Raw genomic sequence first — 72,089 nt, 5'->3', positions numbered from 1 at the left:
CATGATACTTTCAGAGCATGGACACATGGAACACTGGATGGATTGCTGATAAATTAGGTGGCAATGCAAGCATGTAGACTGATCGCAGCGGACTCAACCTTAGGAAGAGTGGGCGCTAATACTTTTATCCAATAGTGGTATCGGGGTCAATTTCCACAGGGAGCTAGAAAGGGAGTTGGATATTTGCTTAGCCTAGAAATGCGTGTTTGCTTCTAATTGATCTTCTATCATTTTTGGGTTTTTATGATTATCAACTACAATTTAACAACTACTAATTATAACTAAATTATGCTAAGATATTAATTCTAGGTTGTATGCCAGATAGAGAAAGACACTAGGGTCGTGGCATTTACCTAGGTGGTCAACTAACGGGTAGAGATTCCTAATACAAGAATGATGATTATGGGGCTTATGCTATAACCGTTGCACGATTGCACTCACTCTCACACCTCTCGGTAGAAAGAGTTATTTTGCCCAATTGACTCTCTCGAGACCAATTGGGTAGGCCAACAAGCCCAAGCAACTTAGGGTTCAAGTTGGGTAATTACTCTCTCGAGGTTTTATCCGTTAATTTGGGACTACCATTCTCATGGGTCCATCCCAATTCCTTGTTGGGTTAATTTTGGAGTCATAGACACACTTTCTCAAGAAGAGTCAAGACCCACTAAGCTAGACTTAGTGTTTGCAACCACCAAATCCTAGTTAAATCATAAAATTAACCCAAATAGCAAACATCCAACATCATTCAAGCATTAAATAATCACACCCATTAATTACCCACACTAGGGTTGAGCCACAACCCTAGCTAATGGGTTTAGCTAGACATAATAGCAACAGAAATTGAAGAAGTAGTAGATAAAATTAACATATTAATTAACTAGAATGTTAATCTACAAGAATCCACGATAAAACAAGATGAAAATACCCAAAATAGGCTAAAACTTCAGTCTCACGAGTGCAGCTGCTATCTGATATCTCATGCTTAATCTAAAAATAATAAAATATTCTATTTATACTAGGCTAGAAAAACTGGACAAAAATACCCCTGCGGGGCTGGCGCGGACCGCGCAGAAATGCAGTGCGGCCGCGTAGGGGTCTTGGTCTTCGATCACTCACTTCTGAAGCTGGGGACGCGGACCGCGCAAAAAGGTAGCGCGGCCGCGCAGGCTAATGGGCGCGGACCGCGCAACAATGAAGCGCGACCGCGTGGACACAAGCACTGACTGCATAGAAAGGAGCGCGAACCGCGCGTGGTTACCCTTGAAATGTATACTCTCTTGTCCCCACTTCAATGATTTTTGACACTTGAGCAGGTTTTACTCCGTTTCGAGCCGATTTTTGACTTTTGTCATCTTGTCGCTCAAACCTGCAATCAAGCGCACTTTGTAAGCATTCTGGGTCTATTTTATGACAATTCATACATAAAGCATAGGCAAGTATGTGCATAAAACGTGTTAAAATCAGAGTTATCAACTCCCCCAAACTTAAACCTTTGCTTGTCCTCAAGCAAATAAAATAAGACCCACCCCTCAAAAGGAAACATCCAAGTAATTCCAGCTTATCCTAAGGAAGCCTCATCACGCATCAATTGGGACTAACAATTGCCCTCAATACGAATGCATCATTAACACATTTTTAAACTTTTAAGAACTATGGATCAAATGTGACACAAGAGCATCAAGGGTTGACTCATTTCATCAAGGAGCTTTTCTCAAATACCTTGGTCATTGTGGAACCCAAACTCACACATCCTCAACTCTCCCTAAGCGAACCTCACCTTTTAGAGTAATGACACACAACCCGAGGTTGATGGATTTTTCACTCATTTCTCTCACAAAGAAGGTCATAAGTCCAGCTTTAGGTACCATATGCTTGCCCCTTATGTAAGTATCCACTAATGTAGGCTTCCCTCAACTCAAGATCATATAGGGCTTTTGAGGAGTCATTGTGAAGGCTTTTGGGTGAAGGTAGGACATGTTTTTGTTCATTTAGGTTCAATCTTCCCTTTAGCACTTCTTTTGATTCATTATGGCATACTTTTTGACTCATTTGAGTATTTCACTTCTATCAATTCTTTCAAGGGGTTAGAGAGACGCATTGTCACTCTTTCTTTTGCAATTCAAATCTTTCTCCTTTTTCTACTTTTACACAACCTTTTTCACTTTGTTTTCTTTGAATCCCCTTTTTTGGTTCTTATGCACTTTTGTATTTCTTTTTGTCTTTTTCTCTTTTTCATTGCCTCCCTTTTCTTTTGCTTTTGTGCCTCTTTACCGCATTGATGCCTTTCTTGTCTCAACCCCCCCAAACTTAGATATTTGCCATTGCTCAAGGGAAGATTTGGGTGCCAAGAGAGGGTCTCATTGAGAACGGGTATAGGCTTGTAGCTTTGGTTCATGAAAGAAGAAGGTTTAAGGCTCAAAAGGGTTGAACTAGGGATCATTTCAATTGTTCAAATTTGGAAGTTTGGACCAAGGAGGGCCTATATTCACTTCTCAAGTCAAGTTTCACCTATGATTTCGCCTCAACGAACATTCAGGGCAAGTTCTAGACCATCGGCTTGGAGCTTAGACTCATAATTCAAATTCTCACCACACACACTCAGGGGTTGCTAAAGACATCGAGTTGAGAACCCACAACGACCTTAGTTCCAATTCAAGCGCGCAATGGCCCCACACGACCATATGATGATTGCTTGGTCAACACAAGAGTCTCAAGGCCACAATTTTCACCATCCTAAACACAACATTATGTCTTTGACCATGGGATCAAAGGCAAATGTGTTAGGCCCAAGTGAAGCTTGCCTAAGGTCCTCTTAACTACAAAATATTGAAAATCAAAAGAAGAAAAATCAAAAACGGACTCAAACCCTTAAGAAGGTTGTCACGCCATCTATCATTGGGAAGAGCCACCCGGTTCGCACAACACACTACCCTTGGAAAGAACCGTGGCATTAAGAAAACCAAGGGCTTATTGAAAATACTAAACCGAAACAAAAGGCTACGAGCCTCACTACTAGGCTGAAAACGAAAAATTTGAACGAAAATAAAAAAAACCAAATGAATATGCACAATGGGGAGTAGAATATACAACGGGATGAATATATACATAAGAGTCTAAAAGTAGCCAAAGTTAAAAGTCATATACAGGCCAACTATTTAAAAATCCAAGACAATCCAAAACATAGAAATAAATATATACAGTCATCCAGTGTATCAGAATCAAAATGGTAGGGCGCACCCCCACGAATAAAAGCTGGCATTGTCCCCAATGCCAACTACCGAAATAAGCTCAAAAACAGAGTAAAAGGATATAGAAAGGCCCCTCAAGACTAGTCCACATGCGTGGGATCTCCTGTCGTCCCTGGATCCTCTGTAGTAGCCGGGACCTCAGACTAGTCTTCGACCTGCTGCTGGGACATGAGCTGGATCAAGGACAGGCTGAACCACCGGTGGAACACTAGATGTACCCTCCTGAACCTGGGCCACCTCTATCACAACTCCCTCGGTGCTAGGGAGTTTCCTCTTCTTCCTCGGCCTGGGAGTCTCCTCCTGCTGTGGCTGAACTGCTGCTGGATCTACAGTTGGGTCCCCGAAGAGTAAGTCAAGTGGCATCTGATCCGCCAAGAGCTTATCCACATCTTCCCTCAACTTCGTCACTGACTCCTTGGAAGCTTTTTGCTTCCTCAACTTCCTGTGCTCCCTAGCTAGTTTACCCAATGCGGAGCTGTGTGCCCCAACTGCCTTAGCCAAGGCATCCTGTGTCTCCATCATCTTTTCCTGGTTAGCTAGGATTTTCTTCAGTGTCTCCTCAATGGAAGGAGGGATCTCAACTGTGGCAGGGGCTGACTGTGCCTGAACTACAGTGGACAAGTTTGACAACTTGGATGTCGCAGCTGACATCCAGTTGTTCAAACTGGCTAGAGACTGAGCAAGCTGGTAGGCAGTGAACCGGTGAGTCTTCGATGAAGGGACATCCGGGTCCGCTGCAGTAGATGGACCGGCAAAAGTAGAAGGAACCTGAGGCAATGTCTCACTGGTAGCAGGGATGGTGGAAGGCTCAGTGGACTGCTCAATAACCACTGGCTACTCAGACTGGCCAAGTGCGGTGGAAGTGGATGCCTGAGGCTTTTTGGACCTCTTTGGGTTGTCGGGACCTAACTGACTGTACCATGAGTAGGGGGCCACCGGATCTACCTTGACTTCAAAACTCTTCTTCTTCACCTTCAATTCTCTAAAGTACAGGGAAAGAGTGTTCGGGAAGGGGTAGTTTGTGTTGGTCTCCTGCCCGACCGTAGAAATCACCCTTGACATGATGTTGCCCACATTCAGAGGAAAACCAGCCATAATAGATGCCACTAACACTGCACGGGGAACAGGAACTGTGTGATCATGAGTGGAGGGATCAAGCCTACTACACACGAAGGTCAACCAACCCTTTGCTTCAAAACTGAACGTGTTTCTCAGAATCTTCTCCCCTGCTCTCAACCAAACTGGGACAGTACCCGGGGCTGCCAAGTGCTGGGCCAACCAAGGACGAACCTCTTCTTTCATTGCCAGCTTTTCTAAGTATTGGGTTTCATCCTCTTCGTTGAACCCCAAAAACTCATTCAGAGATTTACCATCAAACATCACCACTTTGTCTCTCACTTGTGTCGCCTTTGAGTCCTTCACTACATGATGAACATAGCAGTAAAATTCTTTCACCATATGTTCATTTGCGACTATGCAACGTTCCTTGAAGAAACCTCAACCCTCTCTAGTACGGAATTGTGATTGCACATGTGGGTTTAGAGGAAGAAGATCAGAGTCAATAAATTGCCTCTCCGGAATCAATTTTCTTTTGGGCCACCACTCTCGAAATCTGTGAAAGGCTATTTCAATTACAAATCTATCAGCCCATGCTTCCGGTTTTCTTGTTCTATCAACACCACCAACTTGGGGTTCACCCCCCTCACCATATCCTCCACTCTCCTCAGATAGTGAAGCTGTGGGGGAGGTGGAATATTGTTCTACACTTTTAACCTCGGACTCATCAGACGAGTCCAAAACTACATTCACCGGTCTTTTGAGGTTTTTATCAGCTGGTCCTTTGGAGGTAGGTGAAGTTGAAGGAGAGTCATGCAATTGGAGCGAGAGAGACATGTGAGTGGGAGCAGATTCAGAAGTAATACTCCGGGATGGTGCATACTCGCTCCCCGAAGAGTGGGAGGCAGCTCTATCAGCTTCCCGTATTATCTTGCGGGTCTTTTTTATATTCTCCCAAGTCTGGGGAGTGAGTTTAACAACCCGCTTTCCTTTTCCCCCTCGGGAGGAACCACCCCTCCCGGGTTGTTGTTCTTTTCCTCCTCGTTGCTTAACCATGATCTGCAAAGAAAAGTATTGTTAGTTGAAGCATATGCAGTGAATTGGATGCTACAGTTGAATGCTTGGTTTAGAAACAGGGTTGCAGAATAGAAGGGGCGCGGATCGCGCAAAAGTGCCATGCGGACGCGCTGGGGTAGCATGGACCGCGTAAAACTGGAGCGCGGACCGCGCTTAAGATGTTCCAGTGAAACCCCTCTCTGAATCTTACCAACGTGGTCCGCACTGATTTGGACCGCCGCCGCGCTAGGCTGGCGCGGACCGCGCAGAAAGGACGCGCGGCCGCGTAGGGCAGACAATTAACTGAGTATGGGGATTTTCATTTAAGCCCAATTTTTTTGTTCAAATTATGTGTCCTAATTGTCCCTACTCAGTTACTAATCAAGAATTCATGCCCATTGTTTCACATAAACACACAAAATCTACCCTAACAAGTAAAACTAAGAGAGAAAGAAGAAAACAAGAAGTTATACTAATAGGAAGCAAATAAAATAAAAAAAAATTAAACTATGAATGAGATTAGTGAGGAATGTTACCAGGGGTTGTGAAAGTTTTAACTACTTGAAGCAAGTTCTTTTGATGCACAGAGAAAATTGAGAGCTCAAGTAGAAAATTGGCGAAAAGGTTAAAATGAAGCCTAGGTCTCTATTTATAGACAACACCGTGGGACCCATTACTTACCCACCAGCGCGGCCGCGCAGAAATGGCCGCGGACCGCGCTGGATTTCCAGCTTCCTTAATTGCCTGAACAACCCACGCGGACCGCACTGTTTTGGTGCGCGGCCGGGGGGGAAACTTCGGAGAGTATGTAATTTGGGCTTCTCCCGTGCGGACCGCACAAAAATGTCACGCGGACCGCGCAGCAAACTTCAGAGACTCAGCTCCCGTTTCACCAGCCTACGCGGACCGCACTGTTTTGGTGCGCGACCGCGTAGGCAAACTTCAGAGACCTTAAAAAAAATTTTTTTTTTTTTTTGCTACTTTTGCCCTGCACTGGTCCAACATCAACCCTGCAACATCTCACAAACCATGAGTTGAAAAATCCTAATCTACAACGGAAAAATAAAAAGAAAGAAAAAGACATGGGTTGCCTCCCAAGAAGCGCCTGATTTAACGTCGCGGCACGACGCATTTTACCATAAGATCACTTCAAATGAAGGAGTGCCACCACGTGGCTGTCATCAATCTTCCCCAAGTAATGCTTCACACGATGCCCATTGACTCGGAAAACTTCACCATTGTTGTTCTTGAGATCAATAGCACCAAATGGGGTCACCCCAATAATTTCAAATGGACCACTCCACCTAGACTTGAGCTTTCCCCGGAATAACCTCAACCGGGAGTTGAAAAAGAAGAACCATGTCACCCACCTTGAATTTTTTACCTTGAGCATACTTGTCATGGAGGTACTTCATCTTGTCCTTATACAAGGACGAGCTGGAGTAAGCGTGAAATCTAAACTCATCAAGTTCGTTCAATTGCTCCACTCGAAGGTTGGCTGCAACATCCCATTCCAAGTTCAACTTCCTCAATGCCCACATAGCCTTGTGCTCAAGTTCCACCGGAAGATGGCAAGCTTTACCAAACACCAACCGATACGAAGACATACCAATTGGAGTCTTGTAAGCCGTCCGATAAGCCCAAAGAGCATCATCCAATTCCTTCGACCAATCGGTCCTATTAGCATTCACCGTTTTGGACAAAATACTCTTTATCTCGCGATTTGAAACTTCCACTTGTCCACTAGCTTGTGGATGATAGGGTGTGGTCACTTTGTGATTAACTCCATACTTAGCAAGCAATGAGTCGAAAGCCTTGTTGCAAAAATGGGACCCCCCATCACTAATAATGGCCCGAGGAGTACCAAACCTCGTAAAGATACTCTTTTTCAAAAATGCTACAACACTTCGGGCTTCATTGTTGGGTAGAGCCACGGCTTCCACCCATTTTGAAACATAGTCCACCGCCACAAGAATGTAAGTATCACCACAGGAGCTCACGAACGGACCCATGAAATCGATGCCCCAAACATCAAAAATATCCACCTCAAGAATTGTATTGAGGGGCATCTCATCCTTCTTGGAAATACCGCCGGCTCTTTGACATGAATCACATTTCTTCACCAATTCACTAGCATCCTTGAATAGCGTGGGCCAATAATCCAAACTATCCCGCTTGAGTTTCTTCCTTTGGTTGGAAGAGAGCTCACACGGGACGTTACCAGTCACAATGAAGTTGGCGATGTCCGCGAACCATGGCATTTCACACATAGAAACGGAAAGAAGCTGCTCGTCAGGGAACCTATCGTTAATCTCAATACCATCACTTGGTCTCCCATCTTCCTCTAATCAGGACAAATGGTTTGCAACTTGATTCTCGCTTCCCTTTCTATCCACAATCTCTAGATCAAATTCCTGAAGGAGTAGCACCCATCTCATCAATCTTGCTTTCGAATCCTTCTTAGTCATCAAATACCGGATGGCTGCATGGTCTGTGTGTATGATCACCTTTGCTCCCATAAGGTAAGGTCGAAATTTCTCCATCGCGAACACAATAGCTCCTTTTCTGTCACTGTGTAGTTTCTCTGGGCCTCATTCATAGTCTTGCTAGCATAATACACAGGATGGAACATTTTGTTGATCCATTGGCCTAGAACCGCCCCAACCGCTACATCACTCGCATCGCACATAAGTTCAAAAGGCAAATCCCAATTAGGTGTGGTGATTATAGGAGTTGTTTTCAACTTGTGTTTCAATAGCTCAAAAGACTCCATGCACTTCTCATCAAACATAAACTTGACATCCTTCTCTAACAACTTGCAAAGCGGGTTCACAATTTTTGAAAAATCTTTAATGAATCACCGGTAGAACCCGGCATGACCAAGAAAACTCCTCACCCCTTTGACAGAAGTGGGGAGGGAGCCTTGAGATAACCTCTATTTTTTCCTTATCAACTTCAATTCCTTGCCTTGAGATTTTGTGACCAATACAATTCCCTCTCGCACCATAAAGTGACATTTCTCCCAGTTGAGCACAAGGTTGGTTTCTTCACATCTTGCCAAAACCCTATCCAAGTTCAACTAACATTCTTCAAATGAATCTCCCACCACGCTGAAGTCGTCCATGAATACCTCCAAGATATCCTCCACCATGTCGGTGAAAATTGCCATCATACATCTTTGGAAGGTCGATGGGGCATTACATAGTCCGAATGGCATTCTCGAGAAAGCGAACGTGCCATAAGGACATGTAAAGGTTGTCTTCTCCTGATCCTCCGGGGCAATGAGAATTTGATTATACCCCGAGTAGCCATCTAGAAAACAATAAAAGGCCCGGCCCGCAAGACGATCAAGCATTTGGTCCAAGAATGGTAGTGGGAAATGATCTTTTCTTGTCACCTTGTTCAGCTTTCTATAGTCCATACACACTCTCCAACCCGTAACTGTCCGAGTAGGAATCAACTCATTGTTGGCATTGGTCACTACCGTCATTCCATCCTTCTTTGGCACACATTGGACCGGAGAGGTCCATGAACTGTCCGAGATCGGGTAAACCACACCGGCGTCAAGCCACTTGATAACCTCTTTCTTTACTACTTCTTGCATCACCTCGTTGAGTCTCCTTTGATGTTCAAGAGATGGCCGTGCATCCTCCTCCAAGATGATCTTATGCATGCAAAATGCGGGGCTTATTCCCCTGATGTCTGCCAAAGTCCATCCTATTGCCCTTTTTCGCTTTTGAAGCACCTCCACAGTGGCCTCAACCTGCAAGTTAGTAAGGCAAGAAGAAAGAATGACTGGAAGAGTAGAATTAGAGCCCAAGAATTCATACCTGAGGTGTGGAGGAAGTGGTTTCAACTCCAACACCGGTGGCTCCTCAATTGATGGCTTGGTTGGCGGAGTTTTGCGATTTTCAAGATCCAAAGATAGTTTCCTAGGCTCATATGAATATGAACCCATTCCATGCAATGCATTCACGCACTCCACTCTACCGGCATCATCATTGGCATCCATGTTAAGAAGCGTGGCTTCAAGAGGATCTTCAACATTAATCAAGGCACTTGTGTCATCCACCATCACCGCCGTGACAATGTCCACAAATGAACACACCTCTTGGGTTGCCTCATTGACTTGCACACATGAAATACCACCTTCTCATCACCCACACGGAATGTCAACTCCCCTACTTCCACATCAACCAATGCCTTCCCCGTAGCTAGGAAAGGTCTTCCAAGAATAATAGGCACTTCGAAATCCACTTCGCAATCCAATATGACAAAGTCGGCCGGCAATATGAATTTGTCCACCCGGACAAGTACATCGTCGATTATACCTAAAGGCCTCTTCATTGACCGGTCCGCCATTTGAAGTCTCATTGAGGTTGGCCTAGGTTGCCCAATTCCCAAAGTCTTGAAGACTGAGTACGGCATCAGATTAATGCTAGCCCCCAAGTCACATAGGGCCTTAGCAAAGTCCGCACTTCCGATAGTACAAGGAATAGTGAAAGCTCCAGGGTCTTCTAGTTTCGGGGCCACAGAATGCACAATCGCACTAACTTGGTGTGTCATCTTTATTGTTTCACACTCCATAGAACGCTTCTTGGTGACTAAATCCTTCATAAATTTTGCGTACCCAGGCATTTGTTCAAGTGCCTCCACTAAAGGAACATTGATTGTGAGGCTCTTCATCATGTCTATGAATTTCTTGAACTGATTGTCGTTCTTTTGCTTTGCTAACCGCTGAGGATATGGTGGAGGTGGTCAAGGCAAGGGTGCCTTGGCCTTGGGCACCGTCGGCTCGGGTATATCAATAATGTGTTCCCTAGACGGGTTCACGGTCTCTTGAGTCTCTACCCCCGACCTCATCATCAATATCAATCCGCACATCATCTGTCACGATTGGTTCAACCACATTGTCAACATTCAAAGGTGCATCATCATCATGCAACTCAATTTCATCATTCACAACTTGATTCTCAACCGAGGCATGCACATCACCGCCTCTTCCACTCCTAGTTGTAACCGCCATCACATAATTGTTACCCCCCTTCGGGTTCACTACCGTATCACTTGGTAGCGCACCTTTTGGTCGGGTATTTAAAGCTTGAGAGATTTGTCCTATTTGCACCTCTAGGTTCCAGATAGAAGTGTTATGCGAAGCCAATTGTGCGTCAGAATCTTGGTTCTTTTTCATCATCTGCTCGAACATCATTTTTATCCGTCCCATATCACTTCCAGAAGAACTAGGCCCTTGTGACTGAAAGGGGGGTGGATTGTTTGGTTGTTGGAACATGGGGGGCCTTTGAAAGCCTTGCCCCCTACCACTATTATTCCACCCTGCTTGATTGCTATTGTTGTTGTTCCAATTGTTGTTGTTCCCGTTCCAATTGCCTTGGTTATTACCTTGATTACCCCAATTGTTGTTCTGATTGTTATTGTTCCAATTGTTACCACCTTGTTGTTGATTATTGTTATTCCAATTGCCGCCTCCTTGTTGATTGCCCCAATTGCCTTGGGGGCGCCATTGTTGATTCCCTTGATTTCCTCTATTTCCTTGGTAGTTATTGACATATTGGCATTGCTCACTTTGATCATCAAAACACTCGTTCGAATAACCACCACCATCATTGTTGTTGTCAAACTGCTCACCATTACCTTGAGGTTGTTGTTTCCCTCTTTGCCTCCTTTTTAGCATAGAAACATTCTCCATTGCATTGACTTGGCACGAGTTTTGTACTTGTTGCAATTGCGCCTTCGCCAACTGATTCATTGTTGTTGTAAGTTCGGCAATAGCTTGGCCATGATCACTCAACTCCTTGTGCAAATGGATGACTGTGGGGTCACCTTGGGGTACATTCGCTCGGCTTTGCCATGCCGAAGAGGTGTCAGCCATTTCATCAAGTACGTCACATGCCTCTTGGTAAGAAAGTTTCATAAAGTCTGCTGGATCATCGCCTCAGTCATGTCGTTGTTAGGGCACTCCTTCACCATTGTTCTATATCGCTCCCAGATCTCATGCAATGGTTCCGTTGGCATTTTCTTGAAGGCTAGAATCTCATCCCGAAGAGCCGCCATATGACTTGGAGAAAAGAACTTGGCAATAAATTTGTCCGCCAATTCATCCCATGTGGTGATAGAATGATTTGGTAACCTTTCTAACCAGTCCAACGCTTTGCCCCGAAGAGAAAACGGGAAAAGCCTCGATCGCAACGCATCCTCTGACACATTTGTTTGTTTGTTGCCCCAGCAAGTATCTACGAACCCTTCAAGTGCTTGTATGCATTTTGGTCGGAGGTGCCCGTAAAATATCCCCTTTGCTCGAGCAAGGTCCACATGACATTTGTGATTTGAAAGTTCCCCGCCCGGATTCGGGGAGGAACGATGGCACTCGCGTACCCTTGATTAGGAAGAACTCTTGGGACCGCTCTTGGCGGTGGCGGAGGAGGGTCTGGAATAGGATTGTTGTTATTTACATTAGCATTGGCATTTCTACCTCTTCGTGGTACTTGAGGTACCGGAAGCTCATCTTGCTCAACATCTTTAACCTCCTCCCCCGCCAAGGCATTGCCAAGAGGGTCATTTCCGTTTAGAGCCATGTGTACCTGATGGATCAACACAAATAAAGTTAGTAAAAAGAAGGAAAGAGAAGCAAAACACAAAACTAGCTACAGAAATAGTCAACACCGTAAGCTCCCCGGCAACGACGCCAAAAAGTTGATCGCAGCGGACTCAACCTTAGGAAGAGTGGGCGCTAATACTTTTACCCAATAGTGGTATCGGGGTCAATTTCCACAGGGAGCTAGAAAGGGAGTTGGATATTTGCTTAGCCTAGAAATGCGTGTTTGCTTCTAATTGATCTTCTATCATTTTTGGGTTTTTATGATTATCAACTACAATTTAACAACTACTAATTATAACTAAATTATGCTAAGATATTAATTCTAGGTTGTATGCTAGATAGAGAAAGACACTAGGGTCGTGGCATTTACCTAGGTGGTCAACTAACGGGTAGAGATTCCTAATACAAGAATGATGATTATGGGGCTTATGCTATAACCGTTGCACGATTGCACTCACTCTCACACCTCTCGGTAGAAAGAATTATTTTGCCCAATTGACTCTCGAGAGACCAATTGGGTAGGCCAACAAGCACAAGCAACTTAGGATTCAAGTTGGGTAATTACTCTCTCGAGGTTTTACCCGTTAATTTGGGACTACCATTCTCATGGGTCCATCCCAATTCCTTGTTGGGTTAATTTTGGAGTCATAGACACTCTTTCTCAAGAAGAGTCAAGACCCACTAAGCTAGACTTAGTGTTTGCAACCACCAAATCCTAGTTAAATCATAAAATTAACCCAAATAGCAAACACCCAACATCATTCAAGCATTAAACAATCACACCCATCAATTACCCACACTAGGGTTGAGCCACAACCCTAGCTAATGGGTTTAGCTAGACATAATAGCAACAGAAATTGAAGATGTAGTAGATAAAATTAACATATTAATTAACTAGAATGTTAATCTACAAGAATCCACGATAAAACAAGATGAAAATGCCCAAAATAGGCTAAAACTTCAGTCTCACAAGTGCAGCTGCTATCTGATATCTCATCCTTAACCTAAAAATAATAAAATATTCTATTTATACTAGGCTAGAAAAACTGGACAAAAATACCCCTGCGGGGCTGGCGGGGACCGCCCAGAAATGCAGCGCGGCCACGTAGGGGTCTTGGTCTTCGATCACTCACTTCTGAAGCTGGGGACGCGGACCGCGTAAAAAGGTAGCGCGGTCGCGCAGGCTAATGGGCGCGGACCACGCAACAATGAAGCGCGACCGGGTGGACACAAGCGCTGACCGCATAGAAAAGAGCGCGGACCGCGCGTGGTTACCCTTGAAATGTATACTCTCTGAATCTCCTAGCGCGGCCGCGCAGCAAAACAGTGCGGTCCGCACTAGGTCCTCTTGTCCCCACTTCAATGATTTTTGACACTTGAGCAGGTTTCACTCCGTTTCGAGCCGATTTTTGACTTTTGTCATCTTGTCGCTCAAACCTGCAATCAAGCGCACTTTGTAAGCATTCTGGGTCTATTTTATGACAATTCATACATAAAGCATAGGCAAGTATGGGCATAAAACGTGTTAAAATCACAGTTATCATAGACCACCTCACCCATTCTCTCAAGAATCTCAAAGGGTCCGATATACCTAAGGCTCAACTTGCCCTTCTTTCCGAACCTCATCACACCCTTCACGGGTGAAACTTGGAGCAATACCCTATCTCCAACCATGAATAATGCAACATCACGAACTCTATGGTCGGCGTAACACTTCTGTCTAGACTGAGCTGTGCGAAGTCGATCCTGAATAATCTTGACCTTGTACAAGGCATCCTGAACCAAATTGGTACCCAACAACGAGCCTCTCCCAGCTCAAACCAACCAACTGGCGAACGGCACCGCCTCCCGTACAATGCCTTGTAGGAAGCCATCTCAATACTTGACTGGTAGCTGTTGTTGTAGGCAAACTCCACAAGCGGCAAGAACTGATCCCACGAACCCCTAAAATCCATAGCGCAACTGTGAAGCATATCCTACAATATTTGAATAGTGCGCTCGGATTGTCCGTCCATCTAGGGGTGAAATGTTGTACTCGACTCAACCCACGTGCCTAACTCACACTGTATGCCTCTCTAGAAGTGCGAGGTGAACTGCGTACCTCGATCAGAAATGATAGAGACAGGCACACCGTGAAGACGGATGATCTCGCGGATGTAGATCTCAATTAACCGCTCTGAAGAATAGGTAACTAATACTGGAATGAAATGTGCCGACTTGGTCAACTTGTCCACAATAAACCATACTGCGTCGAACTTCTTCTGAGTCCGTGGGAGTCCAACAACAAAAGCCATAGTGATACGCTCCCACTTCCACTCAAGAATCTCCATCCTCTGAAGCAAACCACCAGGCCTCTAATGCTCGTACTTTATTTGCTGACAAATCAGACACCAAGCCACATATGCAACTATATCCCTATTCATTCTCATCCATCAATAATGCTGCCTCAAGTCATAATACATCTTGGCGGCACCCGGATGAATAGAATACCGGAAACTGTGAGCCTCCTCAAGAATCAACTCACGAAGTCCATCCACATTGGGCACATAAATACGACCCTACATTCGTAAAACCCAATCATCTCCAACGGTAATCTGCTTGGCACCACCATACCACACCATGTCCTTAAGGACAAGCAAATGGGGGTCATCATACTGATGCTCTCTGATGTGCTCATACAAAGAGGACCGAGAGAGTGTGCAAGCTAGAACACGACTGGGCTCCGAAATATCTGTACTCACGAAGTGATTGGCCAAAGCCTGAACATCGCCCGAACATCTAATGCTAGCGGCCTCTCCCCAACTGGAATGTATGCAAGGCTACCCATACTCACAGCCTCCTTACTTAAGGCATCGGCCACCACATTGGCCTTCCCGGAATGATACAAAATGAAAAATTATCATAGTCTTTCAACAGCTCCAACCACCTCCTCTACCTCAAGTTAAGATCCTTTTGCTTGAACAAATATTGTAGATTCCGATGATCCGTGAATACCTCGCACGACACACCGTAAAGATAGTGCCTCCAAATCTTTAGCATATGAACAATGGCTGCCAACTCTAAGTCATGAACAGGGTAATTCCTCATGAACCTTCAACTGCCACAACGCGTATGCAATCCCCCTGCCATCCTACATCAATAATGTACCGAGCCGAATACGAGATGCATCACAATACACCGTATAAGATCATGAACCTGTGAGCAACACCAACATTGGCGTCGTAGTCAAAGCAATCTTAAGCTTCTGAAAGCTCAACTCACACTCATCCGACCACCTGAATGTAGCACCCTTCTGTGTCAATCTAGTCAATGGGGTTGCTATGGATGAAAACCCTTATACGAGCCGGCGATAATAACGCGCCAAACCTAGGAAACTCCGTATCTCTGTAGCTGAAGTAGGTCTAGGCCAGTTCTGTACTGACTCAATCTTCTTAGGATCCACTTTTATGCCCTCTAGAGATACGACATGCCCCAAAAAGGCGATTGATTCCAACAAAAACTCACACTTTGAAAACATTGCATATAACTCACTGTCACTCAAAGTCTAAGTACAATACGAAGATGCTGCTCATGCTCCTCTTGACTGTGGGAGTAGATCAAGATATCATCAATGAGTATGATCACAAAAGAATCCAAATACGGCTTGAACACCCGGTTCATCAAATCCATAAATGTTGCTGGGGCATTTGTCAACCCAAATGACATTACTAGGAACTCATAATGCTCATACCGAGTCTGAAAAGTCGTCTTAGGAATATCGGATGCCCTAATCTTCAAATGATGGCAACCAGACCTCAAATCAATCTTCAAAAATACCTTGGCACTCTAAAGCCGATCAAATAAGCAATCAATCCTCGGCAACAGATACTTGTTCTTGGTAGTGACTTTGTTCAACTGCCGATAGTCTATACATTTCCTTATCGACCTATCAAGCAAATCTTGCAACTGCTCCTTCAATTCCTTCAACTCCGGATGGGCCATATGGTATGGTGGAATAGAAATGGGCTGAGTGCCCAGAGCCAAATCAATATAGAAGTCAATATCTCTGTCGGGTAGCAACCCCGGGCAGATCTGGAAGAAACACCTCTCGAAACTCACGCACAACTGGTACCGAATCTATTGAGGGAACCTCCGCACTAGAATCGCTAATATAGGCCAAATAAGCTAGACACCCCTTCTCGACCATATACCGAGCCTTGACATAAGAAATAACCCTGCTGGTAGAATAGCTAGGAGTCCCTCTCTACTCTAATAGAGGCAACCCTGGCATGGCTAAGGTCACCGTCTTGGCGTGACAATCCAATATAGCATGATTAGGTGACAACCAATCCATACCCAAGATAACATCAAAATCTACCATATCAAGAAGTAGGAGATCTACGCTAGTCTCAAGACTCCCAATAGCAACCACACACGGGCGATAGATACGATCTATAATAATAGAATCTCCTACAGGCGTGGACACATTTACCAGAGCATTCAAAGAATCACGAGGCACAACTAGATATGAATAGGATGACACATAGGAATAAGTAGAGCCAGGATCAAATATAACTGAAGCATCTCTATGGAAAACTGGAACAATACATGTGATAATGGCGTCAGATAACTCAGCCTCATCTAGCCGGAAAAGCATAAAATCGGGGCTAGGCCACATCACTCTGAACTACGTCTTTGTGATGGACCCTAGCTGGCTGGCCTCCACCTCTAACGGCATGACCTCCACCTCTAACTACCTAACCCCCACCTCTGGCTGCCTGACCCCTGCCCCTAGCTGGCTGAGCGGGCGATGGAGAAATCAGTGCCAGAATCATGACACGAGAAAGCTGTTGTGGTATGCCGCCCAATAATCTCGGACAGAACCTCCAGATGTGACCAGTACCTTCACACTCAAAACAACCATCCTGTTGTTGTGGCTACTGAAGTTGAAGCTGATCCGAACGGCCCGGATAACCACGATGATAACTTTGGATCGGAGATGCACTGATAGAAGTTGATGGTGCGCTGTAGGATGGCTGACCAGAATGAGGTACATAAGGACCACGACTCCCCGAAGCACTGTGAGATGCCTGAAGCGCTGACTGAAATGGCCTAGGAGGACCTCTACCAAAAGTACCCATGCCTCCAGACGAGGCACCACTAAAACTACCAAAATGACAAGGCCTCTTATCAGACACTGGCCCCCTCTCTTGAGCACGAACCATCTCGAACCGTCTAGCAATATCTACGGCCTTCTGGAACGTAATATCATCACCAGTCTCCTTGGCCATCTGTAGTCTGGTAATGAAAGTGAGCCCATCAATGAATCTCCCCACTCTCTCCCTCTCAGTAAGGAGCAAGATAATGGCATGGCGAGCTAGGTCCATAAATCGAGTCTCGTATGGGGTAACAGTCATACTACCCTGCTGAAGATGCTCAAACTGCCTATGGTAATCCTCCCTCAGGGTGACATGGATAAACTTCTCTAGAAATATCTATGAAAATTGATCCCAGTTAAGTGCAGGAAAACCAGTTGGTCTAGTCAACATGAAATCTCTCCACCATCTCTTGGCGAAACCACTTATCTAAAATACTGTAAAATCAACCCCGTTGGTCTCAAATATACCCATGTTGCACGATACCTCGTGGCAATAGTCTAGGTAATCCTCGGGGTCTTCAGAAGATGCACCACTAAAATGAATAAGGAAGAGCTCTGTAAACTTGTCCAACCTCAACAAAGCCTCAGAAGAAATTGCGGGCGTATCACCAGCCTATGCTGCAACAACCGGCTGAACCACCCCAACTAGCTGGGCTGCTAGAGTCTGATATAAAGGAGCCACCTGCTCCGGGGTGTGAGTAGTGAGAGTTTATGCTCCGTCCCCAGCCCGAGAGATGGTTGGTGCCACTGGAATGTGCCTATCTGGGCCACACTCTCCATAAGGCCCACCAAACAGACTATAGCATCCTGAAGCACTGGAGTGGCTATGAACCCCTCCGGGACCTGAGCTGGAATCTACTCCTCAAAATCTACCTGAGGCTCAACCACGGGTGTTGTTGCTCGGGCTCTAGGCTGAGCTCTGCCTCTAGCTCGACTTCGGCCTCGACCTCTGCCCCTGGTAGGAGCTGCCACTCGGGGCTCCGGCTCCTGTCCTACTATAGATCATGTGCGTGTTCTCGCTAAACTCCATAGACTCTGGAAGATAAGTATGGACATCTCCATACCGATCCCCCAGACTCTACTAAGCTTGCTCGTGACTCGTGAGACCTATGCAACCTAGTGCTCTGATACCAACTTGTCACGACCCGCAATTTCTCATCCTCGGGGCCGTGATGGCGCCTAATATTTCACTAGCTAGGCAAGCCAAAGTTAGAATAATTTTAGCCAATTTTAAACAGTTGAAATTAAAAAATAACCAAGAAACTAAATAAATTGAAATAGAGTGAGAAAAACCATATTAACAGCGATATCCAGATATGATGTGTGGCTATAATTCCATAGTTTCGTACATTATTTGACCTGCATTATACATGCTTTAATGATAAATTACACTTTATTTGCGCGTAATGGAGTCTATTATGTGTAGGTGAATTAGAGATGAAAGTAAAGCTAAAAGTATGCTTAAACGTCAAAAGTGCGCTTGAGAACGGTGAAAAGGAGAAGCCGGGCAAATGCCAGCTTAAAGCCAGGCTGAGGTTGGCATTAGCCAGGCGACGCAAGGCCTAAGGCCAGGCTCGGTCCGAGTTTTGAAGGTTTTAATTGTTTCCCGGCTTGACTAGGAGTTGACCTACACGTTTAGGTCTTGTCCTAAACATATAAATAGACCTAAAAACGTCACTTTTGAGGGATTTTAGAGAGACGGAGAAGGAGAGATCGTGTTTGGATACAACTTTAGGAGCACAGAGCCGTCGTGGAGACCGGAGAGTCGACCTAAGGAGGCAAGAAAACACTAGGAGCAAGGCGGAGAATTCTTCTACGAGTTTTTTACTTCCTTCTTCCTATTTCCATTATTGGTTATGAATTCTAGTATTGTAGTTATGCATACTAGTATGAATAGCTAATTTGTTATCTAGGGTTTTGATGGAACCTCTTGAAGGATGATTTTCCTATTACGTTAATATAGATTTGTTGTAGTATTTTCTCTATTTGTTCAACTACGTTATTATTGTGGTTGGTTGAAGAGCTCTTAATCGACTGCGCCTATTTAGTGTGTATTACTCGGGAGAGAGTGCATATTTAGGTAGTTGTTGAACAACATCACTCCTAACATATATGAGGGATCAATACGAAGGGTTTAAAGGTGGGATTAGGGATAACGAAACCTTGGGTGCGATCCGAGTGAGCCTTACTTAATGCCAGCTAGCGTAATTCGGGAGAATATGTCTAGTAAATTGTGGTAATTACTCGGGAGAGAGTTCGACAGTCAGAGCGCTCATGATGGGTAGAGAATACTTAGGCAAATTTATTGAAAACGTAGCGGAAAGGATTCCGACAATAGGGGAAATCATAACTCTAGACCTCCTTAATCTTGTCTCAATCCCTTAGTATCCCTAGTTGTTAATCTACTAATTTAATTTGTTAGTTAATCAGATACAAGAATATTAATATTTATAACATAGAAATTGTTCGGGCTTGTCTTCTTAGCAGTATTGAACAGTTGTAGCTAAGTCTTGATTCTCTGTGGGATTCGACTCAGGACTTGTAAACCGGATTATATTTGCAACGACTGCTTAGTCCTTTTTATAAGGCATAGTTGGGCGTGATCAAGATACAATCCCAAAACGGTGTCACAAGTACACGAGCGACTAGAATAATACAAATAATGGTCTGAATGAAAGTAAAATTGTCTGAAATGAAATAAACAGCTAGGATAAGGTAGAAGGGAACTTAGGGCGTCAAACGCCAAGCAGTTGTACCTCAAGTATCCGTCAGGCAATCAATCTGAGCAATCTATAGACTGCCGCTAAGACCGACTCCAAAATCTGCATAAGAAGTGCAGAGTGTAGTATAAGTACAACCCACCCCATGTACTCTGTAAGTGCCAAGCCTAACCTCGACGAAGTAGTGCAGAGGCAAAGGTGGGCCACTTAAAATAATCGGAACGCAGTATAATAATTATAACAAGAAAGGAACACAGTAAAAGTAAAGCAATTAACTTATGAAAATAAACTCTATCCTCAAAATAAGTAAAACCAGAAATATAAGTCCTCAGATTCTCGTACGAAAACATTGAAAGTTAACACCATGTAACATGAATACAAAACACAAAATCCACTGTGTCGCACAACCTGATACCACCGTACAAGCTTAATATCCCTCCTTATTTCACCATTTCAATATCAAGAATAACAAGTAAAATCCGTTGCAGCGCGCAAGCTGATCAAGCTGATCCCACCATATAATCAAAATCAATACCATATTCCTCCCTTATTTTACCATATCAAAATCACATATAAAACCCGTCGTGCCCGTGCAACCTGATCCCTCCATATCAATATTTATCATCCCTTATTCCACCCGTTGCGACGTGCAACCCGATCCATAAACAAAATTAATAAATAAAATCAACTTAACAACTCAATTCACAAGAATCACTACGACTAAAGAATATGAAAGCAAAGTGAGAAAGGAACCTCGTACCAAATCAAGGAATTCTATAAGTAATACAAGCAACAAGACAAGCCAAATATGTGACAGTTAAAGTGTACAAGTAAGACAAGTAAGGCAAGTAGCAATTAATCATGGAAGAAACGAGCATTTTAATACAACAGTAATAAGTGACAAGTAACAAGTCAAGGCATAGGAAACAATTAGGGCATGTAACAGTTAAAACATGGAATAAAATAATTAATGAAATACGGGAAAGCATGAAAACAACTATTTTGATGGTGTATATACACCCGTCACCTCACATATACGTCGTTACACATGTAAATCACATAACATATAGATCAAGAGTTCCTAATTCCCTCAAATCAAGGTTAGACCCAACACTGACCTTGCTTCGCAACTCAAGTAATCACTCAACCACGGCCTTGCCTTTTAAACAAGCCTCCAAACCAACAAAATCTAGAAATTTCTTGGCCATACAATTCAAATTACGCTTTAGAAACTATCCAAAAATGAAACAGGTTCAATTTAGATCATTTTCGAAAAAGTCAACAAAAGCCAACCCCGGGCCCGCTTGGTCAAAACCGAGGTTCGGACCAAAATTCGATTATTCATTCACCCCGAGCCCGATTATGTAATTTGATTCAAAATCCGACCTCAATTCGGGGTCTAAATCCCAAATTTACAAAAATCCATAATTCCACTGATCACGCCCAACTATGTCTTATAAAAAGGACTAAGCGGTCATTGCAAATATAATCTGGTTTACAGTCGATTCCCACAGAGAACTATGGCTTAGCTACAGTTTTTCAATATTGCTAAGAAACACAAGTCCAAACAATTTTTTAATTATAGAGATTATAACGTTTATTTCTAACTAATTAACTAACAACTATTATAAAGCAGTAAAATTATCAACTAACAAGGATGAAATTGGAGACAAGACTAAGGAGGTGTAGAGCTATGATTTTTCCAATTATCGGAATCCTTCCCTCCATGCCTTCTATAATTTCACTTAAGTATTCTCTACCGATCATGAGTACTTCAGGTGTCATAATTCACTTCCGAGCAACTACCATAATTTACTAGACATATTCTTTCGAACTACGCTAGCTGGCACTAATTCACCGCTCACTAAGATCGCACCAAAGTTTCGTTATTCCTAATCCCACCTTTAAACCCTCCGTATTGATTCCTCACATACGTTAGGAGTGGTGTTGTTCAACAATAACCTAAATATGTACCCTTTTCCAAGCAATACATACTAAATATGCACAGTCAATTGATCATTCAATCAATAACAACAAACACATAGTTGAACAAGTAGAGAAATCCAACAGCTCAATTATGTAAAAACATAATAAAAATTTATCCTACAAAGGTTCCATCAAAACCCTAGATAACAAATTAGTTATTCATAATAGTATGCAAAACTACAATACTAAAATTCATAACCAATAATGGACATAGGAAGAAGGAAGTGAAAACTCGTAAAAGAATTCTCCATCTTGCTCCTAGTGTGTTCTTGCCTCCTTAGGTCGAATTCCCTCTGAAAAATGTCCCATTTGGTTGAATCTGCTCTAAAAACGACTCTCCCCGTTTAGACATGTTTAGGGAGTATTTATAGTCTAGGGTTGAAGTCCTTGAGTCCAAATTCGGGTCGGAATTTTTTAACCCGCGACTTTTAATTACCGGGCTATAAACCTCGCGAAGCCTGGTCTGTAGACTATAGACCTCGCGAAGCCTGTCCTGTAGCGCGGTCAAGCTGGCTATAGACCTCGCGAAGCCTGGTCTATAGCACGGTCAACCTGGCTATAGACCTCGCGAAGCTTGCTCTATAGCGCGGTCAACCTGGCTATAGACCTCGCGAAGCCTGGTCTGTAGCACGGTTTGGGTACTTGATGCTTTCACGCTCTTTTCTTGCATTTTTGTCCTCTTTTTGTGCAACTTTCATTCGACTATTTATTCTGATGCTCCTACACATAAAACAACACAATTTAGCTCGTGTCGCACAATAAATCACTAAACCAACAAAATATAAGGCAAGTAATGTACTAAAAGTATAGCATTTTGGCCTAACATCAACTACCCAAACCCCTAATTTCTACCATGAAAATCCTAGATTTAATGTTGAAAACACTTGAAAAGTAATGGATAATTGAAAATAAATAGATTAAAACTGCTTACCAAAGTTTTTGGGAAGAAAATCCTCTTAGAAAATCACCTCTAGGGTGTTTAGGGTAAAGTGTAAATGAAATGAGCTAAATCCCATTTTCTCAGCTATTTACCTAGGTGCAAATGTCGCAAATGCGTCCTGGGGCTCGCAAATGTGAGAAAATCTTTCGCAAATGCGAAGACACTCCCATATCTTCTTTCATCGCAATTGCGATGAATTGTTCGCAATTGCGAACACTAGACAACCGCAAATGCAAACTAGCCCACCCCAGCACTCTATCGCAAATGCAAACCTATCGCAAATGCGATCCTAACCTCGCAATTAAGAGGTCGGAGACCTGTGCACAAAAACCAGCAAAAATCCTACTCTTTCTAACACTCCGCCACACGTCCGAACTCACCTGAGCCCTCAAGGCTCCAAACTAGACATGCACACAAGTGTAATACCATCATGCGAACTCATTCGCGTGATCAAAATACCAAAATAACACTTAGAACTACGAAGGGACACCAAAGCGAATGAAATTTTCAAAGAAACTCAAGAACTTTCAATTTTACAACTGGACGTCCGAATCACGTCAAATCAACTTCGTTTTGCACCAAATTTTGCAAACAAGTCATAAATACTGAAATGAATCTATACCAAGTTGCAGAACCGAAATCCGAACCCAGTAGCAGCAAAGTCAACTTACGGTCAAACTTAGAAATTCATTAAACTTTTAAATTACTAGTTTTCACCAAATTACATTAAATCAAGTTAGGAACGCCCAATTCTTAAATCACTATACGGACCCATCGGAACAGTCAAAATACTGATACGGGTCCGTTTTCACAAAGCGTTGACCGTGGTAAATAAATGAGTTTTTAAAGCTAAATTTTATTTTATTTTCCAGAGATTTTTACCTAATAATTTTTCGAAAAAAGACACAGACTACGCACGCAAATTGAGGAAGGCTAAACGGAGCTATTTGGGGTCTCGGAACACATAAATAAATGGTCAAACTATGAAAGACCTATCGAGTCATCACACCTTATGGGTGAACCCGACCCAATAATTTTTTTCAATAATAAAACCCTGTATTGTACATATTGTAGTTACTAATTTAAAGAAAAATCATGAAAGACCATCAAAGTATCAAACCATAAAGTGTGTCGAACAAAGTGGAAATTCAACTTTTGCTTTGTCAAACTTAACACTTTAATTTTAGTAGCTTAGTTTAGTGGTCTACCATTAACCTACTTATATTAACAAAATTTTGTTCTTTCTCCTCCAAAAGAAAATGCTAAAGTAAGTCATCGTGCTTTTTTGAGTTCTTTATATGAGGGGCCAGTCTACAAAAGATCAAAAAGGGAAAAAACAAAAGACGAAAAGATTTTAAAAGATAAAATTGTAATCCTTAATCTATGATCTCAAATTTTGTTTTATTTTCCACCTAATTCTTTTAGAATACTATTTAAGACGAGGTGGGGTTTTGCGAGATATATCGTGTTGAGCAAAGAGTCTTATCATCAAGTTAAATAATTTAACCACGAGAATCAAAAATTAAAGTAAAGCTACATACTTTAACTTAACTATATAGTTAAATAATAAAAATAAAAATTTAAAGAAAGACTTGACTAAAATTCATTTAGTATTTAATTGACTCCCATGAAATCAGTTTCTTAACTCTTTACGCTCCAAAGCCTTAATTGTTAAATTTAGGAATAATAAACTTGAAAAAAATATTTAACTTAACTTTATCCTTTTCCATGTCTTGCATAATGTGTCTATTGATAACTTTTTTTTTTTTTTTTATAAGGTTAAATATCTCAGGTGTAAAAAATCGAAAGATAAGATTTTGAAAAAACACAATATTAAATTAATCGGCAAAAAAACTGAAAATGAACTTTATCATCAAAAAATACAAAAAGAATATATGATTACATGCATGGACTATTATGTGAAAATTGCCTAATCTAAAGGTATTTTTTATCTTGAGATATTCTTATTGATGTATTGCTAATTTATATGTTCTTATCTAATATTTATCAGAATAGTTTTCGTATACATTACATTGAACTTAACAATAAAAATTTGGGTCTTAATACTTATCTCGAGTTTAATATTGAATCAGACATTGTATTTTTATACGAAAGATTTGTACAGAAAATCAAGCGATTGTATAGTATAAAATTATACACAGAGATTTATTTTTTAATACATCAAACGGGAAGGCCCCCTACAATAATTGTTTAATAATTGGATTACCTTTATAATAACTTTATTTATCTTTTTGAGAGCAAAAATATATTAAACTAATAAAGTGATTAGTTATCCACTTACAAAAAAAAGCTAAGATCTCGACTAATATATTTGCAGGAAAATTATATTCTCTTGAAAGCCTCTAGAACTAAAAACACTAGGATTACTGAACATCCGTAAAGGTTAAGTGTGAAACTATTTTTTTCGGACAAGTACATGGTGCATCTTATGTATTATCCCTTTTCTTTAAACTATTTTATACTTTGTCAGGTCTACTTTAATTGATTTTTTAGTTGAACACATATTAAAGAATTTACTTTTTAACATTAATTAACAATAAAATTGACCATATCAATCTTAATTTATTCATTAAAAATACAATAAATACCGTTAGGTTCTTTATTCCAAGGAGAACTTTAAAAAAGAAAAGTTAATTCCTTCTGGAAAAAATTAAATATTATGGACCACAAAAAAAGATCAAAAAGTCAATTAAAGTAGACTGGAGGGAATATCTTATTAGTAAAGAAGACGTTTATTTAAATAGATTGAGAGGTTATCCAGGCTAGGAGCTACCAGTAAATCCTTGTCTCTACAACTGATACCCTTCCTAGAAGGTGAGCAGTTATAGAGCTTGAAACTGGTAGTAGCTAGTATAGCGAGAGCTTTCATAGTTATTTTTGTATGATTCTGTCTCTAGAGTCCAATGAGCAGGTGTGCTTGTAAATAATTATACTTGGTTGAATAAAAAATTTCATTTTAACCAAAATAAAAATAATTATTATATATAATTATCTACCATTACTTATTTAATGACGAATTTATGTTTTATACATTAATAGTAAAAACATATTTATTATTAGTCCACTTAAAAAGTAAGTACATGTAATTCTATTTAATAAGCGTTAGCCGTTAATGATAATATAAAAATAAATAATATGCTATAATACATTAAATTACACAAATAATATTATATTTTTGTACTTTCAATGGGTTAAACTTAAATTCTTTAATAACCTGATAGGACAAAAAAATACACTGCCAAATGTACAACATTTAAACTCATGACCATGTAAGAGATAGAATGGTTGGAAGTTGTAGTGACTTAAAACTAAACCTACCCTATCCATGATTAAACTAATAATACCATATCTTTCAACATTAATATACAGACCATTCCAGCATCAAATAATTGTTTATTAATGAATGTTCTCCATTAATGCTTGAAGAGTTGAGAATTGTGACAACTGTTTTTTTAAGACCAGCCTCCCCAAGAATAAACCAGACACCAAAACAATAGTATATGTACTTTATACCCCTCAGTCTTAAATTATCTGTTGTGTTTATTTATACGCTTCCCAAGAAAATATTAATTGAAGGGTCTTTTAATTATTTTATTTTGTCTTAAGATATAATCTCTCTTTATTTAATATTTATTTATAATTGAGGTATTTGTAATCTTCAAGAATAATTAATAATAAAGGTAAAATAAGAAAAAATAATTAATTTAATCTTGAACTTCTAAAATAATAAATAATTTGAGATAAATAATTTTAAAAATATTTTCCTAAGCCTCTCCAAGAAAAAACCAGAAAGCAAAGCAATAGTATATACTTTGGTACTTACTCCGACTCTAATTATCTGTCATATTTTTGTTTTACGTGCTCTTTAATAAAATATAATTACGAGGTGGTTTTGACTATTTTATCTTTGTTTATGTCTTACTAGTATTTGAATAGTCATAATCTTATGCATAATTGAAATATTTATAATTTTCAAGAATAATTATTATTAAGGGTAATATAAAAATAATAATTAATTTTATCTTGAACTTTTAAAACAATAAATAAATTAAGATAACTATGTCGTAATTAAATTGAGATAATTATTTTCAGAAATTACTACACATAATTTGAGACAGGAAAATACTGCTAAAATAAAATAAATAAATAAAAAAAGAGGAAAAACACACACACCCCAAAAGCTCACCCACTTTCCTTTTTTCTCATTTTATTTGACTCAGCACCTAAAAGAGTCCTCCTAAATCCCTTTTCCCAATACCCAAAAGGCCAATTCAATTCCAATCTTACCAATCTTGGATAAAGAATCAAACTTTATACATATATCTTGATAAAGAAGTAAATTTTGTACTGTCAATCTCATTTCTTGAGTACCCAAAAAGGCCATTTTGATTCCAATCTTACCAATCTTGAATAAAGATTCATTTTTTTTTTTATGACGGTGGTGTTCGGGTCAGCTTGCGTGCTGTATGAAGATTCAAACTTTACGTATATATGTTGTTAAAAGAAGTAATTTTGGTAGGGTAAATGTCATTTCTTGAAACCCCAAAAGGCCATTTGGGTTCAAATCTTACCTACCTTTGATAAAGTAGCAATCTTTGTGTGTATATTGTTTTTGGGGTATTGTTTTTTTTCTTTGGAATTTATCTGCAAATGGGTAGGAGTAGTTGTTGTTGATCCAAAATATTAGAGTGGGGTTTGACTGATTGAAGAAAATGTACAGTGATTGATTTAATTTTACTGTCTCTCATTTTGTCATTATATTTGACAGATTCAAGATTTAGAGTCAGTAAATTCAGAATGAGTTCAGTATATTGTACTCTTTTTTAGAATTTTTGTTTGCATATGTATACATGGTCCGAGCCGAAAGCAAGTTTTACTGAACACATTTCAAAAGGACAAATTGTGAGATGGAATCAAGAATGGATCAATATGAGATCATGGAACAGATTGGGCGAGGAGCATTTGGTGCAGCTATTCTAGTGCATCACAAGCAGGAGAGAAAAAAGTAAACTATAATATTTATTTTTACCTGAATGTGTGCTTTGAATTTCTTTTAATTTGATTTGGTTTGTAAAATTTTCTTTGTGGGGTTTATTTAATTGATAGGTATGTGTTAAAGAAGATTCGTTTGGCTCGACAAACAGAGAGATGCAGGAGATCTGCTCATCAAGAGGTGGATTTTTGTTCTTTTTTGTTGGTTAATAATGATTATATTTTATGTCCCTTTTCTGTTTGAAGTTTCTAAATAAGGAGATAAAGATGAGTTACTCAAAGAAGAAAAGATTCTTTAGCTTAATTTGTTGAATACAATGGCCTTTCCTCCCAAATTCTTAAATAGTAGTATGAGATTAGCTACTATTGAGTTTGACTTCCACTTCTGTTTTTTTGTTTGATTTCATACTTTGTTGGACTGTTCATTGAATGTTTAAAGGGGTTTCTTGAAAACTGTTAAAGAAATGTACTGTGGGCCTAACTCAACCCTAAAATCTAGCTCAAGAGGGGAGGATTTGCGCAAGATGAGACAAATTGCCTCCCGCCCGACCGATGTGGGAGTACTGACTCCCCCCGCACGCCCAGGCCTGACAGTTAGAGGGTGGACAACATAATACGGGGCCCTAACATCGGGTGAAACAAGAACTGGGAGGGTTTGGCTCTGATACCATGATAATAAATGGACTTTGGACCTAATTCAACCCTAAAAGCTAGCTCAAGATTCTGCTTTTACTTGATCTTCTCTTGCTGTGATAACCCGTTCATTATATTCCAATATCACTTTATAGAGATTCTAGACTTGAAATTCATCCTATTCTTGAAATATTAGGGAAACTTTATGAAGACTACTTGCACTGGTTGATTTAGTTCATTTCTCCTTAAGCTTTTCGAGATACATTACATGTTTGCCAATTGCATGTATATTTTGTTATCTGATTGTGATTTCGTTTGCATCTTAGTGTTTGTGGGATGTGTGGCTTTTTTGAGCATAATACTAATTACATGAATGCATATATGTTCCAGATTTCTACGTAGATGTAATCCAAATTTTGATGTGCAGATGGCGTTAATTGCACGGATTCAACACCCATTTATTGTTGAATTCAAGGAAGCATGGGTAGAGAAGGTGAAAGACGTGAAGTTTTTGCCAGTGAATCGGACTTAACTTCTCTATACATAATGTAATTATTTGCCCTTTCTTGATCATACTGCAGGGCTGCTATGTCTGCATTGTTACTGGCTATTGCGAAGGTGGCGATATGTAAGTTTCTCGAACAACTCATGTTGACATAGTTTTCTGTTATTAGTGCTTTAACTGGTCAACAAGGGTTTCAAGTCTTTGCTTCCCCTCTTTAATAAAACATTCTTTGATAGGGCTGAACTGATGAAGAAACAAAATGGTCAATATTTTCCGGAAGAGGTATGTCCATAGATTATTAAGCTAATAATTCGAATGAGACATGTTAGTTATAAATTTGGATTGTAGGAGGTACTGTATAATTTATCTAGAATAGATTTCAATTACTTGCCGTTTTTTGTATTTTGATTGTTCAAGTAAATGTTCACCTTGCAGAAACTTCTGAACTGGTTCACTCAACTACTATTGGCAGTAGAATATCTGCATTCAAATTATGTGCTGCACCGTGACCTTAAAGTATGTATTTCAACATTTGTTCATATGTTTGCATTTACGGTTCTTTCCTAATTTTCTAAGGTAATTTTTACAACCTGTTGTGGCAGTGCTCGAATATCTTTCTCACCAAGGAACAAGATGTTCGCCTTGGTAAGTTCAGTGCAGTCATTCTTTCTACTGAAGTTGAGATGTATGTGATTCTGATTTTGACAATACTTTTTGTTCCAGGGGATTTTGGGCTTGCGAAAACATTGAAGGCAGATGACTTGGCTTCTTCGGTAAGTTCCGATATACATATTTTTACTGTCTAATTTGGATATACCATCCAATGAAATGCAAAAAATTGCATTCTAGGTTCCCATTAGTAATATTGTTTGGTTAATGGAGACTATTGGAATTTTTGATAGCGCTACTCATTGTATCTTGCACCTGTAGAAAAGTATAGAGGGAAATCGGGTGACGTTCTCAAATATCTTGGATATGATGTTGAATAGACATATTGAATAGGGTAATACTACTTTTGGTTAGTTATTTCGACATAAATAGTTAGTAATCGAAGAGAAAAAGCAGACACAATCACATATATTGACATATTATGTGAGATATGTTGTTGTTAACCAACATAGACACGCCACTTTTGATTTCTCTTGAGTCTTGACTCAAGTTCTAAAGATGGAAGATACTTGTTTAGAAAGCTGATGATATTTTCTATTTCATATTCCAGGTAGTTGGAACTCCCAATTACATGTGCCCTGAACTTCTTGCGGATATTCCTTATGGTTTTAAATCAGATATTTGGTCCCTAGGTATGCAGTTTTCTTTATTTGCAATATTGTGGGAAGATACAAGCATCTATGTCATCTGATGTTGTGAGCTTTCATTTCATTCTGTTTTCTGTTCATTGCAAGGATATTTCAAAAAAGGATTCGAGCAATGGAAACAGCCTCTTGCAGAAATGCAGGATAAGGCTGCGTTATGTAGACCCTTGTGGTCCGGCCCTTCCCCGGACCCCACGCATAGCGGGAGCTTAGTGCATCGGGCTGCCCTTTTTTTTTTTGCCGAGGATATTGCTATCTGTTCCTAATCTTACGCTTATTGTCTTGAGTGTCGCGCACTATGTTTTAAATGTTATTATTAGCTTCTGTAGATTAAAGTCATTCATTTCTTGACCAGGCTGCTGTATGTATGAAATGGCTGCTTATCGCCCTGCATTTAAAGCATTTGTAAGATTTCTACTCTTCTCTATTTCTTTTCCTTGACTCCCTTCCTTCAAGTTTGGAGCTTCTTACTTGCTACAAATCGGACTGAAAAAGTAATTTTAATAATGATTCAGGACATGGCTGGATTAATAAGCAAGATTAATCGGTCGTCCATTGGGCCTCTGCCGTCTTGTTATTCTCCATCCTTGTAAGTCTGCCATTTGTTTGTCACAATTGCTTTATGTTTGAATCAAATTTAATCACTATGAAACAGACGAATACGAAATTGCGTACTTCTAATCCTTATTGTTACATATTGTTTTTACAGGAAAACACTTATTAAAGGCATGCTAAGAAAGAATCCCGAGCATCGTCCCAGTGTAAGCTTACCAAGGATTTACTCTCCTGTAACTTTTGCGTTGGAATAATACGTAGTTCAATCATTTGACATCATCCTTTTCAGGCTTCTGAGCTCCTAAAGCACCCGTATTTGCTGCCGTATGTTGAGCAATACCGACCATCTTTTACTACTCGTGTGGCAAATCATATTGAAAAACCTGTCGCTACTGGTCGTGACTCTAGAAAGAGCATGGCGGAAAGCCAAAGTAGTACAAGTTCTTGTAGCAGGGCTTCCAATTATGATAATAAGGGCACTGATATAGATGTTGCATTTGGTGACGACGATATTGACTTTGAGCAACCTCATTCCTTCGACGAAAATCACGGAGCTGATATCTTTCCTGAAGATACAGATGACTATGAGTCTAAGAACATTATTGACGAAGAGAGGATATGTCATGCAGAAGCTAAGCAACCTAAAACAATAAAAAGTATCGTGCTGGCTATGAAAGAAGGAAAAACGAGAGAGCATAGTTCCCCCATGAGGGGTAACCGAGTGAAGGTTGGTGGTTCGGGCGCACAGAAAGCTAACAACGAAGCATTACCAAAGATCCCAAAACCAAGTTCAGTTACTCCTATTTCTAAACCTAATGCAGAGATGCCATCTCCTGTATTAGCAAAGGCTGGATGTGATTCGGCAAAAAGGAATCACGGACCGCATACTTTAAAGCATCAGGTAATTTAGCCATTCAATCTCTCATCTCCAGTAGTATTTGCCTATTGGTTTGTATAATTAATTAAGGGATAATTACATTTTTTGGCGGCCCTAAAAAATAATAACAGGCAAATGTATAAGTTTTGTATATCAAGTATAAATATACATATCATATACATAATCAATGTTTTTGTATATTTGGGCTAGCGCCCGTAATTAATTTCGGCCGACGGGCCAAAAATGAAAAATCCCTATAATTAATTAATGCTTCTTTCCTTGCAGTTGCCTGCCATCGAGTCCAGTACCAAGACTAAACCTAGACATGAGGGTATCTCTCCCTCTGGTCCTTCAAAGCACGTTGCTGAAGATGGATTTCCTGCAAAGCCGAGACTGCGTACACCTCCTAACCTGATTAGACGACCCTCATTTCCCAGAAGGATGAAACAAGTCGGGCATGATGCCCCAAATACTCCTAACAATAATGCTAAGTCTGGTCCGGGCGACAATTTCCCGTGTCCTGAAACGGTTCCTGATTCAACACCCGATGGCTGCCCTAAACATGCTATAAAGAATTGTGTGCAACATTCTCGAAAGGTTTCATTAGGAACTTCAAAAGAAACGCAGGCGGAGAGTAGCATTTCTGCTTCTTCTTCTGTATCAATTCAAGGATTTGAACTTTGTGACGACGCAACAACTCCTTTTATGAATTTGACTGAACAGATGGTCCTAAGTCACGAAAGAGCTACTGAAACTGAGACCACAAGATCAAGGCCCTCCTGGTCAACCACTAACTCATCTCTCTCGGAGATTGCTTTTGCTTCAGTGGAAACCCTTGATAACAAGAATTCTGAACCATGCTCCATCGAAAAGGTTGAGGAGCCTCATCACATTATGGATGTTGGTGCTTGCAATCAGAAATCAGACCCCACTTCGGCCTCCCCTGGGGACGATAAGTTTATGGTGAAGTTGTCATCCTCGACAACAGAAATTGCCTCTCCCACTGCTCCTCTTGTTCCCTTGAGTCAAACTAGTCTTCCTCACTCAGACAGTGCCTCAAAAACCGACGGTGATGACAAGTTTATTACAAAGGAACTCTTGTGCTCTCCGACCGAAAGTATTACTCCCTCGCTCCCTCCGTTTTCACCTCCTCAAAATAATTTGTCGCCAGAGAAGGGACTAATGACGGTTGTTCCAAAGAATATGTTTCTTGAAAAACCAGCTGCTTCTGACGATGTCATACATGTCATTCGACACAGTAGTTTCAGAGTTGGTTGTGAACAGCCAGCGCCAGACACTATGGAGACAAGTGCTGATGTTGGGAAACTGATAAATGTGGTAAGAGATGAAATTGATATCGACAGTCTAGGTTCTCATGGCACTCCAAATGCTTCTACTTTTGCTGGATCGGTGATTGGTGTCCATAATAAGGAGATGGATGTAAGAAACAACAGCAGTCCAACCTCTTCGGCACAAAGAATAGATTCTTCAGAACCGGCTGCAGAGGAGGAAAGGCCGGTAAAGGAAACGTTAGATGTTAAGTCTTTTAGACAAAGGGCAGATGCACTCGAAGGACTATTAGAATTATCTGCTGACTTATTGGAACAAGACAGATTAGAAGAGCTCGCTGTCGTTCTAAAACCTTTCGGCAAGAACAAGGTTTCACCGAGGGAGACAGCTATTTGGTTGGCCAAGAGTCTGAAAGGAATGATGCTTGACGAATCTGCGCGAAATTCATGATCTGCTCTGCAGATTGGTAATTGCAGATACTTGTTTTATAGTTTTGCTCACTTGTTTATCTTTTTCATTTTTTTGGTAAGTTGAATTCTTGAAGAGGGGCACTTAAAGGTGGTGCTTAACTTCCTTTTTTCTCATAAGTATTTATGTAATTCTTTCATTTTAGTAATTGTAAATAGATAAATAGTAACTTGAATAAATCTTTTGATCTGTGAAATATAAGGGTGTATTAAAACACTATTGTTAATAGACATTTTCATGTCATGTTCTCCTGTTTTCTTGGACATAAATAAGTCCAACTCTTTCTCATATTTGACGTTGTTCACCAGCAGAGGCGAAGCTCGGGGGTTCATTATACTGCATATGTAAGTAACTTTTTATGTATATATATCAGACGTTGAAACTCCTTAGTTTCTTCGCGTGTTTATATTTTTTTTTTATTTTTGAATCTCTTTAGTGAAAATGCTTATTCCACCACGATGTACAAGCACTATTTTAAAAGGCATTTTTTGGGGCGAGTCCTTGGGCGAGGCGCACCAAAAATGCCTCGAGGCGATAGTGTGGGGCGAAAGTCTCAAGAGGCATACGCCCAGCAATTCGGGGCGTACAACCGAGCGTTCAGGGCGTATGCCCGGGCGTTTGAGGCGCATTTTTTTAGTGAGGCGTAAGCCCCAAAGACTTTTTCAAATTAAAACAAAATTTGTTGAATTAGTCCTTTATATAATACCCAAATTCTCAGAAGTCAGCTTGGTAATTACTCACAAGTTTTAAAAAGTAACTGAAATATATTAAATTTAAAAGTCAAGACTTTTTTTATTGATTGAAGCCCTAATTCATTTTTTTTTCTCAATTCTTTATCTTGTCTGTTAGTCTGCTAATATCTCCCAAAAGCAACAAATATATATTTTTTTTTATAAATAAAAAGAGAACTCCATTCTCCTTCAAAGCAGCAAGTTTAAAGNTATATACCTTACACCCCTTGCTTCGGGGCTTACTCCTCGCTGAGGCATATGTAAAACGCCTCGTCTTACGCCCCGCCTTAAAACACTGTGTACAAGTACATTTCTTGAGTAGCCCTTGCATGAAATAATATGAATGTATAGTTAAGTTGAGGATTGGATTCAAATGTGATTGAATTATATGAATTACTAGTTTAAATAAATAAAAAATCGATATTGGTTAAATTGAATATTTTAAGGCCAAAATAGAATAAATAACAACAAAATCAAGAATTTTGAATTGAATTAAACTTCATTAGTAATCTAATTCTTAAATTAGAAGTTTTAATCACATTCCATCTCACCGTAAAATTGCTTAGCTTACCATCTTGATTGTCAATATCGCATAAAAAGTACAAAGTGTTGTAATTTTTTTTTTATAATTAATATAGATGTCCATTATTTTCACTACTCTTTTCTGTGATAACTTTCACTACTCCTTATAATTATGCTTGTAACTCGTACCCTTTGATGTTCCTCAATGCAGCTCCCCCCCCCCCCCCCCCCCCTCTCTCTCTCTCTCTCTATATATATATATATATATATATATATTATATATATATATATATATTAGTATCTGTAAACTTGCTTGCACGTTAATAATGACACATGATGGTTTAAATATTTATTTATATGAAGGAAGAAAAAAAACAATTAATGAGAAAAATGTTATTGCATTAACATAATACGTGAATTCAAAATGAAAAGATGTCATCAAAACTAACACAAATGATCAATTTAATCATGTTGATTAGGTAATAATTGTAGTTTAAAGGTATTTAATGTGATGGTATTTTACCGAATACTTCTTTGTAGATGATATTTTTTTGTGTATGTTTCCTTCTAATGCTTTGGTTGTTCTGCCATAACCAGAAATCTTGTTGTCGATATTGATATCCCTCTTGAAAGTGAAACATATAGTTATTCTTGCAAGAAAATATATTGTTGTAAATATAGTCCAATATTTAGGATGTTTGTCCTTGTACTTTATTTATTATAATTATAAACATAAACATGCTGAAAAATATTTTACACAAATTTAAAAGGATATTTTTTAGTTTCAGAAGACGAAAGTTGACTTAGAAGCACATTGACCAGTATCATAATTTCTACGTGTATATGACGTTATTGTCAAAATTTCTATATACTATGTGTACTATTATATATGCTATTCGACAGAATTAAGTTTTTCAGTAGCATGACGGGCATATTTTTCTTCAAAATTAACCTATATATGAAAGATCAATTTTACCTTAGTCTATTATATATATGGTGACACTAACATACATAAGAAATAATGAACTTGACAACAAACCTGGATGGTAGAAGGCCATTTGATATTAAGTATTTGAGTATTCTTTTTGGTAGTAATTGTTGGTATCATCTTCTGTTGAATCAAAACTGAAAAATATTTTATTTTTACCATAAAACTTAGCAATCAACCTTTTATTTAGTTGATCAATTTATTTCTGCTAGCTAAGATAGCTCTTTAATTTCTATCATGTAATTTGCACAAATTGCATTTAATCTAATAATGATAATAATTTTTCTTATTAAATGCACTATTATTACCATTGGGGTTGATAACCAAGTGTTCTAGAAGAACCAAATCATCTTTTCATTTTCGACCGGAAGCAAGAAGTCACTGAATGTTAGATCTATTCTTACTTTTATATTTCTTGTCATTTTTTTTTTCATTTGAGGCTATAAGTATAATTTTGGCAAGCTAGCTTTTATGGTCTTTGCTTTTGTCGATTTTGGAACTACTGATAGTACTTGACAGAAACCACCTCACAAACTGTTACCTTTCTACCAAACAGTTTATTGATATCCAATATATCTCTAGAACTCTAGGTAATTGATTCGATTATTTGACGCTTAGCCATAAGTGCTTCATCCCATATTTTTAATTTGGCTTTTCTTATAAATTTAGCATCATTGCTTTGCTTTGATATATTTGTGATGGTTATTTTAATTTTTGAAAGAGGTATATCAAATCTAAAGTGAGTTGTACGGCCTCGTAATAAAATCGTTGTCGGTACACCACGTGTTATTACTAACAGTATCATGCCTCTTGATCTGACATTACAAGTAATGACATAGGAATATTATTTCGATTCCGCCAGAGACATCTACAAAGGACAAACCCGATATACCATAGTTGACTCTTTATAATATAGTCTTAAAAGCTTGTTCTTGTTCAGAATTTGGCTTTGATTGTGCTCCCTCGGACACTTGTATGGCCTGCCTTCTTAATACTATATTAATCTTTTTTACTTTTCGATTTAATTTATTTTAATCTCTATCGCTCTTTTTATAGAATAAATTTACATATTTATCAATGATATTGACTCTTACCAACCTTTTTCTTTCTCTTTCTCACACATTTATATTCCTAAAAAAATTCTTAGTTGTTCTTTAATAATTAAGAAATAATAATTACTTTATAAATTTTCTCATTAAATTTGTTATCTTCTAAAAATTGAATCACAAAAAGAATTTTTTTGCATCTTGTTCGTGAAACTAATATTTAGGAGAAAATTACAAAAAGAAAAAAAATCAAAACAAAAGTAATGTTTATCTAGCACATTAAATTTTCGAAGGATAAATTTAATTCGGGGTCATACAGTGATATCTTATTACTTTACTTTATATAAGTGGCTTACTTTGAAAAACGGTATGAATTCTTATAAATTTGTGATCTTTGGTTCTAGAGTTGCCGTAGAAATACATATGTAGTCTCCTACTCTCCTACACGACAACAAAGAAGGGTTTTGGCGTTAAATTAGTAAAATATTCCCTTTTTTTCTCGCAGATTTACTGACTTCATAATTAATTACAATTTTATCCTAAATAAAGTTATTACAATGCTCAATATTTTAAGGTTATTTTGATAATCTGACATCGTATTCATGCTTTTATAATAACTAGTATCTATGTACGTGCGTTGCACGTATATCCCTGTCAATTGATTTAAATTTTGTATAACAATGATAAATTTACTTGCATGTAGACCTATTAAATTTAAATGAATTAAATATTATTCAAACCTTCGAAAATAAAATATTAAATTAAATTTACTTAGATATTTATTGCTTTCACTCTATATTTCTAAATGATTTTCTAATTATGAAAATGTCATACTACAAAGCATTCNTCAACAAATAATTATGTTCCAAAGTAATTTAAAAAAGGAAAAAGCCTTATGAATCAATAATAGTCATATATTGGTGGTGGTTAGCGAATCAAGTTTTATTTGTTTAATTAATTTTATAGAGATTCTGTTACCTTTTTTTGTAATTCAGTTTTTATGCATGACATAATTGCGAGTATGAATATAAAGTTGTATTATAGTTACAAAGATATTTTTCGAGTTTATAACCCAAATATTTGATGGACGATAGGCTGCAAACTTTATATATAAAGGGGACATAACTAACATTAGGATTAAGAGTTATAGTAAAAAAAGGATTTATCAAGATAAAGTAACAAGAGCACATAATAAATAATAGGATGAAGAGTTATGGTTGACCAAAAAAAAAATTTATTCTCCAAACTTCCATGCTTGCTGGTTAAAATTTAATAGGTAATGGTCTTCAATATTTTTATTGTACAATACTGCCTCGATCTTTATCCCCTATAAATTAATATAAAAATTATTTTATATTAATTAAAAATAACACAAATAAGTAATATATTATATCAAAATAAATATACAAAAGAAGCCTACCTCTTCGTCAACAAATGTTAAATACCAACGCAAACCCTCTCCTTTGTCGTTCTTATATTTTATTATTGGTCCTCTTCGAATAACTAATACCTTAATTACCCATTCAACATCATAAAGTTTAAGGTTATTTATAATGACACATTTTTTTCCAAATCCGATTTCATTACACTGCGCGAAATACCTACAAGTATATAAGTAAAAGCTGTAAAATATTATGTAATAGCTAAAAATTAATATTGTTACACTAACATTAGTTGCAATAACACAAATCATTCATCTCTAAAGATATACAATTTAAATATAATACTACGTCAATGTAAAAGACTTTGATATGTAAAAGTAAAAACTACACCAAAAAACAAAGAAGTACGACACAAAAAAAAATAACAATAAAAGTTAAGGTGTCATTGTTTTTCTCTCTAATTCAAAGACATGCATTACTCAATTACAAAAACGGGAACTTACTCAATTACGAAAAATGGAAACAATAAAGAGAACTAATAATACCTTTGGAGAAAATTGCTTCGTTCTACACCAAAATCTTTAGAGAACAATGAACAATGTGAAGCAATGTCATCTTTTATAGGAATAATTGGCTTATTCTTTTCCTACATGCATTCGTGCAATTAAGCTGAATTCTATAGGAGAAGATTAAATAAGGAAAACTATTATTGTTAAAAAAAAAAAGGCTAAAAAAAAAACATTGCGGTGAGTAAACTGAAATCAATGGGAGAAAATTAAATAAAGAAAAATATTGGTGTAAAAATAGGAAAAGGCTTTAAAAAAAAGTTGAGCTATGTTGAACCAAATCGGCCAAAAAGTAGGCGTGAACCAAATCGGCCAAAAATAGGCGTCTATAATTTGACCCAAGTGAACTATGTAGCATTAATGTATGCATAGTTTAAATGGAAAGAAAAATCAGTCTCAGGTAATTTACAATTATATCCTTAAATTATACAAATAATTAAGGTTATAAAAGTCGATCAATATTTTAAGGGTATTCGTTCAACATTTAACCTAAATTATTCGTGCTTTTATAATAACTAGTTACTATGTACGTGCGTTGCACGTAAATATTTAGTCAGAACTTTTAGGTGAAAGAACAACTAACTAAATTTAGTAAGAAATTATTTACAAAATGATATGATTATTGTGAAGTAATTAATGTGACAAATACAACAACCATTTAAATGCTAAAAATTAATATTATTACATTAATAGAATACTTGAATTCAAAATTATATCGGCTTAACTTACAAAGATGATCAATTTAGTTAAGTTAAATGATATTCTATATATAATGTATAAATATTCAGTGTGGTAGTACCATATCTAATACTTCTTTATAGAGGACGTTATTTGTGTATGTTTCCTTCTATAGCTTTGGCTTCTCCATCTCAAAAGTAAACATATAGTTGTCCATCTTTGAATCACCTCCAAAAAGTATTACTTTTTCACTATTGTACTTTGACATATTTGTGAGGGTTGTCTCAGTTATTTATAAAATTATGTCAAATTTAAATTATGTCGGATATAATCCGAGTAAAATTATTACTACTTTATCACATTCAAAGCAATAAAATATTAATCATACACGTGTTTTGATAAATCAAGTCCATGATTAGTTAACAATTTAGAGAAATATATATAGTTTTAAATGTTACAAAAATAATAGCAGATAATCTTTTTTCGTATATATATGTACTATATATAGTATACATATTTTACATACTTTTTAGGAGAAATATACGTATTTTTTACCAAGTTATGGCACATGAGCATCTAATGAAAATAAACCAATCAAAGAAAAAATTTGTTAAACTTCGATATATAGGAGACTTGGACGAACTTGTTTTAGGAAATCTAATCTAGACTAACATCCATCGATTTTCTTTGAGAAATTTGTAAAAGAATTAATTACTCATACCGAAGTAAAAATAAATAAATTAAAGAGCACAATCTCGCCACTTTATTATCATATAAAATAAAAATATTCATCTAAACTTTCCTTTATTATTTTAACACTTAAAAATTAGATTTTATATTTTAAAAATTATCAATTAATTATTTTCTTATTATTTAAAATTTTAAAAATTAACTCAATTTGTTTGAAATATGTAGTAACTCCTAATATTTAGGTAAAAGATACAAACTTAATTTAATTGTAGTTTTATATGTACTAAATACATATTAAAGCTTTAAAGAATAGTAAGAATTTCAACATTGTTTAAAATGTTATACATGTTTTCTATAACGTAGTACTAAAGTCTTCTTTTAGTAGGTAACTTTCTTTTATTGCGTGCATTGTTATAAAAAAATTGTAATTGGGAACAACATTTTTCTAATTCAAGTAGGATTAACGTTGTAGGGTCGACTATATGTATAGTTTAAATCGAAAAAGAATTCTATCATTAGGTAATTTATCATTAGATCCTTAAATTATACAAATATTTAAGGGCATAAAAGTCGATCAATGTTTTAGGGATATTTAGTCGTTCAACATTTAGCATAAATTATTCGTGTTTTTATAATAATATAGATATAGATAGATAGATATAGATATATACACGATAACCATGTTGTACACACTTAAAAGTAATAAGAAAGCTCTCTTTTCCTCTCTACATCTCATATTTTATATTGTTACTTTGAGTTTAATTCTTAACACAAAATCATATTTGATATATATAGTTATTAATCATTCTTATTACTACTCTTCATTACATGCTTAATTGTTGATCTACTTTAATATTTATTGTTCATCACTTAGCTAAGTCAACGTTCTGAGTAACTGACTAACTGAGTCAAGTCGATTCAGATTTTATATCAACATTAAGTTACTAGTGCCATTAATCTAAATTAGTAGTTCTACCCGCGCGATACGCGGTTAATATTAAAAAATATTAGTTAAATTAAATTGTGATCGGGCTTGTTTGAACAAATTAGATCGTATTGCTTTAATAAATTTCAATTGTCATCTTATTTGTCAATATATGATATACCCAATAATAAAATTGCTACTAAATTAAAGGGACTTATATAGTCAATGAATAACTTTTTTATTCTGTATTTTTCTTTATACTATCATCCAATGTTTAGTATTTTTACATTGTTAATAGAAACTTTTATTAGTATATTATTTTATTTGAATATTTGTATGCTACTTTCTTTTTATAATATAATAAAAGATACATATATTTTTTAATTATATTTTTCTCAATAATATTTTTGAATAAATAAAATTTTTATTTTTAAAAAGAAAAACAAAATTATTTAGAAAAACAAGGAAATTCTAAACTGACAGTTTTGTTTTGTAATTTTAGTTTTTTATTTTAAAATAATTTAAAACTACAACTTGAAATTACTCTCCGATTCGTACGGACAGTTTTTTTTTTAATTTTTAATTTTTATTAAAAATATAGATTTTACTATTTATAGATATTAAAATTAAAAACAATAAATCAATAACTAATTATTAACTACTTATGTCATGTGATTTTTTTAGGCTGCCACTTGGCTTTAAGGAGATGACTTTTTCCTCTCCTTTTAATAATATATAGATAAATTTTTATTAAAAATATAAATTTTATTATTTATAGATATTAAAATTAAAAAATAATAAATCAATAACTAATTATTAACTACATATGCTTGCACCGCGCTAAAATACAAGCTCGGCTCAGTAGCTAAGCTCAGTGGTCAATAAGGCAACAAACCTTTGGATTTCGGCCCGCCAATTTCAAACGACGCCATATATATATATATATATAGCTGTAGCCGTTTTACCACACTCTTCGTCGGCGGCGAACTTGCTTCTCTCCGTCTCTCTTTTCTCCGGCGAAATCCAATCCTAGGTAACCTTCTTCCTCTCTGGCTCTGTTCCTCTCGGTTTTTACTCTTACACTCCAAAATTCCTCCTATATGCTAAAAGCCCTAATTGTTGTTTTATTCCATTATTGTGATTTTGGGTAAAAATGCGTATTTTAATTGTGTTACTATACTTTTTCTTTTTCTCTTTGTTTGAATGTGTAGAGACTCTGTACCTTAGTGTACAATTGGTCATTTGATAAATTAGAAAAAACTCTGTGATTATGTAGTTATTTCCTTCAATAATTTTTATCTGTCAGTGTGCTTTTTTTTACTCCTAATTTTGTAGCACAAGCAATTTTTTTTTTTAATAATTTTTTTTGTTGCTCATGCTTAATATTAATGCTCTGAACGATGGAAAGAAAGGGCCTTTGTGTCCTATTGGTTACTTCCTCTTCTCAGGAATGAATAATTTGATTGAAAAAATGCTTTCTTTTAATTTAGTTTTTACTTTTTTGGGTAGTCTGTGATAAATATGGAATACTCTTAATCCCGTAGAAAGAATTGCTATTTGGGCTCATCTAGTGGCGTAGCCACATATAGCGAAAGAGGTGGTCAGTTGAACTCACTTTGTCTGAAAAGTTATACTAGGTATATGGAAAACTATATTGAATATAAGGTCAAAGATTACTTTTTATACATACATATTAAAACTTTGAACACCTTCAGCAAAATTTTGTGGTTTTGCCACGAGCACTCGTCCTATGTCTACTATGAGCATATACGTCAGTACATTTGCCAACTTCACCACAGATACCGCGACCAATATGTACCGAACTTCATCGTAGATACCCTGACAATAGTTGTTCCAAGTGGAATGACGAAAGCCCTATAAGACCGCTATGACTACTGGCACATCAAAAGGCTCAGATTGTAAGTAAAGCCCGTTTTAAGTCCTATAGCCTGAAGTGGATATGAAGTGTTTGAGTTGGTACCCCTGTGGAGCAACTACTGCATTTGGATTTGATCTATTTACTCGAAAAATCATCTAGTTACTTCGTGTCGTCAAAGCAGCCCCAAGAAGCATCAAACATTTACTGTCACACTTCTACCAGCATTGGCATACAATTCTATAAAGTCTAACCAGTCTATAAAGTCCACGGTCAAACATCCAACTTGATGTTGATCGTAACCAAGAAAAAAAAATGAAGTCTTGATTGGAACTAGTTAATCTCGCCTATGTGGATAGAAGGATATCTTTTAAAAAACAATAGAGTATATCCTTCCTTTTTCCTTTCTTATGTATCTTCAATATAGCTATTAGAATCTGACTGATCTTATTTTTTCGGAGGTTTCCTTGTCCATTTATCGATCTTGCAATTGCTACGGGTTTATTTTGACTGAGTTTTGTGGGTTTTTCCTTTATCCCCCTGAGCCGTGCCACAATGTGTAATGCATAAAGTATATAGATGTGTGTGTGTGCACGTTCTTTGATATGGTAAGCCCCACTCTCTAAACTCTCTATTCAGGAGTCAGCAGTGTCTCCTTCCCACTTTACTTCTCACTTAACCGCCCAACTTATTGGTGGAAGTGGAGTGCTCTTGCCATTAGAGCAATGTCAGTTGTTGTAATGCATAGAATATAGTTGCAGCCTAACACACATAATGTTGTTTCACCTTTTTAGGATCCATCATGTGTGCAATGTTTCCCAAGTGAGAATTTATGCTGCATGAACATTGAGTAACCCTCAAATTAGCTTTTATTGCTAGTTTGATGTATTTCCCTCCTGAAACTATTTGCTTTACCTTTTTCTTAATATATGTTGACTTCAGTCTTGTGAAAGCTGTGTTATCATGCTCTTTATGCTTATTAGAAGATGATGGTCAAAAGTTAACATCGCCAGCAAGATGTATTCATGCCTTTGATACACTTCTGATCAGCATTTAATGCTTATGAGAGAAGAGATTTGTTTTTTTTATGGCTAAACTTGGGCGTTGATATGTAGGTTAGGGACAATAACATGTTGAAAAATGCGATTGAGATCATAGGACATCTGAGTATGTCACTGTGATTATGAGGAGAAGAAAAAGCTTCCTACTACGTGAAGCAGCTCCTCCAAATTAACACATCTTCCTTTGTAGCAACCAAAACAATAGATTCAATGTTCAGGCAATACACGCCCAATTAATTAGAAAGCAAAGAATTGATATGGGGGTTTGATAAGAACTGGGTAAAAAATAAGAGAGTTCATTAGAGCATTCAGCTGTCTACTCTTTTGGGAAAAGGTCACCTAGTTCCCCCACACCATAGTATATAGACTAATAAAGTGGAATCATACCAGATGGGGGAAAAAAGCGTGAAGATTGTTTTCCCTTCTCATTGCTGTAATAGAAAGCATGGATCTTCCTTTAATTCTTCTATTATGACTTAAGTATACTCATATGCTTGGTGAAAATTGGCAGATAGTTGGAGCCAACAATAGAAGCAGCTCTGATATTATGGCTTATGGAGGCACAAATGTCAATCCATTGGCAGCAACAGGTGGTTCAACAACTGTGAGGCAGGTGAAGCTGGATAAAGAATGTGAGCTCCGAATTGAAACCAGCCTTGACTCGCCCCTCCGTCTCCGGCTCCTCACTGGAACAGCTGAGATTTTTGGGACTGAAATCCCTCCTGAGATCTGGCTTACCATCCCTCCAAGACTCAAATTTGCTGTATGATATTATTTCTATCATCTATGCAATCAGATGAATGTGTGCCCTTGAATGATTGCCTAACTGTTTGACACTTGTGAATATCTGTTGCTGGATGCATCTGATACATGCCTCAAGTTTCATGACTGTGTGTATCTTTGAAGTTTGTGTCTCATTTTTTTTTGTGTGGTTAATATATCTTTTGGACATGAGTATCGATTTAGATTATGTTTGATCAAAAGAACTGCTTGCCGAAATACAAGGATATGAAAAATTCTTTCTAGATTTACAAGGATTAGAAAGAGGCTAGCTTGATGGAGTAGTTTCCACAATGTGGGAGCTATATATTATTGCAGTCAACATTATCCTTTTTGCCTTCTGGGTACTCATTCATTTGCAGGGATTATTTTTTCAACCCTAGGTTTTGATCTAGGTAAGAACGCAACATGTGATGTGTAGGTTAGGCATACGTCATGGATTCGAACCCTGCCACAAGCAAAAGCCTGGTATTTAAGTGGTGAAGGGTAGAGTGGTGGACCTATTATCCACTGAGTTTTGAACCGTGCGCCACTGATCCCTCGGGGATTTCTCGGTTATTAAAGAACCTGCTATAAAAGGACAGGAGAAGGTACAGAAAACGTCTTTACTAAAGTAATGGACATGTTCAAAATACAGTCAGTTGATTGAAATAGAGACGCTGGATTAAAAAAATTAGTGGGCTTTGCTAGGAGTTCTTTTTGATGGATAGAACAGAAGAAGGGGTTTTGCAGAAGGAAACACTCTATTGCTAGTTATTGTTGTCTGGAAATTTTGGCTTCTTGTGGAATAGTTTTGCAATCAGATTTGGGTTGAAGTTCCGAGTCCACTGCAACCTCTAAAGAAACTTTTTTGTTTTTTCGAGAAATGGTAAGTTGTACTGTTGTTAGGCAGCACTAGGTGCTGAGACTATGATCAAATATTTTTATTTTACCCCAAAAAGGCAAAAATGCATTTACATCTGCTGTGGTTCTTTAATGTGATGTCTGTTAAAGTGAACCAAACTCTTTCCTAGCCAAAAATAAGAATACAAAATCACCTATCTGGATATCTTGCTCAAGATTTTGCATCTTGTGAGTATATCTGTTCCTTTTTTTTTTTTGACATGTTCAAGTTGTAAAAGCTAGGTTTTTACTTGGTATGGAGCGACAATCGAGATGGATGGTCTCACTGAAACTGATTATACAGCAGATGAGGTGTGGCCTTTCTCCCTAGCCATCTGTACTTTTTGTATTGTTTCTGCATTTTTGTATTGAAATGGTTTTGTTGAATTGAACTTCACTAAACCGAATGACTAATTGCGTTGTATTTTTTTTTTCTAGACGCCGATGATAAGTTATATAAATGTTCATGCTGTACTTGATGGACGAAGAAATCGTGCCAAAGCTTCACCTAGTGATTCTGACACTTCTCAGGTATCATTTTTGGTTATTATTTAGCGTTGGATAAAAGTCAAAGAATTTAAAAGGTTCATTCCTCTTTCTTAATCATTTACTCTTCTGCTTATGGGGCATTCGGAAACCAACTTCTTTCTCTGATTTTTGCAAAATCACTGTTAAGTTTTGTACCATGAGAAGATGTTTACAGTTGTAGGAGTGAGAGGGAGGGAGGGGAAATCCTAGGCGGAGGGAGGGGAAATGCTGGGCACCGGTGATAAAGATAACTCACTGCATGACATGAAGGTGGTATTATCAAGTTAAAGAATGAGGAAGCTATAGGAAAGCCAATTTTAATCAATTGAGGCTTTAAACTCAAAGCGCGAGTCTTAATGAGAAAGAGAAAGATATAAAAATATATGTAGTTAAAAAAGAATGTAATCAAAAACCCAAACAACAATTAGATAGACAATGAAAAAAAAATAACAATTAGGTTAAATAAATATAGTTTAGTGTGGTTGTCCTCCAGACAGAGGGGCAATGAGATGAGACACACGGCTTAGCACCTTGGTGCCTATATTGAAGATCCGCTTAAGTGCCACAAAGCGCAGAACCTATGTCGCACCTAGCTTCAGGTCTCAAGCTCACATCAAGTGAGCCTTTGACAACACTGCTCCTTGCTTGACCATCCACGAGGCATTGTAGGAACAAAATCAAGCGGCTAAATAGAAGATATCTAATAGAAAGGGAAAAAACCATATAGTATACTTTGTCATACTATTTGCTTCTTATCTTCTACTATGCTGCTTTTGATACTGAAAACTTATGTATTTAGGTCATGAGAGAGAATGAATTAGGTAAAAAAGAGTTCCCATTGTAAGTCTATAGAGGCAATTGAAATGTGGTAGTGCTTGGCCACTCTTAGGTTATGTAGGTCGGCCTTTAGCAAAACATGTAAGTTTTTGTTGATCTGCTTTGTTTAATGTGGCGATTCCTTAAGATACATTAGTTTTTGTCATGATAATGCACGGAATCCAAATTGGAGAGGTTACAAGAATAAGAGGTAATATGTGAATGATAGAAGCCTGCTTCTATGTAAGATGATACTTCATCCTTATCAGAAAACAAAAGATGATATTTCACTTGTGATGATAGGAAGAGGAAATGTGATTCTTAGGGTGCTCTTGCGGAGTATATATTATTCTAGTTATTGATATACGTGGAGGATTTCTATGCTAATCTAATTCGTAGCTCCTTTCTGTTATTTAATCATTAGACATATTCTTTATCAGAATAACATGTGTTTCATCGACAAGTTTTAACATACTTGATTTGGCCAGGGCCCGAGGGTAGTCGTCGTGGGACCTACAGATTCTGGCAAGAGTACTTTATCAAGGATGCTTCTTAGTTGGGCAGCAAAACAGGGATGGAAACCTACTTTTGTGGATTTGGACATAGGTCAAGGATCAATAACTATTCCAGGATGTGTTGCTGCTACGCCAATTGAGTTGCCTATTGATCCAGTTGAAGGAATTCCGCTTGAAATGCCTATGGTCTACTTCTTTGGTCATGTGACTCCTAGGTAGAAACCTTGTACCTTGACATAGTGTCATTTTGACCACGTCCCTCTTATACAAGTTAAAGTTTGTATGAAGAAAACTTGCTTTAGCACTTGCAGTTTACTTTTAGCATATTTACTAACTAGCAGACACCACTTCTCTATTTAACAGTGCCAACATAGATCACTACAAGGTACTCGTCAAGGAGCTAGCTCAGACTCTGGAGAGGCAATTTTCTGGCAATGCTGAATCTCGAGCTTCAGGCATGGTAATAAATACAATGGGATGGATAGAGGGAGTTGGTTATGAGGTATTTAAGCTCAATTCCCTTTTTTTGTGTGTAAAAAACAGTGAGGGTGGCATTTAGAGTGTTGTGGTCACCAGTTGGTCGTCTTTTGCAGTTGCTACTCCATGCGATTGATACATTCAATGCCACAGTTATTCTTGTCTTGGGTCAGGTATGTTCTCTACCGACAGTAAAGTTCATTTTATATGATTAATTTTGCACACGAAGGAATTTGGTATGTATGCCATGGGGTTAAATATCAAGGGAAACTCGAGTGCTGTGAACGAAGGGACTATAATTCAAAACCTCAAAGATATATTCTACGCTTACCTAATAAAAGAAGAAATAGTTACTAATTAGGCATATTAACATTTTGAAAGCTAATATTCAAGTAAGTCTTCCAAAGTGAGCACTAGCTTACCTTGAGCTGATATCTTTTCGCATTATTTGTAGTATTGATCAAAATGCCAACACCTGAGGTCTCTTTATTGGTTGTAATTTCTACTCTCCAGTAGGCAGTTGTCTAGGAAGTACTTCACCTGGGAGGCTTATTAGTTCAACTAGTCTTCATTCTCCTAGAAAAATCTCTTAGTTGTTCAGAAGGTTAGAAGAAAATGGTGTACAGTGCTTAAACTTACAAGAAACCAGATATGAAAGTAGTGATAGGTGTTTCTCTTTTAATGAAGAATAATACACATATTTGGAACTCTTTTATCTCATTTATCGTCTGATCTTCACCTATTTACATGCTTCACTATTGTTACTAGGAGTAAGCAATGTAGCCTTTCTTTGATAATCAGATACTTGATTAAACCAAGCCTCTGAAATTTCATTAATTTCCCTAACTGTGTCGAAATTGTCTATGAAATGAGGGGTACTAAACTTGAATAAGAAGCTTTGCAGTTAATAAGCATTTAATTTTGATAATTCCGCACTTCCGTTTTAGCCTTATGTTATTTGGCTTTTGATCGTTCTACTTGTCAGTACAGTTTTTCTCCCTGGTCATCTTTGGATTCAAATGGTAATGGCAACCCCCCCACCCCCACCCAACCCCCCCAACCCCAAACAAAAAAAGAAAGAAATATCGACAATTAAAATAATCAATAAACTTTAAGTTCTGGTCTTTGTTGCATTTAGATTTACAATTTCATCTTTTTGTATCAATAGCCGTCTAAGGAGCAAAGGAAATATTTCTGACACGGCTCATTTTTTCAGAACTGTGCGAGAGTACTCCCTTTCCCATAGCTATCCTTACAAAAGAAAAGGTTGCTGTTGTTATCATAGATCAGCAAAGAAAGTATTTTGTTTCTGATAATTGTTTCATCATTTACTTAATTTGGAAATTGTATTGGTTGGTTTCAAACTTACAACTAATAATTATGGTCCGTCAAGAACTCCTTTAAAGACAATTAGCCCCTGCATAACTTACAAGTGATTCAGAAATTGTTTACTAGATAAACTTCTGTTTGCAAGACAAAGTAGTGCGATAGAATATTCGTCAGTTTGTGCCACTACTATTTTCTAGGAACATTAGATGTGATAGCTGATTTCTCTTAGACAGTAGTCAACTGACAAATAGGCAAGCTCAGTACAAAATTTGCTTCAAATATTATGGACAAAATTAGTATAATCCCTACTACACTTATTTATATCTGCTATATGGGTTGTGAGTAAGAGAAGTAGGATGATTTTACTGAAACTGGCAAAGGTTATCTGTTCACATAACTCTCTTCTCGAGTCTGTTTAATCGAGGATTAGTGTAAAAGTTTAGGACCTGAGTTTAATGAACTAACAAAATAGTGTATGATATTTCTGAAGGATTGAGCAGAATTCCAATTCACCAGGGGATTAAAATCAGCCGTTGGACATTTAGTAGGACGTGTAAGCTATGAGCTCAGTGCAGGGGAGTTTTGTGGGGTTGAAGCTCTTTAGTCCAGAAGATTCTCTTGGTTTCTTTTCCGTTCAGTTTAGGAAATGTTAAATTCTCTTTCTGGAAAAGTATCGGAGAAGATAAATGCAACACAGTATGTCATTTGGGGTAATCCCTGGACATTCTGCAGGTTTTCTAGGAAAAATGTAAATAACTGCACCCGTAAGTGTGTTCATTCCGGCATATACTCTCTAATACTAAAGTACATGAGACCTCCTCCTCTAACTGATGCCCTTCCACCCACCTACGGCTTCTCAGTTCTCCCTCCCCAAAATGGCAAAGCTATTGCTTAAATTTCATTGTAATCTCTACTGAGTTGTTGTGCATTGCTTGGCCAGTCCCACATATGTTAAAGCCATTTTCTTGAGTGGGTGTTTTATCAGAGGGGTAGAAGAGGAAAGTATATCAGGAAACATTTGAAAATGGACCAAATAATACAGATATCAAAAGGAAATAGAGAGTGGAAGTATGGAAAGTTGAAATTTTGATGTTGCCAAACTATTCTTGTTAGACATTAATTAAGCTTGAGAACTGGTTTCCAGCAATTACTCGTTTGTAGAGCTGTTCTCTACATTGCAAGAGTTGATCTTATTTCTATTATATGGTCGTTCTCTGGGCAGGAAAAACTTTGTAGCATGCTAAAAGATGTATTGAAGAATCGGCCTAATGTGGATGTGGTGAAACTTCAAAAGTCCGGTGGTGTTGTATCAAGGAATGCAAAAGTACGGCAGAAAGCAAGGGGCTACAGAATACGGGTACAGATTTCCTTATTGATTAACAATAGAGAGAGTTCGGAGTCAGTCACACTCACACTTCATGCACTGGAACATGAACACTTGCTCTAGGGGATTGTGGTCCTCTTAGTTTTCACCTTATCCTTGTAATGCAAAACTAAACAATTTTTTTTGTCTTTGCTTCCCCTACCAGGAGTACTTTTATGGCCCTTCAAATGACCTTTCACCACATTCTAATGTAGTGAACTTTGGTGACTTGTTCATCTACCGAATCGGGGGTGGACCACAGGCTCCACGCTCAGCTTTACCTATTGGTGCAGAGCCTGCTGCAGATCCTACAAGATTGGTTTCTGTTAGTATCAACCGGGACTTGCTCCATTTGGTTCTTGCCGTCTCATATGCCAATGAACCAGATCAAATAATCTCCAGGTAAGGCTGACTTCGTTTTCCTATCGTCATCTTTATGTTCAGTGGATTTAGGTTATTCTGTTTTAGCTAAAAGAGTTAAGGTTATGTGGTACCTGTGCTGGTGGGAGGCAGCAGGTACCATGTGGTGCGCGCAAGCTGGTCCGGACAGGTACCACATAACCTGGTGTGTAGGTTATTCCTCAACCCTAAGCTCGCTGACTACCCTACCTATCAATTAACCAATAATCATCATTAATAGGCATGAGATATATATAGCCTTGCAAGGGTGCATCTATCTTTGAATTTCACCATTTGCTTAATTGAAATGGATTTTACCCAGTCTTGCTAACAGAAACAGCTGTGATGTTTCCATATCCTCTATTCCGTTCATTTTTAGACTTACTGTTCTCAATTTTTGAGACCTAGCTGTAAAAGAAACCCCTGTTTATTATTAGAATGACAAGATAAGTCAGCATGTAGTATATGACTACTTTTTTTTTTTATAAAGATAACAGTATATTCATCAACACTACGCTTGTGTTGGAAATCACAATTACAAAAAAAGAAGAAGGAAGAGACCTTATTTACATCTGTCCAAGATTCTTCTTACAAGGACTCTAACAACTCTACTAAAGTCTCAGTTTCATCTACGCAAAATTCTTTACACCAAAAGTAAAAGGACAAAATACAGTTGAGCTTAATTTTCTGTAAAGAACACCTCCTATCTTCAAAACACCTAACATTTCTTTCCTTCCAGACATTCCACCAAATGCATGCTGGTATAGCCCTCCACCATCTCTTCTTCCTTCCCCAGCCACCTACATTGTTCCAGCACCTAAAATTTATGACAATAAATAGTAACTTATTCGGAAAGCCTAATAGGAGTGATTGTCATTTCTGAATATATCCTTAACTTGTTTGCCAAAGGATACTTGTTTTTGCTGTTGGAAGTGAGAGGTTAATGCCTTCATGGGAACATTTGCCGCACTCCTCTCTGCAAAAAGCTTAAATAACACAAGTTTGACATAACAGTGAGCCTCAGTTTCATCCATTAGTGACGTAGCCTGGAAATTTCTCTTTAGTCTTTTTGGCTCCGGTAACAATTGTAGTATTGTAATCTTGTAAAATTCAGTGGCGAGGTAACTACTATTTCATTTCCTTCAATGTTTCTTACAAAATATATTTCTGCTATTGAAGCATCTACCTCATTGACTATTATGCTGTTCATTAGAATTATGCAAAGTGGTGTATATTCCTGCCATCTCATTCCCTCCTTCCCCAGAAAAACCTATTTTTGTGTCTCATATACTTATTTCTTCCCATGACAGTAATGTTGCCGGATTCATCTATGTCACAGACGTTGACATGCATAGGTGTGAACTCGAACTCTCCTCATTAGACAGTCAATTTTGCTATTCTGAGTGCGAGTAAGATCTTTACGTTTGATTATCTCTCATTTTCAGGAAAAAGATAACATATCTTGCACCATGTGCTGGGGAACTTCCGAGCAAATACCTAATCATGGGAACCTTAACATGGATTGAAAACTGAATTATACTAATGCAGTAGCCGCTAGCCAGTGGTTTTTTTCGGCCTCTGAGCTTTGTGCTTTCCGTAGAGGGTGGGACGACATGGAAGCACCCACTAAGCTTTTGGTGGTGTAGAAATGCAATAGGCTTTTCTGTGATGACTGTATAATACTACGACTGTACCATAGGTATGAGGCTTTATGGAGAAAATTCGAATGTACAAATAACATTAGCTCCTTCATCTTTTTTATCGGCAAATGATAAGTTAAATGGTCTCTTTGCATCACTGACATTTTGATATCTCCAAGCTTCTGAGGAAGTATGAATGCTATTTCTCTTTTTCAACTAGTACTTACTCGTATCCGGCCTTTTCCAAGTGGAAAAAATTGGGGAGATAGGTTTTTATACGGCCTTTTCCAAGTGGAACAAATTGGGGAGATTGGTTTTTGGTTCGTGAATTCTGCTCGACAACGAAGCAGATGTATCAACAGATAAGACATGTTGAGGCAACTACAGGAAGCCGTGTCACGACCCGGATTTTCCCACCCTCGGGAGTCGTGATGGCGCCTACTCGTAGAAGCTAGGCAAGCCACGATCTTAGAAATCATTAACTCTTTTTGTTTTTAATTCCTTTTTAACCAATTAAATTAACCGGAAATAAACAATTAAATAAAACGGAATATGAAATTTAGCGGAAGTCTTAAATAAAATATAAAACCAAGATATCCTGAAGACCAACACATGCCTCTAACCAGAACCTGGTGTCACAACATTCACGGACTGTCTAGGATTACTACAAATAAGTGTTTGAAAGAAAAGAACATAGTCTGTCTCGAGTACAAATGACAACAGAACATAAAAATTGATGGAAGAGACGCCGGGCCTGTGGACGCCAGCAGGGCTACCTCGGAGTCTCGGACTGAAGGATAGCTCCCAATCTACTGCTGATGACCAAATGCTACTCCGGGATCTGCACACAGTACAGAGTGTAATATCAACACAACCAACCCCATGTGCTGGTAAGTGCTTAGCCTAACCTCGGCGAAGTAGTGACGAGGCTAGACCAGACTACCACATAAACCTGTGCAGTTATATATATACAGCGGAACGGAGGTACAGAGATAACCAATCAATATGGGAGGGGGAGCATGCTGTGGGGAAAGATAACAACTCCGAGTAAAAGTCATCAAGTAACGAAAGAAGCAAACATAACTCAGAAATCAATAAAGAATCATAAATCAATAAATGCACGGCATCACCCTTCGTGCTTTTACTCTCGTCCTCACCAAGCAATGATATAATAAAAACGTGCACGGCATCACCCTTCGTGCTTTTACTCTCTTTCCTTACCAAAACAATTATATGATAAAATGTGCACAACATCACCCTTCGTGCTTTTACTCTCTTTCCTCACATAAAATCAATAGAGTCGGCACGGAATGGTAAATCGTGCGGCACGACATCACCCTTCGTGCTTTACACTCTTTCCTCACAATAACAAACAATGCACGACATCACCCTTCGTGCTTTAACACTCTTCCTCACCCAAACAACAATCACAAACAAGGGGCAAGGGAATAAACAAAATAATAATAGAAATCCCGGCAAGGGAACACAATTAACCAATTAAATCCTGGCAAGGGTACAACATTAACAATCTCAACATCCCGGCAAGGGAGATAATCCACAAAGCAACAATATCCCGGCAAGGGAACAGTTTAATAACTCTTTCTCTTTCTTTCACTTTTATTTCATAACTCACTTTACCACTTGAGCCAATGCTCCAAAGGGTTCAATCATCTCATATACTTTCACAATTCGTAATATAACTCAAGCCAATGCTCCATGATGTTCAAAGGTCTCAATTCCTTCCACAAACTTTTCACAACAACTAGAAGTCATCACCAAAGCATGAAGAATACAATGAAATCAAGATATTCACAATATAAGGACTCACGGTCATGCTAGACACCAACGTATAGATACTCGTCACTATGCCTATACGTCGTACACGACTAATACCACATAGCGAATAGGACTCAACTCCTAGTTCCTCAAGCTAAGGTTAGACCAAACACTTACCTCGATGCCTTGAACACAACTCAAGTCTCAATTATAACTTTACCCCTTGATTCCACCGTCAATTCGCTCGTATCTAATCACAAATTACTTAATTACATCAATAAACGCTAAATGAATCAACCCCAATGCATGAAAATGAGTTTTCCAAAGTTTTACCCAAAAAGTCAAAAATCACCCCCGGGCCCACGTGGTCAAAACCCGAGGTTCGAACCAAAACCCGATTACCCATTCCCCCACGAACTCAAATATATAATTTGTTTTGAAATCGGACCTCAAATTGAGGTCCAAATCCCCAATTTTGAAAAACCTAGGTTCTACCCAAAACACCCAATTTCACCCATGAAAATCTTTGATTTTAGATTGAAATCATGTTAAAAGATGTTAATGATTGAAGGAAATGAGTAAAAACTAACTTACAATCGATTTGGAAGAAGACTTGTTCTTGGAAAATCGCCCAAAGGAGTTTGTGTTTTGAAAAGATGTTAAAAATGGTTCAAAATCGGCTAAGTATAAAAAATGCAGGTCTCAGTTTTGCGAACCCCGACCTGCTGATGTGGGAATTGCGAAAATAATATTCGCATTTGCGAACACTGACGAAGTCCAGGACTTTCACATTTGCGAAACTTGCATCGCATTTGCGATAAGTCAGCCTCCCAGCCATCATCGCATTTGCGATGATGAAGTCGCATTTGCGACTAAGGCTGCCAGTCCTCATATTCGCATTTGCGATTAAATTTGTCGCATTTGCGGGCTCGCAATTGCGAGCTTGGCTTCGCAAATGCGAAGCCTGCAGGTCAGTTCATACCAGCAAATTTTAAGTTCAAAAATGCACCCCGTGGCCTATCCAAAACTCACCCGAGCCCTCGGGGCTCCAAACCAAATATACACACAATCTCAAAAATATCCTACAGACTTATTCGTGCAATCAAATTGCCAAAATAACATCATAAACATCGAATTAAACCTCAAAATCCATAAATTCTTTCAAACTTCATAAAACATCAAATTTTCCAATTTAGGTCCGAATCACGTCAAACGACGTCCGTTTTTTTTACCAAATTTCGCAGAAACATCTTAAATCTTATATAAGACCTGTACCGGGCGCCGGAACCAAAATACGGGCCCGATACTAACATGTTCTAATCAAATTTCATTTCAAATTTCCTTAACCAATTTCACTTAAAAATTCATTTCTCGGGCTTGGGACCTCGGAATTTGATTCCGAGCATACGCCCAAGTCCCATATTTTTCTACGGATCCTCCGGGACCGTCAAATTATGGGTCCGGATCCGTTTACCCAAAACATTGACCAAAGTCAAATTAATTCATTTTATAGTCAAAACTTATTATTTTCACACTGTTTCTCATTTAAGCTTTCCGGCTACGCGCCCGGACTGCGCACGCAAATCTAGGTGACTCTAAATGAGGTTTTCAAGGCCTCAGAGTCATAGAATTCAATTAAAAACAGGTGATGACCCTTTGGGTCGTCACAAGCAGCCTAAAGAAACTATAACAAATAAGACACGACATAAAGTCTATGCCTATTGCTGCAGTGCAAAGACTTAGCTGGTGCATAGCAATATAAGCTGAGTGTATTATAAACACTGGGCGGAAGTGTTGCACAGTACACCCTGAAGTACAATTAGCGAGCGGCACATAGAATTTGCAGACGACTTGAATACGCGACAAGTTATTTCAAGAGGCACAATAGCTTTGCTGCTATAATCCACTGAGATTTCAACTTATTATATAAAGTATCCCTTTTTTATTTTCAAACATATATACAAATTTTAGGTTCTAGATCCACCATGTTTGGATTATTTGTTCTTGTGAAGGTATATGGGTGTAAAATCACAACAACAATAATATTGATTCTTCAATCTCAAGCAGTTTGTCGTTTGCATATGAATTTTCACCATCTTTTTCATAGTATAAGGAGTGGAAATATTTAATTTTAGAATACAAGAGAGATGTATGCGAAGTTGATTATATTATAGAGGTGTTGGTGGGAAGAAATAATAAGAAGATATTGGAATATAAATTTGGAGACGCGGTATAATTTTCCAATGAAGGGGTGTCAATTGACTCCCCTTGCCAATAAGTGGTTCTGCCACTGCATGATACTAGAAAATGAAATCCTAAAATAACGCCTTATATTTCTACAATGTGTAAGGGTATTTATATTACAAATCTAAAATGATCATTTTTTATCTGAAGTTTGTGAGTATAATTAACCGTGCCACATAAAATAGGACAATGGAAAAAGTGGAACAGTAATTCAAGATCATTTTTTTCTTTTTGTGAAAAAGGGCCAAAAAGTTTTTTCAAAGTATATATTGATGAACAAAGAGAGACGTTACTCTGTTTAAAACCCTTCACAGTTATCAAATAAGCAGTTTTTGGCGGTTTGACTAAAAGAGCTCTATTTTAGCTTATAGTAACTGATAAATACTCTTATTATTTGGCAAACGCATAAATAAATTAAAAAAGTTGTTATAGCCAAACACCCTCTAAACATTTTATTATCCCAAAAAAACAAAACAGAGAAATGGAGTCAAAATCAAGAGCCGTTTCTTCATCATCATCATCTTCCAAAGCAAAGATGATAATCAGTTTCACAATATTGTCAAAGGATATTGCAATGGACATTTTCTCAAGGCTACCCACAAATTCATTGGGTAAATTAAGGTGCGTTTGTAAAGAATGGAAAACCCTAATTTCTGACCCGGAATTCAAATCCCTTCACAGAGCACGTTCTTCTCAAAAACCCAACATTATCTTTGTCCACAGTCGTAGCGCAACTGCAAATAAATGTTCCTGCAGTACTACTACTAGATTGCGTATGTCACCAAAAATTGATTGCACTACTAGAGTATGTATGTCGTCAGTTGATTTTGAAGGGAATCCTAATTTTGACTTTACTTTGACTTTCGATGGTTGGGTCAATTTGTTGCCTTCTAAAGGGGAGTTAATTTGTTTTGTTGGTACGGAAGGGTTTTCTGTATGTAATCCAAGTACTCGAGAATTGGTTAAGTTAGCTTGTTGTACTAGTATTCCTCCTACTTGTGACGGTAGTGCTTTTGGATATATAAAGGAGAGGAATGAGTATATTTTGGTTAATGCTCGTGGTATTGATAATGATACGGGGTGTGAGGTTATGAGATGGACTGATGGTTGTTGTTTGAAAGATCGTTCTTGGAAGGTTGTTAGTGCAAAATGCCCGTATTATCTTCGCAGTTGGGGGGTTTTGGTTGACGCTATGTTTTATTGGATTGGATGTAGGGACAAGAATAATGATTTCAAGATTGATGCAATCGTCTCGTTTGATTTGGGGAAAGAGGAGTTTAGTACGGTGGTGCTACCAGAAGGTCGTTTTCATCCCGAGAGAGTTTTGTTATTGATGAAAATGAAGGAGATGCTGTGTTTGGTTTATTTATCTGAGGACAACTCTACCATGGATATTTGGATGTTGAAAGATTCCAAGAATTATATGTGGGTTAAGGAGTACAGAATTGATCTGGGAATTTTTGATCTCAGCAAGCGATTTATTACTCCAATGGATCACAGGGAAGGGAAAATTCTTTTGAATGTAAAGTCTGAAAGTTGTCTTGAGTGGTATGATGTAGAGAACAAGTGCTTCATGAGAATAAACAATCTAAAATCCCGCCGATGGATCTGGTGTGGACTTTGCACTGATGGCTTGTTTTCCTTGGGAAGTTGATAGGCAGCAATAATATTTCTGTATGTTAGGTTTGGGCTTTCGTCCTGCTGTTTATTGTTGTTTCGTCATTCGTAATGCTTAGGATTTCACCTTTTGCTTAGAGTAAATTAGTTAAGCTTTTTGAAAGCTGACCAAACAATGCTCTATGATATTGCAGGGTTATCTTGTGGTCTTTGCAATGTATTTAGTTGAACTATTACATTTTAAATGTTGTTTTGGAATTACATTCATGTTAGAAGTGTTTCATGTTCATTATTCTTATTGTGTTATGTCAAGACCATGTCACATTATGTTTGTTGTCAGTTAGTCCGGATGTCATACAAATTGACATCTCAATTTTAGTTAACTACATCCAGACTTTGAATATTGAATGCATCAATAGGTAGATGAAGTGCCTGGATAGTGGGTGGATAAATATTGAAGTTGTTTCCTTAATAAACTACTAACATGGAAATAAGCTGCCTCTGATGATAATGCTCTCTGATTTTGAATTATTGATCCTTTATTTTATCTTTTGGTTGTTGACATTGATTGCTTCTAAAGTTGAGCAAGAAGAGTTCACTTGTTTTGGTTTGGACAACAGTGGGGAGTGTTGTTGACTAGTCATTGCTTACACTCAAGCTGTTGGTAAGGCTGGAATTCATGGTCCTGCATATAAACAATCAAGGATGTGACTATGTGAGGTAAGGTATCATATGTTGCTAAGTAGGGGTGTTCATAAAAACCTGAAAAACCGAACCAAACCGAAAACCAAACCAAACCGACCAAAAAAATTGTCACGACCCCAAATCCCGGTCGTGATGGCGCCCAACACTAATGCCAGGCAAGCCCGACCAATTTAAATACTCTCAACCCAAATACGCAATCCGTTAACAAATAATACGATTAAAATAGCAAATATCAAGGTTCCAATCCGAAACTAAATAAAATAGTATGGAAAATAATAACGAATATCCCAACATTTCCCAATAGATCTGGAGTCACGAGTCTAGAGCCTCTAGATGTAACAGAGTAATATATCCATGGTAATAAAGAAGTCTAGGATATGGAAAGACAAATGAAATAAAGGGGAGGAGTCGGGTCCTGCGGACGTCAGGCAGCTACCTCAACAACTCCTGAAAATAACTTCACGAAAAAACAGCAAACAGCTCCACTAAGTCTCCGGAGCACCTGAATCTGCACACATGGTGCAGGGAGTAAAGTGAGTACTTCCAACTCAGTGAGTAATAAACATATATAATGACTGAAAGTAAGAAATCCCGGAACATGACAATCTAAAACTATAATCAACGATTCAGCACGTTTAACGACGAAACAACAGCAAGCAATGACAATTTCAGACAAACAGATATAAAATGCATGAATGCAATGCAATGCACATGACCGCTGCAACGCGCAGCCCGATCCATTTGGGTACCCGCGCTCACTGTGGGGGTTCAGACTCCGGAGGGGCTCCTACAGCCCAAGCGCAATATCATCGTAGCATTCACTGCGGCGTGCAGCCCGATCCACACTCAGTCCAGATATATATATGCATGCAAGCCACTCGGGCACAATCAAATTGTCCATTTTTAGTTTCAATTATTAGGAATCATAGAGCTAAGTGTGTAACCTTTATTTATTTACAAACATTTCAAGGCAGTGTCTAACTCAGGACTGATATCATGAAATATGCTAAGTATCATGGGAACAGTGATAAGGATCCCTGAAGGATGCAAATGATAGGCACAAGGCCCCAAACATATTCATAAAACCCAAGTAAGATGATTACTACCAATTTCTAGTCAACAACACAGTACGAACATCAATCAGAACGGACTAGGTCAAATCCCCAGTCACAATCGACCCCGCACTCGTCATAGAGTACGTGTCTCGCCTCAATATAGCGTCATAATGTGATATACCGGGGTTTCAAACCCTCAGGTCATCATCTACATCTATTACTCACCTCAAGCCGGCCACAAGTCTAGCTCGCTATGCCTTTGCCTTTCGAAGCAACCTCTTCGCGCGCCGAATCTGATTAAAACCACAACGAATTCATTACAATAGGCTAAAGAAACATAACCCAATCGAAAAGACTCGAAAAACACCAAACTTTACGAAGTTGGCAAAACCCGAGCCCCGGGCCCGCTTCTCGAAAAATTACGAAATTTACATCACCGGACTCCCCGTCTCGCCACGAGTCTGTACATATCAAATTTACCAAAATCGGGGTTCAAATGCCCTTTCAAAATCCGTATTTAGATCTTAGCTTTTCAAGCCCTAGCTTAACCCATTTTTAGCATTTGATCCCTTGAATTTCAGTGATAAATCCATGTTTTTACACCATAATAACATAATCCGAGTCCCATAATTCATACCTGATGAAACCCCTTCGAATTCTCTTCAAAATCGCCCAAGAAACCGCCTAAGTCGAAGTCCAAAATAGTTTTCCTTCTCTTTCAAATTCGTGAACACTGTTCACTTTAATTCCAGGTCGATTTCCGCTCCTGCGGTTAAATTACCGCACCTGCGGTCACCGCATCCGCGACCAAATGATCGCTTCTGCGATCTCACTTAAATCCCCAGGGACCGCTTCTGCGGTCTTAAACCGCACCTGCGGTTGCCGCTTGTGCGGACCCTTGTCCGCTTTTGCGGAAGAGTTCCAAGCCTCCCAGAACCGCTTTTGCGACCCCTTAGCCGCATCTGCGGAACCGCTTATGCGGTCCCTTTTCCGCAGATGCGGAAATGACAGAACCAGCAACTTCAAACCTGCAACAAAACTCCGAATTCTCCGTTTAACCACCCGAATTCACCCCGAGGCCCCCGGGACCTCAACTAAAAACACCAATACATCCTAAAACCTCATTCAAACTTGTTCCCATCATCAAAACACATCAAACAACGCTAAAACCATCAAATCACATCGGATTCAAGCCTAAGTTTCTTAAAAACCTCCGAATTGCACATTCGATCAAAAACCCGACCTACACACCTCCGAATGACCTGAAACTTTGCACACATACCCAAAATCACCTAACGGAGCTACTGCAACTCTCGGAATTCCATTCCGACCCTCGGATCAAAATCTCACCTATCCACCGAAATTCGCCAAAATGCCAACTTTGCCAATTCAAGCCTAATTCTACTCCGGACCTCCAAAATCACTTTCTATCGCACTCCTAAGTCACAAATCACCTCCCGAAGCAAACCGAATCACCGGAATTCACATACGAGCCTTCTAACTAATAAGTCAACGTTCGGTTGACTTTTCCAAACCAAACCTTCCTTAAAGAGACTAAGTGTCTCATTTCCTATCCAAACCAATTCAATTCAACTCTAACTCACCCATAGCTGATAATAAAACATGAAAGAGCAATAAATGGGGGAAACGGGGCTGTAATACATGAGACGACGGGTTGGGTCGTCACAAAAACCGATACTTTTTTATTTGGTTTGGTTTTGGTTTTGAATTTTAAAAACCGATCAAATTTGGTTTGGTTTTGGTTTTAATCAGAAAAAAATCGAACCAAACCGACTATATGAGTAGCTATTCAAATTTGTTATTACATCTATATATATGTATATTGTTATACAAAGTTTCAAAAAATTTATGGTAAATGTTAATAGTTTGCACTTTTAATATAGTTCTTTACCTTAACATTCTAGTTTGATTGGTAGTTTTCTTTTGTTTAGTGTAAGAATCCATTTCGTGTTAAAAATAATATATTTTTAATTGAGTCCTTAAATTATTCATCACTATTTGATTCAATTATCATCAATATATCTTGGTAAATAATAGATTTCTCAAAGGGCAATTGATTTGATAGTGTTACATTGAAAATGTATATGTGTTTGGTAGCATATGTCTTATATTTAAGAAAAAACCGACAAATAATCGAAAAAACCGACATAAACCGAATCGAGAAAAACCGACTTAATTGGTTTGGTTTGGTTCTAATATTTGAAAAACCGACTTACTTGGTTTGGTTTCTTTTTAGGGAAAAACCGATCCAAACCGAACCATGAACACCCCTCTAAGTGATGGTTATGAAAATGAAACGTATCGAGTGAATTAAGGTATCGCGGACATATAGGCTAATCGGGCGCCTTAGCATCTTCCATAGACAGTATACCTCTCATCTGCAGTTTGTGTAGTTTTCTTTAAGGCATGATAACTAGTTTAGAATCAGTTTTTCCAATTATCAGTATGTTTATTCCATATCTGTAGCTTCCCTACATTTGGAACACCTACAAGCATATTTTCCTGTTACAATATTTTCGTGCCTAATGTTTCTCATCACTTCCTCATTTTGCAAATCAACTACTTTTATTGCCACCACAATTTCACTAGATAATGTGCCTTTTTGTACACAGAGTCAGAACCTCCCACATCAGTTAAATTTGATTCATCAAAATTATTTGTTGCTCGTGAATCTCGTGATAAGTCCTGATTGATGTCATTAAATTCGGATTTTGCCTTGGCGTAATTGGCAAAAGTTGTTGCCATGTGACCTAGAGATCACGGGTTCAAGCCATGAAAGTAGCTTCTTGCAGAAATGCAGGATAAGGCTGCGTACTACAGACCCTTGTGGTCCGGCCCTTCCCCGGATCCTGCGCATAGCGGGGGCTTAGTGCGCCTGGCTGCCCTTTTTTAAATTCGGATTTACTTTAGTAGTATTGACTTATTAATTTATATTGCATGCCATTCATTTTTCAGTTAGAATTTATAAACTATTTTTTCATAAAATATTTGAGTTATATTATAGCATTATATTTATAAATATTAATTTCTCTATCAAGCATGCAGTCCATGACGTTCTTATAAAATATGTACTTTTAGTTTTTACAATTAAAGTAAAATATTATTAATTTAAAAAATATACTATGTCATTTATTTTTATAATATTAGTTACAAATAAATGATATATATATATATATATATATATCTTAGCTGCCAAATTTAATATTATTTATAAAGGCATATATTTGTTAAATCTTAACTTTTAATTTTTGATAATTAACTTTATATTTAAAATTTAATCTAACGGTTTAATTGCACTTGTGCAACTAAACAATATACTTATAGTTACATTGTAATTACAATCAATGACGTAGGGATTTTTTTTAACAAGTGTCAATATTGTAAGAAATGAACAAAAGAATAAATCACTATAATGATAAGCAATGTCATTTTCTATATTTATACCAATAATTTCATATGTATATTTAGTAAAATTTTGGACCAAGCGATGGAAAACGGTGTCTCTGCCCTTGATTATGATACTGTGTAAATCAATTCAAATTACGTGGTGGCTTCCCAAACTAACCCTAATAAGAAACAAGAAGGATAAAAAGGCTATATATACATACCAAGGACATCAAAAGCAAAGGCCTAGTAATTTGTAGAATTTGTAGTAATACTTTGAAATACAATATTGTTCATGGTGGCAGTAATGATGGTAGAGGGAAAGGAAATTTTAGTGGTGGAAAAAAAATAGTAGGGAGAATAAAATGAGTGAGGGGGGCGCTTAGGTGGCATGGCACATAACATTCACCTCATCAAATGCCAGATCACGTAAGATTAGATATCCATTTTGGACAAATTAAACTTGAGGGGTATATTTGAACCAAAAGTATTAAGGCTGCTTATCGGGCGGATAATTATGCTAAACGGTTCGGCGTATCAGTTGTCAGCTTTTAAATATACTAATCCGTTAACCAACCGATAAGATACCGGTCGGTTAGGTATCAGATTAGTAATTATCGGACGGTTATGAGGCAGTGTATCGGTTAAATTTAAGACACAACAAAAATTAAAATCACAACATGTAGTCTAGCTTCCACCGGCGAAATTAAAATCACATATAGCTTTCAATTCTGTCGCACAACTGCTTTTACAAAGATGAAACAACAAAACCTTTATATGTTGTATAGAAAAAATCAAAAAGCAACCAGCAGACTAATAACTAGCACATCTGCTTGTGCCAACTGCCAAGTTCTTTTGCAACAAGATGTAAATACTTTATAATTGGCAACAACAAAATAATAAAATACAGATAAGATTTGAACAATGACAATTGACAAAGGTTATTAGTCCCCTTCGCAGGAGACTCAAAACAGGATGATATAATTCATAAAAAACAATTAGAGACTGCCAATTTGATTTATTAAAAGCAATTTGAGGAGACTGCCTCTTCAACCTCAAAAGTTTAAAACAACATTATAAGCTGCCCCAATAAATGACTTCAAAGTACTGATTTAGCATCAAGATGCAAACTCAATGGTGTAAATATAATAATTCTTAACGGGTTAACGGTTTATAAGATAAGAAAGTTTAATAATGCGCCCCCAAAACGATAAGTCGTTAATTATAAAATTTCAATCCGTTCACAAACCGTTAATCCGATAACTCGTTACCAATAAGCCAATATTGCGGTTCGGTTATCGGTTACGGTACGGTTTTGAACAGCCCTAAATAGTATAATGTTAGGGTATATTTGGGCCCAAAATACATAGAAGAATATATTTAAATCTTGGGACTTTTACCTAGTTATATTATATTAGAAACTTATTTACACTGTTCTCTATATTTTGTAGTTTTTAATAAGTATCTAGGTTTTTCTTACAAATTGTGTAGATTGCTCCTTAAAAGGCTCCTACCCCATTATTAGTGCCTTCAATTAAGAGATTCAATTATATCCTTTCCTTTTTCCCCCTCTCCTCTTCTCTCTCTCTCTCTCTCTCTCTCTCTCTCTTTTACAACAGAATTCCTTAATCTATGCCCAGAATCTCCATCTTCTCTCTTCCCACCATTGTCGATAATTTTATATTATTAAATCATCAATTGCATCGTTCTTTTGCTGGGAGACGGGACAACACTGAAAATGAAAAAATATTCAGGAATTGTATGATAAATGTATCATAAATTGNTATTGCTCAGATTCCTCCTTCCATTGAGGAGACATTGAAGAAGCTCCTGGCCAACCAGGAGAAGATTTTGGAGACCCAGGCCACCTTGACTACGGCAGTAGCCTCACATGGCAAGGCTTTGAAGGAGCTTGCAAAGGAACATAAGAAAATGAGAAAGTCGAGGGCGTCTCGGGAGTCGGTAAAGAAGCTACGAGCAGATGTGGACAAGCTTTTGGCAGACCAGATGCCATTAGACTTACTATTGGGGGATCCAGCTCTAGATCCAGCAGCAGCACAACCACAGCAGGAGGAGGAGCCTAGGCACCCAAGGAAGAAGAGGAAGCTTCCTAGCACTGAGGGTGTTGTGATAGAGGTGGCACAGGTTCAGGAGGGTACCTCCACTGCTCCACCAGATGTTCAGCCGGTCTATAACCCGGCCCCTGTCCCAGCAGCAGAGCAGCAGCAGGCCGGGAACTAGTCTAAGGTTCCTGCCAGTACAGAGGACCAGGGGACCACTGATCAGCCCATGCAGACGGATCAGGCTTGAGGAGCCATTCTATATCCTTTCTCTGTTTTTATGCTTATTTTGGTAGTTGGCATTGGGGACAATGCCAGCTCTTATTCGTCGGGGTGCGCCCTACTGTTTTGATTTTTGATACATTTAGATGATTGTATATATTTGACTTTTAGTTTATGTTTTAGATTTGATAGTTAGCCTGTATATAACAGCTAATTTTGGCTACTTCTCTACTTTATGTATATATTCATCCCCGTTGTATATTCTACTCCCCATTGTACATATTCATTCGTTTTTTCTATTTTCGTTAAAATTTTTCGTTTTTAGCTTGGTATTTAGGCTCGTAGCCTTTTGTTTTGGTTTTGGCGTTGTCAATAAGCCCTTGGTTTTCTTAATGCCACGGTTCTTTCCAAGGGTAGAGTGTTGTGCGAACCGGGTGGCTCTTCCCAATGATAGATGGCGTGACAACCTTCTTAAGGGTTTGAGTCCATTTTTGATTTTTTTTCTTTTGATTTTGTGTAGTTAAGGGTACCCCAGGCAAAGCTTCACTTGGGCCTAACACATTTGCCTTTGATCCCATGGTCAAAGACATAATGTTGTGCTTAGGATGGTGAAAGTCATGGCCTTGAGACTCTTGTGTTGACCAAATAATCATCATGTGGTCTTGTTGAACCATTGTGCGCTTGAATCGTAACTAAGGTCGTTGTGGGCCCTCGACTCGATGTCTTTAGCAATCCTTGAGGGTGTGTGGTGAGAATTAGAATTGTGAGTCCAAGTCCCATGCCGATGGTCTAGAACTTGCCCCGAATGTTTGTTGAGGCGAAATCCTAGGTAAAATTTGACTTGAGAAGTGATTATAGGCTCTCCTTGATCCAAATGCTAAGTTGAACAACTTCATAGCCTACCAATCAAATGATTCCCTAGTTAACCCTTTTGAGCCTTAAACTTCCTTCTTTCAAGAACCAAAACTACAAGCCTATACCCGTTTTTAATGAGACCCTCTCTTGGCACCCACATCTTCCCTTGAGTAAATGACAAATGTCTAACTTTGGGGGGAGAGGCAAGAAAGGAAACAATGTGGTAAAAGATACAAAAGCAAAAGAAAAGAAAGTCAATGAAAAAGGAAGAAAAGATAAGACAAAAAGAAAGATTCAAATTGAATAAGGTCAAAAAGGGGATTCAAAGAAAACAAAGGTGAAAAAGGGAGTGGAAAAAAGTAGAAAAAGGAGAAATGTGTTGAATTGCATAAGAAAGAGTGACAATGTGTCTCTCTAACCCCTTGAAAAAGAAGTAAAATGAGTCAAGGAAGTGTGCCAAAATGAATCAAAAGAAGTGCTTAAGGGAAGATTGAACCCACTTGAACAAAAACATGTCCTATCCTTGCCCAAAAGCCTTTACAATGACTCCACAAAAGCCCTATATAATCTTGAGTTGAACAAAACCTACATTAGTGGATACTTACATAAGGGGCAAGCATATGGTACCTAGAGCCGGATTTGTGACCTTCTTTTTGGGAGAATTGAGTGAAAATCCCATCAACCTCAGTTTGTGTGTCACTACTTTAAAAGGTGAGGTTCGCTTAGGGAGAGTTGAGGATGTTTGGGTTTGGGTTCCATAATGACCAAGGTATTTGAGAAAAGCTCTTTGATGAAATGTGTCAACCCTTGATGCTCTTGTGGCACACTTGATCCATAGTTTTCAAAAGCCTAAAATGTGTTAATCATGCATTCGTATTGAGGGCAATTGTTAGTCCCAGTTGATGCTTGTTGAGGTACTTTAGGATAGCTGGAAATTCTTGGATTGCTCTTTTGGGGTAGGTCTTATTTTGTTTGCTTGAGGACAAGCAAATGTTTAAGTTTGGGGGAGTTGATAAATTAGGATTTTAACATGATTATACCTCTACTTGCTACTGCTTTTGTTATGAATTACCACAAAATAATCCCAAAATCCTTACAAGTTGCGCTTGATTGCAGGTTTGAACGACAAGATGACAAATGTCAAAGATCGGCTCAAAACGGAGTGAAACCTGCCAAGTGTCAAAGACCAATTGAAGTGGGGAACAAGAAGACCTAGCGCGGACCGCACTGTTTTGCCACGCGGCCGCGCTAGGAGATTCAGAGACTGGTTCATTCAAGGGCAATCTGCGCGGTCCGCGCTCCTTTTTACGCGGTCCGCGTAGATGAGATTCAGAGAGATGGTATTTTTGCCAAAGTACTGCCACGCGGCCGCGCTCCATTTATACGCGGTCCGCGCCCGTCCTGAAACACGGCTGCGCTCCATTTCTGCACAGTCCGCAGTCCCAACTTCAGAGAACTGAGTTCAAGAGTCCAAGAGCCAATGCGGTCGCGCTCCCTTTTTGCGCGGTTCGCGCCTACCCCGCAGGGGCATTTTTGTCCAGATTTTTTAGCTCGGTATAAATAGATCTTTTGACATTTTTAGGTTATGTTTTAGCTGTTGAACGAGAGCTGCGCTCGTGAGAAGTATTTTGTAGCCTATTTTGGCAATTCTAATCTTGAATATCATAGATTTTAAGTAGTAATCAATTATTATGTTCATTTCATCATCTATTTCTACTGTTTCTACTTTAATTATGTCTAGCTAAACCCATTAGCTAGGGTTGTGGCTCAACCCTAGTGTGGGTAGTTAATGGGTGTTGCATCCTAGGGTGAGATTGAGATTGGGTATTTGTTATTTGGGTTGATTTTGTGTTTCGATCTAGAATTTGTGGTTGCAAACATGAATTCAAGCTTAGTGGGTCTAGCTCTTCTTGAGAAAGAGAGTCGTATGACCCTAAAAGTTAACCCAACAAGGAATTGGGATAGACCCATGAGAATGGTAGTCCCAATTAACGGGTTAAACCTCGAAAGAGTAATTACCCTACTTGAGCCCTAGTTGCCCGGTCTAATTGGCCTACCTAATTGGTCTCGAGAGAGTCAATTGGGCAAAATTGTTCTCTCTACCGAGAGGTGTGAGAACGAGTGCAATTGTGCAACGGCTATAGCACTAAACCCAGATTTATCAGTCTCCCCTTAGTAGCCTCTACCCGTTAGCTAGCCACCTAGGTAGTGTCACAACCTTAGTGCCTTTTTCCTATATCAAGCACAACTTAGCAATATTTCCTTAGCATAATTTAGCTTTAATTGTTAGATTGCAATAGTAGTTTTAAATATAAAAACCCCCAAAAACGTTAGGAGTGCAATTAGAAGTACAAACGCATTTCTAAACTAAACAGGCAATACAACTCCATTCCAAGCTCCCTGTGGAAATTCGACCCCGATCCACTATTCGGGTATTAGTTATTGCTACCCACTCTTCCTACCATTGTGTAGTGTTGAGACCGCTGCTATCAGGTACGCCTACCACGAGGTTTAATAAAATGGGAGCGGGTGGTACGCCTACCACAAGATTTAATAAAATGGGAGCAGGTGGTATGCCTACCACGAGATTTAATAAAATGGGAGCGGGTGGTACGCCTACCATGAGATATAATGAAATGGATCAGGTTGCACGCCTGCAACAAGATGTGAAAAGAAAGTGGAATCTGCCTTTGTTTTCCTTATTCTTGCTAGTGGTTGGATTTTGGTTCCTTTATGGTTCTCTTGATGTTCTGTTTTACCTGTTATTCTCCGAAGCATGTTTCCCCCTCCCATCCTTACTTGCTTATACCTGCTTTACTTTCCGTTGTACATTATATAACTGCACAGGTTTATTTGGTAGTCTGGTCCTAACCTTGTCACTACTTCGCCGAAGTTAGGCTAGGCACTTACCAGCACATGGGGTCGGTTGTGCTGATACTACACTCTGTGCTCTTTTGCACAGATCCAGGTCCTGGACAGCAGTAGTAGCTCGGGAGCCAGCCTTCAGTCCATCGAGACTCGGAGGTAGCCTTGCACGCGTCCGCAGGCCCGACGTCTCCTCTATCTTATATTTTATTCTGTTATCTCATGTTTTCGAGACAAACAGTGTTATATTTCTTTCAAACGATTGTATTTAGTACTCTTAGTAGTCCGTGGATGATGTGACACCAGTTCTTGGGTAGATGCACATGTTGAATTCCGCATTATTTTTCAGCTTATTTAATTTAAGTCTTCCGCTCTAATTTCATATTTCGATGTCATTTAAATATTTAATGCTTGTTGTTATGATTGATAAAGGGATTTAAAATAAAGTAGGTAGGAGTTTATGATTTGTGTCTTGCCTAGCTTCTACGATTAGGCGCCATCACGACCCCGAGGATGGAGAAATCCGGGTCGTGACACTTAGTGGTTCTTTTCATGATAATTCTGTTCTTTTCACGTTTATTTGTTTCCAAATTTTTATGATTTAGATACTGTTGGCAATCTGATTATTTTATAGTAGTCTGATTATAACAAAACTAATGAATCCAGGACAAAAAAACTTCACCTTATTTAGTGCTGAAGTTTTTACGAATGAACTAAATAACTTCAGCATCTTCTGCTGAAGTTTTTGAAAAAGCTTATCCAGGATAAAAAAACTTCAGCTTATTTAGTGCTGAAATTTTTATAAATGAACTAAATAACTTCAGCATCTTCTGCTGAAGTTTTTGAAAAAGCTTAATGACAAAACTAATGAATCCAGGAAAAAAAAATTTCAGCTTATTTAGTGCAATTACAAACAAAAACTTCAGGAAATAAAGAACAAAACTTCAGCTACTATGCTTAAGTTCAGCAATTACAAACAAAAACTTCAGCAAATAGAGAACAAAACTTCAGCTGCTATGCTTAAGTTCAGCAATTACAAACAAAAACTTCAGCAAATAGAGAACAAAACTTCAACTACTATGCTTAAGTTCAGCAATTACAAACAAAAACTTCAACAAATAGAGACCAAAAATTCATCTACTATGCTTAAGTTCAGCAATACAAACAAAAATTTCAGCACACTTAGTTCAGCACACTTGCTACTTCAGGCCCGTCTACTAGAATGCTGAAATATTGCGTGATTGCCTTTGCTACTTCAGCCCCGTATGCTGAAGTTACACGAAAAAGTGGATACTCTTGCAATTTTTTTTTGCAAAGCGGGCACAAGTTAAAACGTGACCCAAAAAGCGGGTATAGATGCAAATCCCCCCATATGGTTTGAGTTAGCGACCCAAAAATGAGATCACATTCTTTTCATAAAATATAGGGACTTTTATCTAGTTATACTATATTAGAAACTTATTTACCAATGTTCTCCATGTTTTGTAGTTTTTAATAAGTATCTAGGTATTTCTTACAAATTGTGTAGATTGCTCCTTAAAAGGCTCCCACCCCATTATTAGTGTCTTCAATTAAGGGATTCAATTATATCCTTTTTTTCCCCTCTCCTCTTCTCTCACCTTTTTTCTACAACTAAATTCCTTAATCTACGCCAGAATCTCCATCTTCTCTCTTCCCACCATTGCTGACAATTTTATATTATTAAATCATCAATTGCATCGTTCTTTTGCTGGGAGACCGGACAACACTGAAAATAAAGAAATATTCAGGAATTGTATGATAAATGTATCATATTTAAATTGTATCAGATACATCAAACGTAAAACGTAATTGTATCATACTTGTATGGCAATTGTATATAACTTGTAGATGGTACATTAATATCCAAAACAATACCTGATAATACTAATAAATTACTTGTAGATGGTACATTAATATCCAAAACAATACCTGATAATACTAATAAATTAATATATAATTATCATATATTTTAGATACAAACTGTAAAATTCGTTACGATCTCACAACTGCTCATAATTCAGATAAAAATTTGATACAATCCTGAAAGAATTCTTATACAATTCTGATATAACTTAAAACCTACTCTAAACTTAAACTGATACAATATCGTAATATACTTGTATTAGTATTGTATCATGTATTGTTTTAGGTACAAATTGTGATACAATTCTAAATTATGATACAACTTTGATCTTCATCTTTTTCAAGTTTCAATTTAAAACATCCACCTAGAACAAACTCTAAACTTAAATTATAATACAATATTGTATTTTAATAGTATTAGTATTATATCAGAATTGTCTTAGGTATTGATGTATCAAATATAACTCAGATACAATTATGATACCTTTATCATACAATTGTAATACAATTCCAAAATTCTCGAGTTTCATTATGAAATTCAACCTAAAACCAACTTTAAACTTAACCAATCTTTCTTAAAATTGAGATATAAACGCTAAAGGATATTTTCAATCATTTTCAAGAACACCCAATACAAAGAAATCGCTCGTAAAATCCGAATATCTAATTCAAAGTTTCAAAGTTTTTTAATGCTATGTCAATGGCAGACCCCTCTACCTGTAATTTTAGAGATAATGTCGATGGATTTGTCAATACTTAAAGCTTTTTAATGGTTGCTGGTGGAATTGATTCAG

At 38.0% G+C, this 72,089-nt stretch overlaps 3 protein-coding genes across 3 annotated transcripts; all 3 read left to right on the top strand.

The window, feature by feature from the left end:
• Window positions 26,980-33,656, top strand: LOC109231799 (serine/threonine-protein kinase Nek5-like). Its single transcript, XM_019397438.1, has 14 exons — window positions 26,980-27,785; window positions 27,887-27,953; window positions 28,833-28,898; window positions 28,987-29,033; window positions 29,147-29,192; window positions 29,346-29,426; window positions 29,513-29,555; window positions 29,634-29,683; window positions 30,130-30,211; window positions 30,579-30,628; window positions 30,739-30,812; window positions 30,933-30,984; window positions 31,068-31,679; window positions 31,941-33,656. Exons 1-14 carry the CDS (start codon window positions 27,688-27,690, stop codon window positions 33,393-33,395), a joined length of 2,823 nt encoding a protein of 940 aa, XP_019252983.1. The 5' UTR covers window positions 26,980-27,687; the 3' UTR covers window positions 33,396-33,656.
• Window positions 41,812-52,764, top strand: LOC109231792 (protein CLP1 homolog). The gene is made up of 11 exons (XM_019397429.1): window positions 41,812-41,974; window positions 44,390-44,641; window positions 45,784-45,852; window positions 45,979-46,071; window positions 47,373-47,614; window positions 47,763-47,901; window positions 47,993-48,049; window positions 50,428-50,562; window positions 50,735-50,970; window positions 52,278-52,322; window positions 52,413-52,764. Exons 2-11 carry the CDS (start codon window positions 44,426-44,428, stop codon window positions 52,498-52,500), a joined length of 1,320 nt encoding a protein of 439 aa, XP_019252974.1. The 5' UTR covers window positions 41,812-41,974; window positions 44,390-44,425; the 3' UTR covers window positions 52,501-52,764.
• LOC109231783 (putative F-box/LRR-repeat/kelch-repeat protein At1g11620) lies at window positions 57,024-58,536 on the top strand. The gene has a single exon (XM_019397416.1). It carries the CDS (start codon window positions 57,109-57,111, stop codon window positions 58,279-58,281), a length of 1,173 nt encoding a protein of 390 aa, XP_019252961.1. The 5' UTR covers window positions 57,024-57,108; the 3' UTR covers window positions 58,282-58,536.

This window comes from Nicotiana attenuata, chromosome 1 (genome assembly GCF_001879085.1).
Source record: "Nicotiana attenuata strain UT chromosome 1, NIATTr2, whole genome shotgun sequence".
Taxonomy (NCBI): domain Eukaryota; kingdom Viridiplantae; phylum Streptophyta; class Magnoliopsida; order Solanales; family Solanaceae; genus Nicotiana; species Nicotiana attenuata.
Note: the sequence above shows the minus strand (reverse complement) of the source record. Positions and strands in the feature narration are given on the sequence as shown.

Bases quoted from the DNA above. Each gene is read 5' to 3' on its own strand.
- LOC109231799 (XM_019397438.1), top strand. From the start codon at position 27,688: ATGGAATCAAGAATGGATCAATATGAGATCATGGAACAGATTGGGCGA. The intron at 29,034-29,146 runs GTAAGTTTCTCG...ATTCTTTGATAG, and splicing joins TATTGCGAAGGTGGCGATAT to GGCTGAACTGATGAAGAAAC. The intron at 30,212-30,578 runs GTATGCAGTTTT...TTTCTTGACCAG, and splicing joins ATCAGATATTTGGTCCCTAG to GCTGCTGTATGTATGAAATG.
- LOC109231792 (XM_019397429.1), top strand. From the start codon at position 44,426: ATGGCTTATGGAGGCACAAATGTCAATCCATTGGCAGCAACAGGTGGT. The intron at 50,563-50,734 runs GTACAGATTTCC...TTCCCCTACCAG, and splicing joins CAAGGGGCTACAGAATACGG to GAGTACTTTTATGGCCCTTC. The intron at 52,323-52,412 runs GTGTGAACTCGA...TCTCATTTTCAG, and splicing joins ACAGACGTTGACATGCATAG to GAAAAAGATAACATATCTTG.
- LOC109231783 (XM_019397416.1), top strand. From the start codon at position 57,109: ATGGAGTCAAAATCAAGAGCCGTTTCTTCATCATCATCATCTTCCAAA.